This window comes from Antechinus flavipes, chromosome 4, assembly GCF_016432865.1.
Source record: "Antechinus flavipes isolate AdamAnt ecotype Samford, QLD, Australia chromosome 4, AdamAnt_v2, whole genome shotgun sequence".
NCBI classification, from domain to species: Eukaryota; Metazoa; Chordata; class Mammalia; order Dasyuromorphia; family Dasyuridae; genus Antechinus; species Antechinus flavipes.
Window position 1 is genome coordinate 75,666,798 of NC_067401.1, and position 72,089 is coordinate 75,738,886.

General features: G+C 36.2%; 2 protein-coding genes across 2 annotated transcripts; one reads left to right on the forward strand and one right to left on the reverse strand.

Moving 5' to 3' along the window:
• Nucleotides 1-2,352: 2,352 nt before the first annotated feature.
• DUSP10 (dual specificity phosphatase 10) lies at nucleotides 2,353-46,040 on the reverse strand. The gene is made up of 4 exons (XM_051993340.1): nucleotides 45,929-46,040; nucleotides 42,826-43,676; nucleotides 9,382-9,756; nucleotides 2,353-3,661 (listed from the first exon to the last, which is right to left on the reverse strand). The coding sequence occupies exons 2-4, from the start codon at nucleotides 43,631-43,633 to the stop codon at nucleotides 3,396-3,398; spliced, it is 1,449 nt and encodes a 482-aa protein (XP_051849300.1). The 5' UTR covers nucleotides 43,634-43,676; nucleotides 45,929-46,040; the 3' UTR covers nucleotides 2,353-3,395.
• Nucleotides 46,041-46,194: 154 nt separating this feature from the next.
• LOC127559505 (uncharacterized) lies at nucleotides 46,195-48,059 on the forward strand. The gene is made up of 2 exons (XM_051993341.1): nucleotides 46,195-46,642; nucleotides 46,838-48,059. Exon 2 carries the CDS (start codon nucleotides 47,069-47,071, stop codon nucleotides 48,023-48,025), a length of 957 nt encoding a protein of 318 aa, XP_051849301.1. The 5' UTR covers nucleotides 46,195-46,642; nucleotides 46,838-47,068; the 3' UTR covers nucleotides 48,026-48,059.
• Nucleotides 48,060-72,089: the final 24,030 nt, after the last annotated feature.

The following is a 72,089-nucleotide window of genomic DNA, read 5'->3' on the forward strand; positions in this document are numbered from 1 at the left end:
TATTTCCATGCAGTGGTTAACATTCCTCATGGATAAATAGAGATGAAGTAACTTCTAAAAGATTAGTTGGGGGAAAAAAATCAATTCTTGGTAGACTAATTCTCAGTATTGTTGACTGTCAGGCCAAACTTCCTTTTTCAAAATAAATTTTCTCTGTCTCTCTCTCTGTGCTCATCTCTGTCTCTCTCCCTTCCTTCCTCCCTCCTTTCAGCCCTAGAATTCACACATTAAAAATTTCATAGTTTCTCTCTGATTTACTCTTTTTAGAATGTCCTTTTAAGGAGTTTCCGTGTTAGTCATGTCGCATTCTTCTCCAGGTTCCACTCTGGTCTTGCTCTACCTGTAAAATCTTTCATGGTTCCTCTCTTCTTTTTAGCTTCTTTGTGTATTGTCTTCCCCTAGCAGAATGTAATCCTTGAGGGCAGGGCTTTGCTTGTATAAATGTATAGCCAGTGATGAGACCAGTGCCTAGTGGGTAGTAAATACTTAATATTTGTTAGCTGTCTTACATCCACAGAACTCTGATCATGATCATTCTAGGATGAAATCCTTAACGAAGGAATTAGCTAATGAACTACACCAATGATTTCTTCTGCTTAACTAAAAACAAAACAAAACAAAAACTTACACAACTAACAGAAAATTGACATTGGGCATCAAAATGAATAATTAATATCTGATAATTAACATTATCAAATTCTATTGTTAAAAAAATTAAGATTGATCTGGCTTCTTTAATATTCCACATAACCAGAGGAAAATTGATAGTTTGAGGGTTAGACAAAGCCTATAGATTTACCCTACATTGAACACTCAACATTAGGTATTAGACAACATCTGTATTTCTCCTTTTAGAACTAAAATATTTTTAAATGCCCCTAGGGGATAAGTGGCTTAAAAAGGTGGTAAATGTTGAGTAATGTCAAGCACAAGAAGACATATGAATGATGGGTATTGAGGGATTAAGAACTAGGGGGGAAAAACATATGGAACAACTATAACAATGTAAATGAAAAGAACTATAGCTAGTATTTGTGTTGCCTATCACATATGCCAGGCACTCTCCTAAATGTTTCACAAATATTATCTTATTTGGCCATCATAACACAATTGAAATAGAATGAAATTATAATGACCATGCTTGACACTAAAGAATATTCTTCTCTTTTTTTGGAGAGATACTTTACTTTTATGAACTGCTTTTTTTTCCCTTTTTAATTTTTTGTTACAAGGGTGACTCATGTAGAGGGTGGGGAAAGACTTAGAAGACTAGGGATTATAAAAACAAAAGACATCAATAAACTATCTTTAAAAAATGTTGTCTACACATAATTTGTAAGCAAAAAAGTTCACAAAATAAATATGATCAATGTGATTATGCCTTTGTTAAGCTGTGTTCTCTGAACTCTTATTAGTTCTAGTAACTTTAAAATTTACAGGAAAATTACCACTGCTGTCAGGCCTTCTGACATATTTGGATTTAATAAAATCCTAGACATTATTTTTGGGTGTGACTTTTCTTCCTACTTTTTTTTTTTTTTTTTTTTTTTTGTGAGTGATTATCAATACAGGACAACCCTACTTAGGGAAACAAAAGGATTATATGCTGCGGTGGTGAGACTAACACAAGAGCACCACGGAATGCCAACAAACCAAATTCTACCAGACAGTGAGTCAGAAATGGCAACAACAGGGAACATTTGAGTGGGAATTAATTTTAAAGAGGAGAAATAGGAGAGAAGAGAAAAGCAGTTGTGGAAACACAGCTGCAAGAAACTGTGAATAAATGTCACCAAAAGAACCAAATGAGAGCAAAATGTACCCAGAGAGAGCATCATTACCCCCAGCCCTGTGATCTGACCAGATGGGAAGATTGTCCTTCATGGGAGGTTCATTACAATTTTGGTGTTGGAATTGGTGTATGGAGCTTTTCATTCAAAGACTAGGTCACTGAGCCCCAGAAGAAAAAAGAGCACCAGCTCATGAGCTCAAAATGATTATAGCTGTGCATGACCAAGAAAGGTTTAGATAGGAATATATAACATCCTGAAGAGAGAAGACTCACCTTCAAAGAAGAAAAAGATGTCTGAGTGACACCCCCCCCCCACACACACACACACTCCTCAAATACTCCTCCACAGTTTCACACTCCATCCTGAGGCAATATGGCTTTATATCCTTCCTCCAAATTATATATATATATATATTATATATGTGTATATATATGTGTGTGTGTGTGTGTGTGTGTGTGTATAAATTAAAATCTTATTTGTCAAGCAAACTACCAGGGAAAAGAAATGGGAAGCTAGAGATATGGGGTAGAGAAAAGAAAAAAAAAAAGGGACACAGATGCCAAAAAGAATTTTCATTTTTATAATCAAAATGAATTTTTTTACATAGACAACAGAAACACACCAATATTTTGTGCGAAAAATATTTTTAAATAAATTTTTGTCTTTTTTTTGTACATTCTGATATACATATGTAACAAGGTTTATGGCACTGTAACCAGAGTCAAATCAAAAGAACAAGGGAAGGGGGGGAATAAAAGATCATTGCTTTTGTTTCATTCCTTCCTAAATCCAAGCCAGCCATGTTTGTCCTACCTTTCTATTATTAAAGAGCCAGCTCTAACTGGTTTGCACACTCACAACATTTTATTATTGCACAAGAAGCCGATAAAGGCATATGGCATGATGGTCAAGTTTCTTGCTGTTTAGAAACCTTTTAAACCCAAGAAGGGGGAAAAACCAAAAACCAAAACAAAACAAACAAGGAAAAAAAAAAAACCAATCTCAGCATATGAAGCAAACATAATCAACAGTATCTCTTTAAAACAGTGAGTGAAGGATTCTTTAGATGATTTAAACTGTCCTGATACCTTCATTTCACTGATAACCACAGCTAGGTTTGGTTTGTGTTTTCTGTATTAACAGCCTTGGCAAAATCAAGGCTTTTTTTGTATCAGTATCTTTAATGCTTAACTTTGGCTATTTTTTTAAAATTTTTAAGTGTAATTTATTGGGTCTATGAACCTGCACAGACTACTTAGCCATAAAGTCTACAAGTAGCTGAAAAAGGGAGAGAGAATGGGGGTTGGAAGTCAGGTGGGACAACAATATCAAATGGTGTTTTGTTCCTACCATTTTTTTTAATATAACCTCTTTAGTTTCCCTGTTTTTAATGAATTTGTGGAACACAAATCTCAATGTCATCCGACATGAAATTGTTCTCACACTTACTAAAATTGAAAAGGATTTAAATGTTTGTTTCAATTAACAAACTTTACCCCCAATCTCAAAAAAGAATATTAATAATAATAACAATCATAATAATAATAATAAACAATCTCAACTCTTCCATCTCCAAATCAAATGAATAACATCACACGGTGGTCACACAACTGTCTCCACTCCAATGAGCTTTGGCGTAAGGATTCTTGGCGTCACTCCATTATTGAGGTCTTCCTCAAACTCCAGCAACTGCCCCATAAAGTTAAGGTTGGGAGAAATAATTGGTCGTTTGCCTTTGACAAATTTATAAGCATCAGTCATGGTCATCCGGGTGTGCTTCATCAAATAGGCAATGACGATGGTGGCTGAGCGGGACACTCCTGCTTGGCAATGGATGAGAAGTCCTTTCCCACACTGATGAGCTTCCTCTGTAAAAACAGAATGGGAATAGAGGAGAAGGAAGAAGGGGAAAGGGGAGGAGGGGAGAGTGTTTACTTGTATCTGAGTATGGACTCCATTAAAAATAATAACATAACTAAAATAGTTTTGAAAGTAAGTATAACTTCATAGTCATGTCACAATGAGAAAGATGGTTTGGAGGACAGGAGATTGGGTAGAGTCAGGAAAACTTGCATTCAAATTCTGCTCAACACATATGGGCTCTGTAATTTTCTGTTAAAACAATAAATTACAGATAAATTGCTGATATTCAAAGGTGGAAGGAGTTTTCATACAAAGAATTCCCCATATTGATGAGATCAGTTTCCCATTCCTTTATGCAGCTAGAAACCAGATGAAGTTGAAGTTAGCCAAGTTAGTAGAATAAATGTCTACATCTAAGAGACTTTATGAATAAAAATCAATTGATCAGAATAAAAATATGGGAGCAGTAGGGTGAGACTTTTTTAAAAATCTCTTGGGGGGGGAAATACAATTTGCTTTGTAAGCAGTGATAATTATAAGACAGATTGTCCTCATCAGCTCTGCCCAAGGATACATAGAACTTTTTCTGACATTATGCTTGGAATGCCTTAATGTTTCAGACAAAGATGAGTAGGGTATAGAGACCTCAGAAGACTAGTGATTTTGATTGCATTGACTTTCAGTTTGCCCCTGGGTTAGGAATTGACATTGGAATCACCAAATATCCTCATATTGCTTTTAGCTAGCCGAGGATGTTGCCCACTAGTCATGTTAGCAAAGTCTGCTTTATAATTTCCTTCACAAGAACATTAAGGAGGCTGGACTATGTGACTTCTAAGATTCCTTGAAGCTCTAATTCTTCCCCCTCCTCCCCAAATAAGGAAAAAGGTACAGAAAGGTTAATTAACTTGCTAAAGATCAAAAAGATATTGGAGGAGCCAGAATATGAATTCAGGTCCTTTGACTCCAATGATAGTATTCTTTCCATTTTGCCACATTGTTTCTTTAATAGTAATTGGTTATGTGTTTTTTAATCTACCTATCCATTCAAAGGCATATGTATTTGTACCAAAAACAATATTTATAATTTTTATATCGCTAGAAACAAAGACAGTGCCTGGTATATAGCAGGTATTTGAAGTACCTCACTGATTCTTTAAAAAAAAAAAAAAAAAAAGAATTTCTCCCTTCCCTGCCCCCTTCCCATTACTTGTTAAAGTAGAGGATAAAAACTCCTTCATTTAAAAAAAAAAAAAAAAGCAATTTTTCTCATACTTTTTAAATTTTATTTTATTTTATTTTTGTTGAGGCAATTGGGGTTAAGTGACTTGCCCAGGGTCACACAGCCAGGAAGTATCAAGTGTCTGAAGACAGATTTGAACTCAGGTCCTCCTGATTTCAGGACTGGAGCTCTATCCACTATACTAACTAGCTGCCCTCAAAGTGATTTTTAAAAGAATTTTTTCAGATTATTAACTGGTTCTTAAATGAAGGGAGACTTGAAAAGTTAACCTGTGGTTTTTAGTGTTTATACAGTGACTTGCATATCATAGGTACTCAAATATTTGCTGAAAAGCTCAGTGAATAGAGTGCTGAGTCTGGAGTCAAGAGGAACTGAGTTCAAATCTGAACTCAGACACTTAATGGCTGTGTGATCCTGCGCAAGTCACTAAACCTTATTGACTTCAGTTTACTCATCTGTAAAATGAGCTGGGAGAAGGAAATGATAAACCGCTCCAGTATTTTTGTCAAGAGAATCCCAAAAGGAGTCACAAAGAGTTGGATGTGATGGAACTAACTAAACAACAAGAACAAAATGCTTGCCATACATGTGCTTGCATATATAGCACAATAGGGCAAATTCTAGACTTAAAGCTACATGAGGTCAAGAGACTTTGTCTTCTCTAAACTTTCTTATCACTTATAGACCACAGTATATTACCTCTGTATAGTCAATGCTTAAATTCATGTTTTATGAATGAGGAAACGAAACCATAGTACCAATGCCACAGCAACAGAAACCACACCAACACCATTGGGTACATTTTTAAGGGAAAAAAAAAAGAAGACCTGAAAGTAAAGAGGGCTCTCCTTTTTAAATTTTTGTTTAAAAAAAAAAAAAAGTAGCTGTCTAGGAAGGAGAGGAAGGAAGAGAGACACTAAAAAATGAGCATGATATAAGAACATCTAACAGTTAAAAAATTAAACATAAAAAAACAACAACACATGGAAGTTATAATGCCAGTCTAGCTATATCTTTACAAGAGATTGAAAAACTAAGTATCAAAGTAAACTCCCATGAATGTCAGTTTGAGAAATAGCATGATAAGAGATAGGACATCAGGATGTGATTTCTCTAAGCTATTCTTATCCGCTTCCAAAAATTTAATCAGATCTTTTAAACCTAATTTTTATTTCAAAAGTCATAGATGAAACAGTGAGAACCATGTATTTTAAAATATATTCTTCTATATGTTTTTACTTGTTGTCTTGTACTGCTAGAATTCCAAACCATTTAGCAAGTAAAATTGGCTTTACTTGCCTCAAATCAAGTGTACAAAATTTGGGGTAAAGCACAAAATTGTGGTCAGGGTTACTTAACTCAAGATTTACTCATAGGTCAAACAATTAGTAGTCTCTTGCTTGCATCCAAGCTATTTTTCAAGTCATTCTTCACTTTATTTTCCCCATCTTTGATTTTCTATTTTCCAGCTCTGTTACAGGTGGTCCTTTTGAGTATTTTCCACTTTAAATTTATTAGTTGATTTATTAACTAGAATGACATTTATATATTTTAGGATGATTCTCTCCTTCTCTCCCTCTCCTACTTAAAAGTTCTCCCAGTTCTATAAATTATCCAGGTTTGACTGGCTAACCTAATGTAAGGAAAACAATTTCCTCATGCTTCTCATCTGCTCTAATTAAGCCAGACTATATCATAAGCCACAAACCAGTCTGTTTTTCACCTACATGTTGATGATGAAACCCTTCTTACTCAAAGCCAGAAAGTAGAATGTCCTCAGGGCTCAAAACTTGGCTCCAATATGGTCAAGGAAGGAACTGAAAGTTTCTATATAGCCCTAATTAATTTGGGGTTAGTAAAACTAAAAGGAGAAGACTATAAATTACCAATTACTAATGACTGCTGGAGTAAATATGCTACTTTCATGATCGCGGTGAAAGGGGTAAAAGCATCAAATGCATGGGGCCCTCCCAGCTCTGCTACAATACTCCTCGATGGTGACTTTGATTTGCCAAAAAATCTTTGGGTCTCAGTTTCTTTAATCTGAACTTGAGTGTGAGTGTGTGTGTGTGTGTGTGTGTGTGTGTGTGTGTGTGTGTGTAGGAGTGTTAATGAATGCATCTCCTAGTTCTAACATTAAATTTTAAATGCAAGGAAAAACAAAAGCAAGAAAGGAGAAAAACCAGCTTTGGTGCTCCAAAATGGCTCTGATTTTTATAATAAAGGTAGACCATGCATACATTTTCTTAATATGATAATGACTAGCTACTGGCTGTAGCATTTTGGATAACATTGGGTACCTCTCCCCTTCATCTAATGACCTTGTTCTATTTTCCATACATTGGTGCTAATAGCTCTTTTTTTTTCTTTTAGCAAAATAATCACTTGTTTATCATTCATTTATTCATGCATTTATTGGCTGCCTTTAGATACTGCTATAGTGCTTTAAAGGTATGATCTTTTCTATTTGTTCTGTTTTCTTAGTTGAGCAAACAAAAAGAATATGGTACCTTCTCACCAGGACTAAGCTTCATCCCTCTTCTGTGCTAGGCTGCCAAGTTAAGAGACAAAAAACCAAAACCTTGGCAACTGAAAAAGGAAACCCATACAAACACCACAGCCCCATTAACATTCCTGCAAGATTTTCTAGAACTGCTCTTAAACAAATGGGACCCTGTCCTGACCTCCCTCAACAATCAAGCAGTGCTCCAGAAGCCTTTGCTAGGGAAGCAAAAACCACTGGCAAATAAAAGTTAAGTGTAAGGGAAGGTAAGACCAGAGTGCTTCCTCCTGTGTTTTCCCTCATGGTCTAGAGGAAGAACAGCATCAGGTATGTTACTCTTGGCAAGAACATGGTGCAAAGAAGTGAGACAGAAATCCCTGAATTTTACAGCCCACCAGGGATCTAGATCAGCAGTAATCTATGAAAGGCTTTGTTAGTAGAAATTGTCTCATTCTCTCTGTCTCTCTCTCTCTCTCTCTCTCTCTCAATATATGTTTGCATCCCTAGTACCTGGCACCATGTCTGGCACAGAGTAGGCACTTAAAATCAAAGCTTGTTGATGAATTGAGGGTAATAGATAGAGTCCTGGATTTGGAGTCAGAAGACTTTCAATACTAGTCTTGTCATTTAACTGGTCAAACCAACTAGCATTAATTAAGCAACCAATTGAATGCTAGGCACTATGTTAAACACTGGGAATACAAAAATGGGCAATAATCAGTCCCTGATATCAAGGAGCCTATAGACTCCTCGAGAAAGATGCAAACAAGGGATATAATGGAATAAATTGGGGCAATCTTTGATGGGAGGCATTAAAATGAAAGAGAATTAAGTAAGCTTCTTGTAGAAGGTCAGACTGATAATTGAAGCTGAGGAGGAAGTAAAAGGAGGAATTGAGGGGTAGAGAAAATATCAAGCTAGTAAAAACACTAGGAGATGGAGTATTTTGTGCCCTGTGACTTTTGGCAAATCATAATTACATCTCTTTGAAACCTATTTTCTTCATTTGTAAAACAGGAATATTATATATTCTACCCACCTCACAAGGCTATCTGTATAAACACCCACCTTTTACAAGGCTATCTGTATAAACCCTCTGAGTTTTTTTTGCTATTATCCTCTCATGTGAGCTTCTCATCTCAACTGCAGATCACCCAATCACCTCTTGTTATAAACCAAGTGGCCTTTTGCTATTTGAACAGGTCTGAATTTAATTTCTGAAGATAATATTCAGGATAACTCCCTTTCAGAACCATAACTGGATGTGTGGATGACAGGAGCAAGCAACAGAAATGTTCAATCAACTCTTCAAGACAAAGTTAGATTAAGAGGAGGAAAGATTCCATATTCCTCACATTAGCTCCCCTGAGTATCAAGGATGGGAGGAAATGATCTGAGATAAGGTTAGGGGGAGAGAGAGGAAAAGGAAGGAAACATCCTATCTGGTAGCTTTCCATTTTCTCTATCCTTCATAATCAACTTAATTGTTGCTATGCTGGTGAGGAGTGAAGCAAGTGTTTTTAAAAAGTATTCCCCCTAAATTCTGGTGACCAATGGCAAGGCTCTAATTGTCCTGGACTACTACTGATTTTTGTTCTTTTTGATTATATAATGGCAGGAGAGATGATTGGAGAGATGGATGGAAAGCAGGAAGGAAGGAAGGAAGGAAGGAAGGAAGAAGGAAGGAAGGAAGGAAGGAAGGAAGGAAGGAAGGAAGGAAGGAAGGAAGGAAGGCAGGCAAGAAGGAGGGAAGGAAGGAGAGAAGGAAGGAAGGCAGGAAGGAGGGAAGGAAGGAGAGAAGGAAGGGGGGAAGGAAGGAGAAAAGAAAGAAGGGAAGGAAGGAGGAAAAGGAAGGGGAGAGAGAGAAGGAAGTGAGGAGGAAGGAAAGAAAAGGAACATCTTGGAATCCAGACAAACCTATCCTCAAAACAGAAACATTAGAGAAATATGGTAAAGGAATTCCCAGAGGAAATAGTTACCAATGAACTCAAAAGCCTCTTCAAAGTATTGCCTCAGGTTCTGTTTGTTGCTGTCTGTGGCAGGCAGTCGTTTGTAGTTAAACAGGCCCTTCTCATAGTGGTAGAGGGGAAGGTGGGTGGTGACATTGATGATGTAGCCGATGTTTAGTCGCTGCATGGTGTCCAGGTCTTGAGCATCGTGCTCATTGCCAAGGAACAAGCAGGGCAGGATGGGGGTCAGCTCTGCATTCTCAATGTCAGGGGTTGTGGGGGGAAGGGGCTGAGGTAGCACACTGGAGGCTGCTGATGCTCCCCCTCCACTTTCTGGGCACTCCTGAAGCTGGAGGGAGCTATCACAGAGGTTTTCATGGTTCTGCTTAAAACTACTGAGTCCACCTGAAAAAAGGGAGGGGTGGGGGAGAGGAAGAGAGAGAAAATCAAATGGAAAATCATTAGATTTTTTTTTAATGGTGGAAAACTTTTTTTGGTGCCATGAAATGGACATTTTTTTAAAATGACAACTGACACATACATCTATATCTATAGATGGATGTATGTATATATGTAAAATAAAGTGAAAACAGTATATTCTTATACAAGGAAAGTGATCAGTCATGAGTTTTACTGGATGCTTTCATTGGGTGAAAATATGCCCTTATCAATTCAATTTTGAGCCATACATGGATTCATTTTTATAAGTCTTATCACTCCACTGGATTTTAAGCTCCTCAAGGACAGAAGCATGTCATTTTTCATGTTCCAATTACCTTCCAACTTCATTTCAACAATCTTTTATATTCGATAAAGACAGTTCACATGTATCTAGAGGTTTATAGTAAGTTTTTGCCCTGGCATTTCTTTATATGAGCCTTTATATGCAACAGTTTTACAGATAAAAAAACAGACATTCAAATCAGTTAAATAATTTTCATATGATCACATCTAGTCTATTTCAGAACTAAAATTTGAACTTGGGGAAAAAATAAAAGTTTACATGCCTTAGATACTAATGATATTCAACTACTTTCATAATGCCAACATAACACAGAAAGCAAAGTAAAAGAACCAAGAGGCTCTTTAGTTAGGCTAAAAATCAGTATGGAAAGTCTATTACCTCATCAGTTTCTGAATCCGACACAATTTCTATAGTCTTTCTCTTTCAAGTTTTTGTCTATAGTAACCCATCCAGGAAGTATAAAAGAGAACTTAGACAATATCTTATAACACAGGTATCAATAAAACTGGGAAGAGATGAGGTGAAATAGAGAAGAAAATGAAAAGAACACTTTATTTTTGGTAATAGCTCACCTAAAAAATGTAAAGAGTTAATGCTATAATTACTGAATTCACTCAGAAAAAAGAAACAAAAAACAAAGCAGCCTTTACTTGGAAAATGAAGAAAGGTAGCTGTGCTCAAAACACTGTACTCAAAACACATGGGAACCATAATTGGCTTCCATATTTAGATCTCCCCAATCCTGAATATCACTATTCTATCTGCCAAGATAACATTGGCCATAAAGGCAGGCCCAAACAGAATTTTTAAAAGAGAAAGAGGGTGGAGGAGAGTTCTTTTTCTATGATTCCCTCTCTGTCTCTCTCTGCTCTATCAATCTATTTCAAAAGTTCAATAATTTACCATGGCTACCCAGGGGAGAATTGCTAAATAATTACAAAAACTTAGTCTATCTCTCAGGGAATTCGCTAAATACTTCCCACCAGGAATTCATACCTTAGATTCTCATCCACTTTCTCTGAAGAATGAAGAAAGGCAGCAATTTTTTTGGATCTGATGTGAATAACTACTGATCAAAAACAAGCCACACAAAAACTCTAAAAACCAAGAAAAAAAGTATCTGGGCTACTATTATTTAGTACACTGAAGCTGTGTTATATCTTAAAGGACATAATCTTTAAAAGAAAACAACATACCCACACACCAAAATATAACCCCCCCAAAAAAACACACTCAAAAGCTGTGTACAAGCTTTTTCAAATTCCCTTTCTATACCTCCTTTCCCGATGACATCAGCTCGAGGCTCCCCACCTGCCCAGTTGCCATAGCAGTTACACAAAGACACACAATGACATCAGTTGGCATGATATCAGCTCTTTGAGTGCAAACAATACAAGAAGAACTACTCTGTTTAAAGACTTTGGTACAACTGTGTTCTGGGGAGCCAATGATGTAATGTGAACAGGTGGCTTGGGCCTTCCATTTGCCTACAGGGTGGGAGGGGGGGTTGGGAGATTGGGTAGGGGATGAAGAGAGTATGTATGACAGATATCTATGGAATACTCCATTTGGAGTGTATGTGTACATTTTATGTTGAGAGCATATGGAGCCCTACATACATTGAATATAGTTGTGAGAAAACAAATTGAGGGTGAGAGTCAGTGGAGGAAACATATGTAGCTGAAGGGGGAGATATTGAGGGCTCCAGAGAAATATTCTAAGGTTTAATCGGCCCAAATTTCTCATCCATTTTCATTTAAGTAAATTGAAACATATGCATGTAATCATATACATGCATATGAGAGCAAGGAGACGGGCAAAGGAGAAAAACAGATTATAAGAAGATTTCTCTTCAAGTCTGAATTGTTCTACATGGCCTCTGGGCTTCCTCTTCAAATCATGAGAGTGTATGACAAAATTTACACACACACACACATACACACATATACACATACACACACAAAACTGCAAAAAAATTTTTTTTCTTTATGTGGACATGGCAAGAATGAAGAATACATGGAAGGGATGAAAGTGGGAATGAAAAAACTAGGATCTAAGGATTTTTATAATTTTTGAAAATTTCTGTGGGGAAATAGTGGGATAGAAGAGAATTTAGTCTATATTGATCTTCTCAACAACAGCTAGAAATATATATATATTTAAAACAGGCAAATATTTGTGACTTTAAACCATAAAGGACAGTCTAAATTTAGTTATTATTATAGTTGTTGTTGTCACAATATCTAAAAGCCAATGTATCACCCATAATTTTAGGAACTCCTCCCTAGAATTATAGGAATATTTAAAGTCTTGTGGAATTTTTTAAGCTTATGATAAAGGACTAAGCAAACACTAAGTCTTTCCCTTTAAAACAGAGTGGCCATCAAGAAATCTGACCACTTTAGCATTAGAAAAATGAGAGTATATTTAAAAAAAAAAAAAAAAAAAACTAAGAAAACAGATATTCCCTTTCTGAAAGGCTAAAATCCAACTTCATTTGGTTAGCAAGGAAAGGAGAGTCAGGTTATCTTTGATGGCTTTTAACAAGATTTTATTTTAAAGAATGAAAGTCTATGGTTCTGGCCATAGGGCCTCTCCCTTCCTCCCACTGGATAGTTATCAGCACAAAAATTTTCTAAGCATGAACAGTTTAGTTAGAGCTATGGATGCTTGACACTGTTTCCGAGGGCCAATAGTAAAGCACTTTGGAAACTACTGATGAGCTTCTTTCCATTTTGAGTGATGAGAAGGAATGTTTCACTGAATTTGAAATTCTTTGACAAAGAAAATGTGTGGCAGTGGAACTGATGCTTCCCAGGAACCCAGAGAATATTTAGTGATGTAGCTGAAAGCCAGTCTTCTCTGTATAATATATATATGTATTTAGGTATATAGTATAAACCTCTGTGAATGTGTGAGTCAGGAATCTTTACCACATGTTATACACAAACTCAGGAATTTAATGCTAAGCAGGATAGTAAACAATTTCCAAAGACATCTCTGTCTCAAGAGAAGTAAGGAATAGAAACATTAAGTACAGGTAGTATCTAAAGTCAGTTTCTCCTGTTGTCTATTGACAGAGATGCTATGGCAAAGTAATGGACTGAGTATTGGACTTGGAATCAAAAAACCTTGATTCAAATTCCATTTCTGATTCTCATTTCTGTGTCTCAAGAAACTCCTTAGTCTTGGTAATACCAGAAAGATTGCTAGATTTCTAGTAGGAGGACTTGGATTCAAATCCCGATCTTATTGATCACTATGTGGATCATGGGCAAATCATTTAACTTCTTTGAACCTCATTTCCACATCTGTAAAATGGAGTTAGATAGACTACCTTACCTTTGAAGTCCTTTGCAGAGCTGAATGTATGACCTAGTAAAAAGGTAAAGGCAAATCCTATATAGATAAAGGGAAATCTCTTAACACAGGTTCCCCAGAAATGATAAATCTTTTCTGTATTTTTCTTCTACATGAGGCAAATTCAGTGCCAAAGTATTATTGCAGTTCAGAAATGACAGGGAAAGGAGAGGAAAGGAAAGGAGAGAAAAGAGAAGGAAGAAGGAAGGAAGGAAGGAACAGAGGGAGGGAAGGAAGGAACAGAGGGAGGGATGGAATGTTTATTAAATTTCTGTCACATGCTAGGTACTGTGCTAAATGTTTTATAAATATTATCTCATTTGATCCTTCCTACAACTCTGGGAAGTAATTACTATTGTTATCCCTTTCTTACAATTAAGGAAACTGATGCAAATGGAGGCAAAGTGATTGACTTGTCTGGGGTCACACAGATATTAAGTGACTGAGGCAATAATTAAACTCATATCTTCTTGATTCCAGTCCCAGAGCAAGAAGAAGAAAAGTCCTATCCACTGCACCACAAGATGCCTCCAGGAGACAGTAGCAGATTATTATGAGTTGGGATACTGAAGAATATTGCTCTTTCACAGAGGAGCTAGGGTTTCAGATGGGTCCTAAGGATTGGGAGTGACCAAATAAATGGGAGAAAAAGGAAAGAGGGGCATCAATTCCAGGGACTGAGAGGCAGCATGGTATGCTTATTAAAGTACTGGACCTGAAGTTAGAAAGAACTGCTTAGAGTTTAGACCCAATATTCACCCATTCTATGATAATGAATAAGTTAACTTCACTTTGTCTCCTTGTTTATAAAATGGGGACAATTACACAATATTTCTGTATCAAGTGAAATATAACACCCATATATAAAGTGCTCTGTGAAATTTAAAGGCTTCCAAAACAAAACAAAAAACCCTAGAGTTAATATTATGTAAATTCCCACCACAAGGCATTGCAGGTAAAGGATACCAATGTAGAAACAAAAATAGTAATTATTATTATAGAACTTTCAGATTTGCAAAACACTTTTAAATATATTGTCTCATCTGATCTTAAGTTCTGTGAAATAGATGCTATTATCCCCATTTTAAACATGAGGAAATTCAGTCTAGAAATTGTTACATGGCTTGTTCAAGATCATATGGTTAAGTAAATATGAAATGAGATTTGTACTTTTATCTACTTGACTCTGAGTCCAGCATCATCACTTTAGAGAATATGCTTTTAGAAAGTTTGTATCATTAACATTCACTTGTAGTTTTAATTCAAACCTTGTGAGATGGGGGAAGTGGGGAATTGAATCCATGGAGATTGAACTTGAAATCACAAGCCCCTGTGAATACTTTCATCCATTAGATGAGTTACCAATGGAAGTCAAAACCTTGAAGTGCCAATTAGGCATTATGTAAAATTAGAGGCAAGTTGAAGGTCTAGTACTGAGCCTGGAAAATGAGTTCAAATGCAACCACAGCTACTTAATTAATAGCTTGTAATCTTGGGTAAGTCCCTTATTTTGTTTCCCTCAGTTTCCTCAGCTGTAAAATGGAGATTAATAATAACAGCATCTACCTCTCAGGGTTGTTATGAGGAATAAATGAGATATTTATAAGTTATGGCACATAGTAGATGCTATATAAATCCTTTTTCCTTTCCTTAAAGTATAACTCTTTAATATCTCCTTTTCCCTTATCTGTGAAGATAGAACATATCCCACTTTGACTTAAAACTACCAGGATGATTTCCTTTCTTTTCCCTCTTCCCTGGCCATTTATTCTATGACTTGAGCAAAATGCACTATTTATATGTTTACCCAATGCTCATTTTCTCTCTCTTCAGACCCCAGGCCCATCTGGATATGATCGGCATTCAAGTATAAGCACCTGGGCCCTCATGGAAGGGTGGAATTTACATATCTCTTTGTACAGGATTATATATATATATATATATATATATATATATATATATATATCAATGTTTCTGATAGTGCAATTTACATATCTCTTTGTACAGGATTATATATATATATATCAATGTTTCTGATAGTGCAATTTACATATCTCTTTGTACAGGATTATATATATATATTTATATATCAATGTTTCTGATAGTGCAAAAGGTTGAAAAACAAAGAAAGACTTTACCACAAATGATGAATATCACACACACGCACACACAGAATTGTCTCTCCTCCATGCTCATTTTGTGTTATAACTAAGACAGGCTGGAACCTCTTATAGCAGTAGTCTTCAGGAAATGAAGGGATTTCTCAAATATAAAACCATTTTAGCTGTTATTCCCAACAGTTTATCTCTACCATGAGATTTCATGTTCTCAATTTAGATCACTTTAGATAAGTATATTTTGACAATGTTTCCAAAATACTTGAACATTAACAGAGATTCTCAAAAACTATTTACTTTCACAAATTTCAGATAGGGTAGTTGATGGATTCTTTTTCTGCTCCCTTGTTTGTTGTAGAAAGAATGACAGGAGCTAGAACTTTAAGAGTTAAGTTTTGGTGTAGAAGAACAGCCTCCCCCAACTCCACCATCACCAAAAGAGCAGTTATCTAGCCTTGTCCCTTACCCCACCATTCCAAGATGATCTTTCAATATTAATTTCCCATCTGTCATTTCCAAATTAAGATGTAATGGCCAATATGTCTGGGGAACAACAAATTTAACATGATAATATTTGAACAACATGGGCAGACTGTTTGAGAGAATAGTTGAGATATATGTAAATATAGCCTGTTCCTTTAAATCTGTTACCTCATTTATTTATATTAGAACAGAAAGCACCACCAGGAGCAACAGCTGATGACAATTCTGTGTAATTTTCCAGAAGGACAACAATTAAACAGCTTTTGGGTGATTTAACAAGTAGAAAACTTTTCTAGGAGGCAGATTCTAACTACAAGGGCTCTGAGGTACCCCAACTTTGTCAGACTTTTCAAAAGAGATTGGGGTGATTAATGAAAAGCCCCCATATCTTTCTGAGAGACCCAGAGGAGACTAGGCTGAAAGAATCTGGGAAAGGAAGGAAACAAAAAACCAAAGCATCCTTCAAAGGAGGCCCAGAGAGAGGCAAGCAGCAAAATTTAGTATAATGACTGGTGCAGCTGAAGTCAGAAGATCTATTTCTGACACTTACATGTGTGACTGTGGGCAAAGTCATTTAGGATTAATAGGTTCAGAATCGGAAGAGATTGTAGCTTAGAGACTAGTCCTATTCCCTCCCCTGAACAGATAAGGAAACTGAGAGCCAATGTCCAAGGTCACAGAGGTAGTTAAAATTTCCCACTTTATTTTCCCCAGGTGTAAAGTGATGGGACTGGCTGGATTAAGTAGCTCTGAAATAAATCTCCAGTTCTAAACTTAGGGTACTAAAATATTTCTGTATCTGACAGAGGCAGAAATGCTCATCCACCAGTAAGGAAGGATTCCTGCTTTTCAAAACTAAAAATGTAAGTGACAAAGTCTTCAAAAGATGGTACATAAGAAAAACATTGTTTTTCAAGAGGTGCTGACTAGTATCAAGCAGTACTACAGACAATACTAGTCATCTCTTAAAAGTCTAAATCAGGCAGCAAACAAGTGTAGAACTTGTCTCTAAGGTCTCATCTTTCACTGATCTATGAGCCCAACTTTCTTGAATGTAGGTCTTACCCAAAAATAAAGGAAAATATCTATAGTCCTTCTGGAAGTCCAAGACTGGAAAAATGATGATTATATGTTTGCACAGAATATTTTGAGGTAAGATTTCATCCTCTGGTTTAGAAAATACCTCGATTAGAAATTGTATCTTTTTTTTCTTCACCTATGCACTGGAGTCTGGGGCTATGGATATCATGTTTTTTTTCAATCCAGTGTTCTTCCTCTAAAATAATTTTATTCTCACAACAAAATTCTCAAATAGAGAGCAAAGGAATTAATTTACCTAAGTATTGGGCCAATTACTGACTTTCTTCTTCTCACTCTGTCAAAGTGATCATTCTTCATAAATCCAGCTCAACAGCAATATTGTTTAAAGTAGATAATTCAGTTATTTTTCTTTATTTCCTTTCACTGTACTATCTATGTATATATATATACATATATATACATATATATGTATATAGGTGTGTGTATTATCTGTATATATATATAGACACAATGCACATACATATACATACTATTACAATACTTGCATATGTGTTTTGCTACAATACAACATGTATACCTAATACATGTGTGTCAATACTTATCCAGCATATGCACATATATATGTGTCAACATATATAATTTATCTAGACACATTGTATATAAAATGTAGCATATATCCATGTGTATTATATAAACAGACATACACACACGAATATATATATGTACATATATATATATATATATATATATATATATACAAATACACACACAAAATATTCAAGTCACACTTAGCCAGAAAGAAAGCACATGAGAAAAAGATTTCATCTTAATTTTAGCATATTCTGTTACTTTTTTAAAAACACACATACCTTCTATAACATCTTTAATTTAAGAGCAAATATTTCTCCATTTTAGAGACCGTGATTGAGTGGATAACTGATTTCCTGACAATGAATGATGAGACAAGGAGAAAAGTCTGTCGTTTTTCATCACACCAGCAGTCCATCTTTTTCCCAGAAACACAATCTGGCCCCTAGCAGTTTTCACAAACCCTCCTTTTAATTTTTATAAATGGAATTTTCTCTCTTTGGCTTCTTGCTGAAGGGTCTCTTTATCTTCAAAATATCTTTAGGCCTCTGCTTATTAGCATACCCCCAACACCATGAGATACCAAAAACAGCCTGGCAATTTTTATTTCAACAAATATAAGAAAATATGGGAAAAGATTATAGTTCATAGGAGAAGCTTATGAGCTTAGACACATGACAAAGAGCAATGAGAATGTCCCCTTCCTCCCTCCGAAGGTATACACTTCTAAGATTTTATCTCTTAAGTTTTAATCATTGAAATAGGTTAATTTTCCTCTTCCAGCTAAAAAAGCTTATCAGATTTGCCATAACCAAAATGCCCTCCACTCCCAAAAACTGGGATAGTTTCCACTCTGGGCATAAAGGAACTATTACCCTACTCTAGATTCACTCTTAGGGACTAACCTAAACTGGTTTGATTGAGGGTCAGAGCAAGTGAGAGGGGCTGTCCAAAGGCTCAGGGTGCATCTGAGAGGGGAATACACTGGGACTGCTCAAGGCCAAAGAACTCTACTACAAAACTGCCCACACTCCAGCCCATATACAAAAGTCTACTGTGAGTCCTGTCTTTCTCGCATCTATTCTCCTGACAATTGGGTAGGACATCTCTAATAATCAGGTATGGTCACCATCCTGAATCATTGGATCTTCTGGTATAGATATATCACAGGGATGCTTTGAAACCCACCCTTCTCTATATCCCATCTATATCCAATAATAGATTAAAATTGGAAAGAACCTTAAAGGCCATTAAGACCAACTCTTATCATTTTCCAGAAAAGGACATGGAAGCAGACAACCAAGGTGACTTGTTGCGAGGTCAAGTGACTGGTAAATGTTTGAACTCAGATCTTCCTGATTCCAAGTTCAGCTTTTGTAATCTAGGGCTACCTACTATAATCTTTGAAAAGCTCACTAATTAAACAGGTCAAAATGATTATTTTTTAATTAAAAACGTGAGGTTATATTGGAAGGTGAGAGGGTAGCATTAATAGGAAGATAGAAGGTATGGTGTTCTGGCTCCCTTCAAGAGACCCAACAAGCTATTCATTTTATTGCTGAATTCTCTGTAGGGAAGGAGAGTATTCTTTGCCTTTCAATGCAAATAAAGTGTCACTAAATAAACACTCCAATAAAAATCCTGGCAAAGCTTTTCATTAAACATGACCATTGTTAAGTAAGGCAGAGAACAAGGAAACAAATAATTGCTTAGTAATTTCTCCAGCACCCAGTGGGGCAAACATTCACCTTGGACCCCAAATTAAACACATCAGGACTACACAATAAAAGTATGTGTCTTGGTGGGTTTTTGATCTAACAATCTGTTCAATTAAATACATTTCTGGAAATGTCAAGAGCCAGGCTCAAGGGAAAACATACTTCTACAATGAAACATTCCCGTTGGAAGTTGCATTCAGAGGTTATGCAGGAACATTCATGCCAGCATGATATACAGAGGGCTTACTGCATTTGAACTGAGAAGCAAGTAGCTCCTATAACCTCTGGCAAAGAGATGGCTAGACACAAAATTCCTAGGATTTCTAGTTCTTCCCAGTTTAGGAAAAGAGGAACTAACATTCACTCCTCAGACAAGAGGGTGGAGGTTTTTCACCTATGGGCTAAGGCTTGGGATTCAAAGAAGAGGTGGAAGTTATCCTATGGAAGGAATTTGCAGGATCATAGCAGCATATGTCTCCAACATCTGATGTTTCCTTCTGCAAGACCTTGAGAGATGACCTCAATCTAAATAGACAAAATGGGAGTTAATGTGTATGTGGCGGGGAGGTACATTTGTGATAATAGATTTTGATTCATGATTGTTGGATTTAATAACAAATCCAGAGAAAAATAAGCCAGCTGAGGGAAGCATACAAACCCTATCTTTGCCCCACTCTGATTTCCACCTAAGTGTGTCCTTTAAGTTTTCTTAAATGAATACAGTTGCTAGATTTTATTTCACTTCTCATAAACACCTATGGTTGGGTTGGCCTTGTTCTTATGAGGCTGGGTATTCCTTTATTTGCTTCATTAGGGTGTAATGGTAGCCATATCTGAGAGAAAGAACTCCAGGCAAGGAACTCGCCTATGTTATACTATGAAATATGAAGTTGAACAATAAAAGTTGTGTTCTTCAAAATAGTGATACTGAACATCAATCAGTTGGTTGTCTTCAGTCAATCACCCATACTCAGTCAAGACAAAGCTGCAGAGGTAATGTGGCTTTACAGAAAAGAGTGCCAGACTTAGAATCAAGATGTTGAGGTTCCAGTAAAATCTTTAATATTTGTAAAAACCCGGACAAGTACTTCTGAGGATCAGTTTCTTCATCTGTAAAATGCAGGTAATAATACCTACTTCTCACAAGACTATTGTGAAGATTGATTGAAATAAGGCATATAAAGCTCTATATGCATGTGAGCTATCATTACAGTCACCAGAATCATATCCATCAATACTTCCAAAGTGCTTCTAAGGTTAAAAGGTAGAAGCTTGGAAAACAAGAAAGAAATCTTCACACGTCTTCATAAATTTCTCAAAACAGCTACACTTCACTCACTCAGCCAAATTCCATATTTGGCCAGGATACTTAGCAAAGTGAAACATCTATGATTAATCTCCAGAAAGTGTGAGTTTGAGTGATCTATTTTCAAAGGTATCATCACAATGTTGACACTATACTTACCAACCACACAATACATCCACACACACATACACACACACATGCACATACACACACTGGAGAATAGGGTTTTAGCAGGTTTTTAACCAAGTCAGGCTAGTTTGAGATAAAAGAAAATCAGAGTTCATGTTAATTAACTCATTAACTCCCTTCTTCAATAAAGTATTGTTTGATAAGTCTAATCTTTTTTATTTTTTTGTAGCCATTCCCAAGGAAGCAAAAGAGACCTGGAATATGTTCCTTGATCCCTTGGGAACACTTTTCCACTTAATCAACTATAAACAAAATCCTTGGGTGTCATCCAGGAGCTGTCATAGGTTGATGGCTATATTTTCAAAGTGCCTACTCAGAAACAAATGCAAAAAAAAAAAAAAATTGCTGAATATAGACAGAGCAGGATTTCCCAAAGGTTCAGGTCTTGTTATTGACCTGTACCATAAAAGGTTTTCCCTTCAGCAAGCATTCATTATGTAACGACTGTGTGCAAAGTTAAGAAAAAAATCATGTAATTTCTATCTTCAAAGAGTTTACAAACTGATATCATAATAATACTTGTGTAATAGATGTATGCCATTAATAACAATAATAATAAAATAAGTCAGAATGATGCATATGCAGAGAAGAGTGTTAAAAGATTGAAAGAAGAAAGATTTATTCCTATCTTGCTTGGGGAGTTGGGGTAGAAATAGAGTAGAGTGGGGAAGGACATTAGGGAAAACATTAAGAGGTAACAATTATTACCTTGATGAAAGAAAAAGATTTTAAAAGATAAAGATATGAAAAGAATTCCTTCTAGATATGGAGAATAGTATGCAAAAATATATGGATCCTGGAGGGAGCAGGTTAAAAATCAGTCAATAAGTATATATTCTGTGTCTGCTATGGGCCAGGCAACCTTGCTACTGGATATTCAAGGAAAGGTTAAGAAATAATGGGCATCAAGGAGTTCACCTTCTAAGGATGAAGACAACATACAAATAACTATGTAAATAAGAGATACATACAAAGTAGATGGGAAACAATCTCAGAAGAAAGATACTGACATTGGGAGGGACCAGAGAAGATCTTTTGAAAGAAGCTGATTTGAGCTGACTCATGGAGGAAGCCAAAGAAGCCAGGAGGTGGGGGTAAAGAGAGAGAATTTTCTACACCACTGAGAAGGAACTAGATCAGGAGATGGAAAGCCAGGTTAGACGAACAAGACGGCCAATGCTGCTGGATCATACAATATATAGACAAAAATAAAAAGAATAAAAAGAAGGGAGGAAGATTATGAAGGACTTTAAAAACCAAACAGATGATTTATGTTTGAAACCACCAAAGTTTGAAATATAAAATGTATGGAGAAAAATATTAATGGTGGAGAAGAAGTAGAGGCAATGAAAGTAAAGAGAGATATTAGGAGGATAATTTCAAGTGGTGGTAGCAAGATAAAAGGAAGATCTTCTTTTGGCTTTATTGTAACATATGGGAATTCTGAACATGTTTCTAGGTTATGAAGAAAATCCTAAAAGAGAAGAAAATTGAAGATGAAAGAGAGAGAATGGTGGGTGGAATCAGATGATAGAGATACCATTAATTACATAGAGGGAAGTCTTAGCAAAAAAGACAATTGATCAACTGTGTAAACTCAAAGAAAGGCGGCAAACAAAAGTTATTCCCTGGAGAGGTTTTGAGCTGTAGAGGAAGGATATTCTATTCAATTCCATTGACAGCATATTTATTAAATAATATGTGCAAGATACTCTATGGTATGTATTTGAGAGGGAAGGGGGAATGGGTGAATACACAAAAGCAGATAAAGATATGAAAATCCTCATTTTATTCTATAAGTTAAAAATAAATAAAGATGTAAATAAATGAGGAAAACAAAACAACAAACAGTCACTAATCTTAAAGAGTTCCTTCTCTATTGAAGAATTCAATATGCATAAGGAGAGATTAAGTGTAAAATAATTTGGGAAAGGAGAGCTTATAGATGACAAAGGGAGTTGAAGTAGATTGGGAAATGCCTCCAGGAGAGGTGGCCTAAAAACTAAGCACTGAAGGAAATTAAAATCATAAGAGGCAAAAGTATACAGTTCAGTCCTGGGAAACAACCTATGCAGAACCCTAATTTGTGAAGCAACAAGTCAGTGAGTTTGACTTGAAATAGTAGTACAAATGGTGAAAGACTCTTGAAAGACAAGGTGAGTTTTCTAAGTGAGAAGGATGCTCATTTGTTAAGTAGGCTTCTGCCACACTTTTGTCAATTGAAGAAAAGTGAAGACGGGACTGGAGATGAAAAACTGACTCTGTAGGAGAAGAGAAAAAGTTTAGACTAGCTACAGTGGCATGAATAATTGACAGTAAACAAAAAGACTGCTGCATATTTGTGATGCTCCATAGAAGAAAAACTAGGCAGTGAAATCTGTGATTTTTTTCAACAGTATTAGACAGGTAGGGAATGAGGAACAGGAACAAATAAGGCAGATGAAGAGGGTCATCCGGAATTGGAAATTAACAGGACAAGAGGATTGTATCAATGTTATCAAAAGTAGAAAACAATAGATTATTGAAAAGCCTGACTGGCTATAGGGTCAAGGTAAAAGGTAGAGAAAGGAATCCAAGTTAGGGGTCCTGAAGGTCACGGAAGATAAAGAGCAGGTTCAGAAGGAATGGTTCTGTGAAAGTAGATAAAAAGGAGATTGATGTTAGGAAAAAAAAAAAAAAATCAGAGTTCAGGATGTTAGAAATGGAGCAGTCTGGAGCAATGGGAAGGTCCAAGATGCAATCTCCAAGTAAAGAAAAGATTGTGAGCTGATAAAGACCCAGGGTATTCAAAGGATCATCAACACAAATAATGGAGTCAAAAAAATTACTGAAGTTTATGGCAAGTGAGAGGAAAGAGAGGACAACTGTAGACCAGAGGCTAAATAAAACTGAGGAAAGTCAGAATGTGATTTAGGGGTCAGCAGATGGCAGGGGCAAGGATCAAGAAAGGGCAATAAACTGGATGCCATGAAATTCAAAAAATGAAAAGATGATTGAGAGATGTAATTGGAGCAAGGTTCTGAAAGGGGCAAAGGAAGGTAAGAAAAATGCTGACGCTTCCTTTTGGCCCTTCAACCAAACATTTTTAATGACTACACCAATTTGGACTTAATGGTAGCCAGACAGCACAGCTTTCATGGTTGGTAAAGGAAGAAAAACAAAGTGAAAGAAATAATGGGGTATGACCTTTGGAGGCTGTATGGACTTATCAGCACGCTATCTTAAGCACCAGATCAATTTCAAGCTGTATAAAAGCAGGGGCACATTCCAAGCACAATGGCAGAAGTGAGATAAACTGCAGATCTCAGATCCAGGTTCTAAAGGAGTTTCATCAACATCACGTGTAAGTTATGTGTAACAATAAATGGCAGGATGGAATTACCAAAGACATCCTGGGAGGTCACTCATCTACTAGCACTGAAGGTATGGGGCAAGTTGGTGCAGTAGAAAGAATATTAATGAGCAGATAATCATTGATCTGGGCTGTATTTACCAATGCTGTCATTCATTGACTATGAGATAATGAGTTGTTTAATTCAATAACAAAAGAACATAAATTGTCTCTGGGTTTCAATTTCCTCATTAAAATGGAAGAACTGAAGAGGGGTTCTCCAAAGGTCACCTGCAGTATCCGAATCTAGAACAACTCAGTTTTGCTGATTAGGACACATAGGGAAAATGGGATCAACTCAAAAGAGACATTTGAGTGTCTACTCCAAGAAAAGTATTGAGCAAAGAAATGGAAACACTTAACACTTCCTGCCTATGTGACCCTGGGCAAGTCACTTAACCCAAATTGCCTCAGGGGAGGAAAAACAAAGAAAGAACGAAAGAAAAATATAATAAAATGGGAAAGAATTATCAAATCACTGTATATTTGTGCCAAAAAGGGAAGAGGAAGAGTCAGCAACAGTATCCAGAGCAGCCTAGAACACAGCAATCAGCAATGGGCTGACTCTTATCGAGAACCACAGTATTAGGCAAAAGGTGTGTCTAATAAGGTGTGTCTGGGTTTAAAAACTGGCATCTTCAACAATAGCATCCTTAGGCAGTCATGCAGTATGGAATATATGTGTATGTATACATCTATTTGTGTTTATGAGAGAGAGAGTGTGTATGTGTGTGTGTGTTTATACTTGTATGTATACAAGTATACATAAAGATTATCAAGGATAATCTTAAAGCGATATCACCAAAGGGCAACATTCAACTTGACAGGGGAAGTTGAGGAAGGTCATATGAATGAAAAAGTCAAGACCAAAGAACAGCCCCATAACAATTCTAGGATGTATGTATGTGTAGTTCACTGCATGCATGTGTCTCAGATCCTTCTTTGCGCCAATTGGCAATATTATCATTTTTTTCCTAATCTGAAACTCTGCCCAGAGGACCTGGCTCCTACATCAGGAGACCCTACTGCCTGCTCTGGATACTGTTAGTACATGCCTAAAATGCATGCTGACATGCATCAGTCTTTTCAGTCACACCTGTTCATACAGTGACCCCTGCTAACTAGCATCATCCTCTCCCATAGCACAATAGTCAAGAGTTCCTGCCAAGCACTTTCAGATCCTAAAAGGACAGCGTGGGTACACAACAGACACAATGCATCCAGACATGTTGACACACCAACATAGATTTGGTCATTTACAAGGTGCTAAAAAAGCCAGGGTAGTGCAGAAGGGGCAGCCTTGGTCCCAGGAGCCAAATGAGCTGGGCTCTAGCCCCACTTCTGACTCTGGCTGGCCCTGGGCTCTCCTGGACCAGATGATTAGTAAGGTCCCCTTTATCTGTGTCATTTTGTAACCGACAACCAGATATGAAGCTTGATTAGGAGCACGTAACTTTGTTTATGGAAAACCTGTCTGACTGCTAGGGACTATTGCAACCGAGTCCAATAACTTCCAAGGTTATTCTTTCCACTGGCTAGTTCATATTCAGTGCTGTTTCCCCTTTTTAGCAATCTACAAATCAGACTGATGTCTCAGTGGTTACAAAGATTCTCAAACCTCTCTAGCTGTCAAGTTCCTGGAGTGATATGACTCCTTGAGAAATGGCAAAAAGAGCCATTGGGACTTACTGTAGACCCACTGGGGACATTAGACACAAAGTGGCAAAATCCAGTGGACAGACAGCTGAATTTGTAGCAGAGAACCTGAATTCTGCCACTCACTGCCTTAGTGGAAGTACCTCTCTGGATCTCCATTTTCTCATCTTATAAAGCAAAAAAGATGGACTTAGATGGCCTTTGAGGTTCCTTCCAATTAGCGCTAAATTAACAGGTTTTTATTATCAAGTAATGTTACCACATAAATGGATTTTTAGCTTTTGCTACTATTTTTACCACATGCTTTGCAAGAAAAGAAGGAAAATAAATTTGAAAAACAAATCTAAGAATGGGGGAGATAAAGAGCTATTCAAGAGGTTCTCCTTAGGCTGCATTGAGAAGCACTACATAAAGCACCATCTTCTGTCCTAATCTAACCAAGATTGATTAGAGTTGATCTTGATAAGCTGGAGAGAATATCCAGGGAAAGGAAACTCAGAATGATGAAGAGTTGGTAGATAGCATAAAACCTAAAATAGATAATATAAAAGCATCAGCTAAAGAAACTAAGGAGATTTAGTCTGAAGTAGAGAGGATTTGGGTGGAGGGAGCAGGGGTTGAAAAGGGTAGCAACATGATCACAATCTCCAAGTACATCAGTAACTATCTTGAAAAAAGAGGATTGATCCTGGTCCATTTAGATTCAGAGACAATTAAGAAGTATGGTTAGAAATTATGAAGAGGCATTGAAGGGAAATAATCAGAGCTGCTTCAAAATCTTAGAAGTTAGTGGATTTCCCCTCATTAGAGATCCTGACTACCAGACCAGTATGTTTCAGGGATTATTGTTAAGGAAAGGATTGGACCAGAGGCTTTTTAGGTCCCTTTCAATTCCAGTTCTATGATTTCCAAAAGCTTCCTTCATAACTAATGGACTACTCTTCATTTTCATTCCTGTGATAGTACACTATGAAGAGTTCCACTTGGCTTTTCTTTCTGAATCTGCCCTCTAGGGATGCACATGAAATAATCCACTGAGATAAAAAAAAATCCTGCAAGAATGTTGGAAAATTATTCCCCTTTGAAGGAAAAGGACTAAAAGAATGGACTAATACTAATACTTCAGTTTGGAGGGCAGAGAAGAAATCAGAATTCAAATTTTAAAATTTTATTATAAAATTTTATTGTTTTGGTATGGAAATGAAAAAGCTGTGAAAATCAAAGGAAATCACATGAACATATGTTCATACCTTGCTTTTATAAATGAGAGGATTTGTTGTGTTGATGGTTTGGGTGAGAGGCAGCATGGCAAAATGAAGATAATATTGTGTGTGTGTGTGTGTGTGTGTGTGTGTTATTTCTCTTTGGCCTTTAGTCCCTGCCACATGTTAAGTACTTAATAAATAAATGTCTGTTGATTGATTATCTTGACTTAATTTGAAGACAAGAGGTTTTTGTTTTGTTTTTAAAAACAAGTCTTGTCTTCATTTGAAAAGACTCCTTTCAGTCTTCAAAGTACTTTCAGAGTTGAGCTAAACTGCAAAATTTTGTTAAAACACACACACACACACACACACACACACACACACTCCACTACTACCACATTACCCTCCACCTTCCCCCAATATACACACCGTATTAAACTTCTATCAGTGAAGGCCAACTTGAACTAGGAACAAAAGTTGGGAGTGATCCATTATTTGTTCAAAGAAAAGCTTTTGTTCCTTCTACCCAGGTCATTCTCTGACATGACTGCTTCTGGTTTTGCATGCCAGTTATCAGCTTTCACCTTTCATGGGGAAGTATGAGCCAACAGGCAGAGCTCTTGATTTGGAGTTAGGGAGTCAAACCTTGATTCTGCCATTTTTTGCCTCTTTGGGACAATGAAAAATCCAATCATTGGACTTCCTCAAGCTTCTGTTTTCTTATCTGTGAAATGAGAGGTTTAGAATAGACAACCTCAGAAGTTCTTCATATATTAAAGATTTTAAAACTATAATCTTATGACTTCTAGTCAGGACTCCAAGATTTGATCACAGTAAATTTTCTGGTTTATATGTTGGTAAATCAATGAGATGGAGGGAAATTTTAAATTATTAATTTAATTATTGGTAGAGGCAATGCTTCTTTAATGTTTGCAAAATGTATCTTAGCTTATTTGATTCTCATAACAACCTTAAGTTAAGTAGCACAGAATATCCCCTTTTTTATAGATGAAGAAAACTGAGGTCCAGGGGGAATAGGTAACTTGTACATGATCCATACAGCTGGTAAATGTCACAGGCAGAATTCACATCTAGTCTTCTATCTAAAAGTTTTTGATTCTGCCATGCTGCCTTTCATTTTCCCTCCCCCACCCCATACAAATGTAATACAAATGTACTAAATGAATAGTTTGTCCTATCTTTGAAATAATCTGGGATCAGAAATCAAGAAATATAGCAAATAAAAAAGATTGATGGTTTGGAATTGTTAAGAAGTTTTTCAACGTTTGATTCTTCACGATCCTGTTTGAGGATTTTTTGGCAAGATGCTCATTTTACAAATGAGGTAAAAAGAGTTAAGTTACTTGACCAGGATCACACAGCTACTAAATACCAAGATTCAAATTCTGTTCTAAGTCCAGCACTCTATTCACTCTATCACCTGGCTAATCCCTCTCTCCTAAAAAAGCAGTAACTCACAATTCCTGGTTACTAGAAATGTTCAGTTGTTTCAAATGTGCCAATTCTTTGTGACTGCATTGGGGTTTTCTTGGCAAAGATCCTAAAGACGTTCGCCATTTCCTTCTTCAGTTTATTTTACAGATGAGGAAACTGAGGCAAACAGTTAAAAGACTTGCCCAGGATCACACAGCTAGTAAGCTGGACTTGAACTCAGGTCTCCTGACTCTAGGCACAGTGCTCTAGCTACTGCACCATCTAGCTACCCTAGATATTTGATTAGATTTATGCCATCCAGAAATAGAAGACAGGCATTTCAAAATTTGAGGTTGCTAGATGTCATAGAGGAAGACCTGAATTCAAATTCAGCTTCACCAGCTGTGTGACTCTGGGCAAGACACAGTGGCTATCTACCTCAAAAAATACGGATAATAATAGTTCCTATCTCCCAAGGTCGTTCTAAGGGTCAAATGAGAAAATATGAAAAAGTGCACTGTAAACCTCAAAGTAAAAGCTAGCTATTGGCTACTATTATTAAACAAAGAAAATTCATTTTGAGGTTTTAGGCCTCAAGAGCCTAAATAGCCTAGATAGTAATTGTCTAAGGTTTCCTAAGATTACATTCCTTTTGCATCATGGCATTTCTTCAAACATAGTTATCTAATCAAACTAGTCAAGATGATGAAGTTTTCTAGGTCTCTTAAAAAAAAATACCCATCAAGAGCATGCAGATTACTCTCTTCTTTACCTCTTGCACTCAATAACCATGGAGAGAGAGCTAGAAGGGGCCCTAGAATGGATCTTGTCTAACCTCCTGACCCTAAGACCCAGAGAACTTAAGTTAGACCTGTCCAAAAATCATTAGGTAGTAAGATGTGGTAAAGCGATGATTTGGAATCCAGGCATTATTTCAAATCTAGCCACAGTAAGGAGATTGCTGCTTTCTCAATGACCTCAAATTACGTCCATCAATGAGTATAATGAATGTTTTGGGTGTAAAGTTCCTCCTTAAAAAAATGAATGAAATGGTTTAAAATTAATTTGGGGGGTAAAAAAAATATAATTTTTGTATATATTGAGGAATGTATGCTATAATTCAAAGAGGTTGGCTAAGAACATATTAAATTTCTTAGTAATCATTGGGCAATGCAATCTGGCTGTGTATTCTCATCTATAAAATCTGCTGGTTTTAAAATAACTCAGGTTTAAAAGTCAAGTGATTTCTCATTTATAAACTCTCCAGATACCGAGGAAATCATAAAGGAAGGAAAAGGACTTACATGTGCAAAAATGTTTATAGCAATTCTTTTTGTGGTAACAAAAAATTGGAAAATGAGTACATGCCCATCAATTGGGGAATGGCTGGACAAACTGTGATATATGAAGATGACAGAATATTATTATTCTATAAAAAATGATGAACAAGTTGATTTTAGAAAGACCTGAAAAGATTTATACGAACTGATGATGAGTGAAACAAGCAGAACCAGGAATACATTATACATACTAATAGCAGGAATGTGGGATGATCAACTATGAAAGACTTGGTTCTCTCAGTAGTTCAGTGATCCAAAGCAATCTCAATAGACTTTGGACAGAAAATGACATCTGCATCCAGAAAAAAAGGACTATGGAGATTGAATGTAAATCAACACATGCTATGTTCACTTCATTTTTCTGTTTTTTTTTTTCCTCTCCACATGATTTTTCCCTTTTGTTCTGATTTTTTTCTCCCAACATGATTCATTAAGCAATGTATATTAAAATAAATAAATATTCCACCAAGATTTAATTCTTTATGTAAAAATAAATAGGCACATCCATCTCAGTATACAAATTTGCTTTCATCATTAATAAATGATAAAATTATATGTATACACTAAAGAATTATTTAAAAATAAATTCCTATATGATGTATGTTTGATTTGTATACCTATTTTATATATCTATATATCTAAACTAGCATAAAAATTTCTCTGGCAAAAAGGAATCAAGAATGAAAAAATATTCTCTACTCTCTCTGTTCTCATCATAATTCCCTCTCCATTATACTATCAGTTCCACTTTTTTTTTGGTAGAGGTTTAGAACATCCACTGAACTTATAAGTGTACAAAGAAAATAACTAGTTGTAGGATGTCCATTTGCCTTTAATTATTATTAAATTTATTTTACTTTTTAAGCTACTCACAGTTTCAATCTTTACACCATATCTTGGGGCAATGAGATTCATATATTTATTACCTGTCTGCAAATCCAAACTTCCTTTTATTTTGTCCCAAAATTCTGTTAATGGGTATCTCCTAACTCCCGGTCTCTGTCCTCCCTCATGCCATTGAAGAGAATAGACTTTAATCGTGTCATCCCTTCCAGAGTGAATAGGTCTAAGACTTTTTTAGGAGGAACTTCATTATAGTAAATCCATCACCTTGATATTTTCATATCACTCAAGGAAGTTAGTAACACCTAGCCTTTAAGTTTGACATGAAAGGAGATGACCATCACTTTTTCATGAAATTTCATAAAATAAAAGAATTAGAAAGGGACCTCAGCAATCCCATAACTAAGAAAGGGGAAAAAAAAAAGCGGCCAAGATTCAATCCACACTTTTCCATCCAAATCTAATATTCTTTCTGTAGCACCACAGAGAGTCTTTTATACTGTGTCTGGATTTTCTATGGCTTTTCCACTAAAAACATTTATTATTAAACACCTATGTGTAGAACACTGTGACAAGCATACTAGGGGAGATACAAAGTTCAGGTAATATATATGCCTTTCTCATACCACTGGAGACACTCTCTATTCCAGTCCTTACTGCTCCTGATATATATCAGAGAATCCAGGTGATTTCTCTCAAATCTCTCCTTCACTTTGCTGAAAGTTACTTTTATAATATACAACTTTAATCATGTCAGTTCTCAAATTCAAAACTTTCTTTGGTTTTCTCTTGACATCTGAATAAAATTCCTGAGGTCCTAATAATTCAATGTCCTTTCCAATTCAACCTACCTTTCTAGTCTTAACATACTACTTAACACATACTCTTATGTTTCAGTCTCTTAGAATGAAAATCCTTCCTGTACTCACTCTATATGACTCTGAGGACCTACCATATGTTGAGGGATTTATACATGGACATGGATAAGAAATCCCACAGGACGAGAGGGCACAGAGAAGCTGTAGTCTTTTAGTAGACATGAGATTAGAGACTCCTTTAAGAATCTAAACTTACAAAATAAAATGCTGTTTTCTTGTAAAGTGTTTTCTTAATACTTGTGGCATAAAATCATATAAACTCAAATTATATAGCAAGAGATTTAATTTATGAACTGGTACTGCCATATATTATCTGTCAGGCCATAGGAAAGCCTGACAACTTGAGTCTCAATACTATTATCTCTAAAAGATGATGAGTTGGGGGAAAGATTTGTAATATAACTATAGCACTTGTAGCTACCTCCATTGAGCTGGTAAGGGCATGAAATGGAACAATCTATAAGCATTAAATACCTTTTATGTGCCAAGTATTATGCTAGGTGGTGAGCATACAAAAAGAAAAACAAAACTATCCTTGCCCTGCAAATGATTACAACCTAGAAAGAAAAGATCAAAGAATCAGGAAAGGCTAGGGACTCCAAAGGCATAATGAAGATAAAGTGCATTCTAGGTATGAGTGCTAAGACATGAAATGGAAGAGAAAAGGTTATAGAAGAGATAGAAGGAAATCAGTTTGGCTGGACCATAGTGTAGATGAACATTGTATTTAATAATGTTGAATATATAGGAAGGGGGAAGGGTTGCTAAAAGCTTTAAACTAGAGTGAATAGGATTGAAGAGGAGATTGGTGTGATCAATTGGAAGGAGTTCCGGATTAGAATTAAGTAGAATTGGGTTCAAAGACTCAATTTGCTACCTATTACTTGTAACACTTTAGCCATGGGTAAATAGAAAGGATTAGACTAGATAACCTCCAAAGGCCTTTCCAAGTCTAGACATAAGATAAACAAAAAAACAAAGAACAAAATAATGCATAGTATTAAAAGAATCAGAAGTGGTTTGCCTCTTAAATTCAAGTTTTTGAAACTTCCAGAGCTTTACTGTCAATGCAATAATTATAGCCCCAGAAAATAAATGCAAATCTTTTGACCACTCTTAAGGGGCCCACCCACATTATTCGAAGCATATCAGAGAGAGATAGCTTTTATCTATAATAATGCAAGGCATACACATATTTCTTTAACTGAGATGTAGGCTCAAAGATCCTTTCCTTAAAAAAGGATAAACAAATTCCTCATTGCTAACAAACAGTGACTTGCTTTGCCAAGTTCTAAGTAATAAATGATGATGCAAACATGAAAGAATGATGCTAAGAGTTTTCTCATAGGCCGGAGGAACTGTCAAACACCTGTAGAACTCTGATGACAGACTTGAGACTATGAAAAGAAATGTATTGATTAGAATTCCCAAAAAGAAAAAAAAAGTGTATAGATTGAATGAATATTTCTAATTCAGAGTCATTGTGGAGCTGGACAAAAAAAAAATTAAATGCAAGTAATAGAAATAGAGATGATTTTAAAGTAAAAGGTGTTGGCAATTCTGTTATATTTCTCTATTACTTTTAAAATTAAGTCAGCGCTCTAGAGCTTTAAATGATCTAGAAACTTTCACTGTTCAACTTCCTCATTTTACAGATGAGGAAAACTGAAGACAAGGGATCTTAAGGCAGAATTTAAATTAGAATCCTTTGACTCCCTAGCCAGTATGCTCTTTTCACCTTATGGCTGTTTCCCTGAGATCAAAAGTCATCGGTAATTAGAACATTAAATATAAATAAGGCTAGAGGTTCTTGGTTTGTTTGTTTGTTTTCTTAATCTCACTTAGTAACCAAGCCCTTATCTCTATAATCATGTTCACACAAATGTTGCTTAACAAAAAACCTCCTCTCACAGATGGTCTATGTCGAATAATCAAAAATTCTGAATGAATCCATGTCACCATATAACACAAGAGATTTACTGATGCTCTTTCTTGACCATAGATAAGCCTTTAACTTGTTACCAGTTGAAGTTTTAGTTTAGTGCAATGCCCAGTAAAAAAAAAAAAAAAAAGTATTAAGTTTTGAAGATGTAAGCAAAGAATAAGGACATGTTTCTTAAAAGGGAAGATAAAAACTCTATGCAAACATGAACCTCAGAGGACAGCATCATATCCAGGTCATGACCCACTTCTTAAATAAGATCAGCATAGACTCAATGCTAGGGGGAACAAAAAAATGAAAGAGAAAGCAAACAGGAACATGATATCTTTTGATTGTGGGTCTCCAAGGAAGAAGTATAACAGGCCACTGACATCCCAAGAAAATAATGACCTGAGTTAAAAACTGAAAGGGGAAGGCCAAACAACCCTAATATATTTAAGCACCATGAAAATCCATCTAAAACAAGATACACCACAAAGATAAATAAGATACAAGCTCTGTCATCTGGAACTTATGAGTTATCTACTAGTATAAATAATTTGAATACACACAAATAATTAATACAAAATAGAATGTGATAGATATGCTCCAGAGAATAGGAAAATACAATTTTCAACTAAAAGGAAGGGAAGCAAATACTGAAAAGGCTTCATGAAATAGGAAGCATTTGAACTGGGTCTAAAAAGGATGTTCAGGATTAAAATTGTGAGAGATTTGTATGAGAAAAAGAATACATTCAAAATACAAAGAATAGTGTGAATAGTGTGAAATGTACAGTTCAGTATGACAGAACCATAAAATATGTGAAAAGGGGAAGCATAAGATAAGGTTGTAAAAAGCAGGCTAGTACCAGATCATATAGAGTCAGTTTTAAATGCCAGTTTTAAAAGTTTAGCCTATTTTCAGCAAGTGATTGGAAACCATTGAAAGACTTTGAGCATGAAATGAAATCATCAATGTCACTATGCTTTTAAAGTGATTAAAGCAAAGAATGGATCAAAGGAGAAAGAAATATGGCATAGGGATTTGATTTAAACTAATTTTCATTAGTCCAGGTAGTAACTAATTGAATCTCCTGATAATTAGACAAGGTTGATAGTAATGAGAATGTGAGGGGACAGAATGTTAAAGTTGAAAGAAAATTCAGAAGTCTGCTGATTCAGCTTGTATCTGAACAGAATTTCCTTTCACAATATCACCAATAGAGAAGGTCATCCAAGCAATGCTTCAAGACATCTAAAGAAGTCCAATTCCACTTATAGAAACCTCAAATTCTTGGAAAGTTTATATTTACATGGCAGCTCAATCTGTATCTCAACATCTTCTACTTAATCGTTCCTAGTTCTATCCTCTGGGCCCAAGAGAAACAATGTTCTCCTCTGTGACAATTCACATAGCCAAGAATCATGTGTTTACTTTCTCCATTCCAGTCCATCATCTAGGAGATTTCATTTCTCCACGATATCATCCTGAGAGAGCATCATGTCTAATCCTGCCATACAACTTCAACACAGAGCCTTTCCCCCTAAATTCCTAATTCCCTTCCTCTTAAGCTACCTTAAATTTAAAAACTTTATTCTCTTTATATTTATTCTTCACATACTTATACATCTTCATTTTGTCTCTCCTATTAGAATATAAACTCCTTGCAAGTAGGTATTGTTTCATTTTATTTGTATTCCCAGCACTTTCACAGTACCTGGCACATAGTTGGTGCTGCTGATCAATGATTGATCCTAGTTACCTTTGTCTTCATGCCATGTGCTAGATTTGTTGTAATAGAATGGAAAGGGCATATCAATCAAAAAGATGTGAAATGTAAGGGGGGAAGTTTTCATGCATAGTTAACTGAGAGAATGCTGGTTCTTCAAACACAAGTAGGGTAATCAACAAAAATAATAAGTGTGTGGGAGAGGGAGGAGGTTAAATTCAATTTTGGACAGTCTGGGCTTGAAATTCCAGAGGGTCATTCAAGTAGAGCTGGAGGAGAGAAGTGGGGAGAAAGAAGAGAAGGAAAGACAGAAAGATAAAAACAGAAAAAAACAAAGTGGCAGATACATACACAAGGAAAGGGAGAGAGAGAAATATGAATAATTTTCATCATATGAAATAATTAAGGGAGGACAGTTCAGAAAGAGAGAAGATGACCAAGGGTAGAACCTCATGATAATAGCTATAGTATTAAAAGCTCTAAAGTAGGTTGGTGGAACAATTAGTCAACAAGCATCTATATACTTCATATGAGCTTGTCCTAAGAGTAATTGTAATTTTGGAGACTCCATGATCTCAACATTACTATTGGTAAAACTTTATCCAAATACCTTGGATACCAGTCAGGCATTTATGTTCATATCTCTTATACATTTTACAAGTCCTGCTGATTGTACCAAAAACTGGGTATTTTTGCAAGCAGAGGACAGATCAATTGTGAATTGCCAGTGAAATCTACAAATAACCCTACTGATTAATAATGAATTTGAATCTTGGTCTCTTGAATCTTATTTTCTTTTTGCTAGAAATTGAGAAGTCCAATAAAATGCAACCACCACCACACTTTTCACACATATACACATACACACTCACATACATGCTCCTTTATTTTACCATTATTTTAATCACCATTTCTAGGGCAAGAATTTAAGGAACAAAATCTTAAAGACCTCTCAGAAGGTTAAATACTTACTTCACTTTGCTTTATACATCAAATCTTTGCAAACAATTAGGAAATTCCATAATGTTAAGGCCTGAAGAGATCTAGTCAATAGAGAGTGCAGTATTCATAAATGGTCTAAAATTTGAGACTTTTTCCATATATCAGTATTCTTTCATATTTCCCACTTGTATGCCACTTTGGGGTTCCATAATCCCCCCAAAAATAGACATATGTAGAGCCAACTTCCTAGTTGATAAGAACCAAATTCTATGTGAAACAAAACATTGTACTCAAGAAACTATCTCTAGCAACTTTCACAAACTTATATGATTCTGAAGGTAAAAGATAAGCAATTCCCCTAACTTACCATCTACCCTAGGCTAATAAATCACTTCTTCCTCTCTGAAGTCACTTGCCTGGTTCTGTTAAAGGAGGCAATTCATTACCAAGCAAAATTTATGCTTGACTTCCAAAACCATTTTGTGTCTGCCTAGAGTACCAAAAGGTCCTTGCACCAGCCTGGCAAGGCTTTTCCTCTCCTTGTATATCCTAAATGCCCAGAGAAGAAAATCAAATGAATTGTTTTACCCAGATAGGTTTTCCCTCTAATTTGAATTAGCACCTGCTGTTGCCCTTAGAAGCATTTCTGGAAGGCAATGAGTTAAGCCAAATCAAGTTGGCCATTTGCCATTAACAGGGAGTGGGGAATGAGGAGAGCTAATGTTTACTCAGTGGTTCCATATATCTCAGACTAGATGTAGGTCTATAGTCCTCCAATATACCTCTGACCCTGTGGAGGAAGACAAGAAGTGAGGTGGGGCTATAATAGTTGCTGATCGCCAAAAGATCGGCCAGCTCCAAGTATTTGAAAGTACTAAAAATTAAGTAATCATTGTCTTTCAATCACTTTCAAATCATTTTCTCTTTCTTCATGACTCCCATACAAACACATAAGCAGCTTCAATTAGAGCATTCTTTCACTCTAAGGAACAAGTAATTCCTGGAGAAAATGAGAAATGTTAGATCCAAATTCCAATTAAATTCTAATTGTCATGTAAGTCTGGATGAGACACCAATTTTTAGTATGTGAAAGTGAGAATTTCAAAGATTAAATGAAAGTTTGCAGAGAATGGTATCAGGCCAGAACATATACTCTTCCCATATTCATCTGGGAGTGAAAACAATACTGGACAAGAGTTAAAAAAAAAAAAAATTCTCCAAGTGTAGTCTAGATTTAATTATCATTTGGTAAATATCAAATACAAAAAAAAAAAGTTACCAGACTTACTGGAGTCCTTGGTATTAACCAATTTCCAAAGATTTTATAATGACAAGGAAGGAAGGAAGTAGCCCCTAAAGGAATGAATGATTGGATAGAAGATTGGAAGGATAGGTGAAAAAGATAGGTTTCTTCCTCAGTTCTTGAGGGGAAAAGGGAAAAAAAAAAGATTGTTAGTTTAAACGAAAAGAAAGTGAAATGCTATAATCATCAACAAAGTGTAAGTTAGCAAGTAGCAGTATATATTCCAGCTTTCACACACTCCTCCTCCCCCCATAAAAAGGCAAGGTAGTCTTAGTCTCATTACCCAAAATGTCTTTCAACATCTATAATGCTAAATGTGCCCATTCTTCCTGCTTTTAATTCATTCCCCCTCTCCTGACACTTTTGTAGTTGGATTGCAAGAGAGAGAGAGAGAGAGAGAGAGAAAGAGAGAGAGAGAGAGAGAGAGAGAGAGTGTGTGTGTGTGTGTGTGTGTGTGTGTTTCCTAAAGCGCAAACTAAAAATACATCAGTCTGACAAGCGGCCAGAAAAGTAAAGCTTTATAGCCTTATACCCTCATTATTTAGCCGTGTGACATCAGCTGGATGGATTTATAATCACATTTTTTACAAATCCCATTATAAATAAATAATTCTAAGATATGCCCAAATCACTCCTGCCTCTTGGCCCAACATGCTTTTGTAATTACTTGGAACTCCAACTGTATGCTACTTAAATTAGTTAGCAGTCACTCAGTTATTTTTAGGTCATAGCAACGAGTTCATGTACACACACACACATACACACACACACACACACACACACACACACACACACACACACACACACACACACACACACTTCCCTAGCAAAGTATTTTTGCCTCCTTTGGAGTCAAGAGCCAGATGTAATTCACTGTCCACCTTTACTTCTATTAGATCAGCCTGGTATGTTCAGAATACATCTGGAGACTAAGATAAGATATTAACAGAAAGAAATTTTACATAAGAGAGTATTTTCTGTTATCCTTTTTTGTTTGTTGCTCTTTTTTAAATCTTCCTAACATCTTTATGAGATAGTAAGGTGGTATTTGAGCCACTAACAAAACAAATTCAGGAAAACTGAGATACTTTCATGATAACTTCTTCCTCTACTGGCTAAAGTCATATGTTGGGGGTCCCCAAACTCTTGAAAGCCTAAATAAGACTTTCTTTCAGTACCTGTTTTTACTGTAGAAATACTTATCATATGTAACTTCTATCTCAGAATCATGGAAGATTTTCTAAAAGGAGGTTTTGACTCTCTGTCATAGAACTTCTTCATGCTTCCTGACCTTTCTTTCATACCTCTCTCCCCATCTTTCTCTTTGTATCTCTATAGTCAAATAAATGCATCAGTCCCTTGACAGGGTTGTCAGACAGCAGAGAAATCAATTCCCAGTTTGAGAGAGTACAAGGAGGAATAAGGGAGCTGTGAAATATAGACATTGAAAGAGAAGATTCCAAAGAAGCATTTTTTAAAAATTGCTCCAAGTCCTCTTTAAATTCTTCTTTAAATCTGTAAGGATTTCTCTAAAATGCCTGATAAGTTGACAAATCTTTCTTTCTTTTACACAATGGGGATCCCTCAGTTTAAAAAGATTTTTTTAAGCAATATGAGTAAACTCTCTGCTCCCACTCTTCAGACAGACTTTTCTTTTTCTTTAAAGGAAAATGAAGGGATCTCTTTTTATTCCTCACATTGGCAGATGTTAAAATTGTTACTGTAAATCTATTGTCAAAAACAAAAAAGTGGACTTTTAACCTTTATTTAACCCTTGGAGATTCACAGTAACAGCTAACAGAAACCCTGATCTGCTTTCTCAAGGTTCTCCTGCCTTCACCAGGATCCAGTTAAACTATATTAGAAATCTCCTGCTTTCACAAGGGCTGAATAAGCAATCTTATCTCTGTCTCTCTCTTTCTCTTTCTATATACATATATGTATGTGTCTGTAAATACACATATAAAAATATGTGTGGGTAGATATATATATATTATACACACACATACACACACACACACATTTGCTTTATCATTTTGACCATGTTTGATCATTCTCTCCAGGTACAAAGGAGTTCACATCTGATGCCATTTGCCTTTCTGAAGATGATGATTATCAGACACAGTTTCAGACATAGGTCACTAACGGATGGGATTGTAAATTAGAACAGTAACCTAATCCTATGGGCTCCACCATCGCTGATCACTTTCTTCCTAACCTGACACTGCCTTACTAAAATGGTAACAGAGTAGCTTCTCACTTGACAGGCAGTGCCAAAAATGGAGAACATGGCGCTGAAACAGGGGGACATAAAACTTGGACAGTGAGGGTAGCAACCAGTGTTTACAAACATAAAACTGAGGATCAGATGGGCCAGCCATAAATTAAACTGGATTACATGGAGCAAAAGAAATCTCTCAAAATAAATGAAAGAAGATTTAGAGATTCTACCGTATGGTATATTTTAACCCATCTAACTCCCTCCCCATGCTTAACTTTTTGACCTCAACTCCACCCTCAAGCTACTCTGCCAAAAAAAGAAGAAGAAAAGAAAAGAAAAATTACTAACTTCAAAATGGCACCGCTACTACTCTACAAAATAAAATTCTAGACCATTAAAGAGCTGGCTTTCCTAAATCCAAACCCTGCAGAACAGCAATGGCAAATCAACTTACTTGACCCAAGCAAAGATACTTTAGGAAAACCTCATGGTAAAGTTGTTGAATCTTAAAAATTTCCACCTTCTCCTAGGTGTCAAGTATACTTAAGGAAATCCATTTCTTATGCATTCCATATTCCCCCAAAGAACTGTAAATATTCTGAACATGAATTATTTCCCTTGATCACAGTCTTATTATAAACCCAATTTCAGATCAGGTCCACGAAAGAAATAATCTTCCTTATGTTCTGTCTCAAAAAGTAAGACAAAATGCTCCTAATATCCCTTCCCCCATTGTGTTATAGATTTAACCCAAGTCTATAGGATATCTAAAGAAAAAACCACATATAAGCCAACCTCTACCGCTGAGCGTCTTCTTAGCCGGACCTTCCCTGCTTCTCGCCAACCTGAAAATGTCTGGCCCTCAGCAGGACCCAACCAGGGCGCCCAGTGGTGAAGTCAGCAATGGGTCCCGCCCCACTGAGGAAATCTCACTATCTCATCACTGAGGAACAAGGCCAGGCTGCCCAGAGTCTCAGAAGCATAGACGGACAATAAGACATAGGGGGTACGCTCTGGCCTGCACTAGGCGGACTCATTGCCCCATGATTTATAATCCACATCCATAGCCAACCACAGCTCACTGTAATCCAGAGGACTGTTGCTACAACTCTTCCTAATTATCACCGTGATTCAGTTCCAGGGGTTAATCAGAATTTATTTCATTTATTCCCTTCCTTGGATAAGAATCCCCAAACAGACATGTTTAAGAGGCTAGCCTATAGAAGAAAAAAAAGAGAAGATCATTAGGTAAATGATGGTTCTGTTGTTTCCCCTTCTCTTCCCTTCCCAAGAGACCACAAAGTTACAGAGGAAGCATTTGAAGAAACTATTTTCTTCTTCTTTTTTCCTCTATTCTTTTATCCATACATAAATTTATGTATCTATATCTATGTATGTCTATCTATATGCATATATACACATGTCTATATACACATGCAAATACACATATATGTATATATAAAACATGTCATAAGATAAACTAAAAAAATGAAGAGATTTATAGTTCATGACAGCTAGAGAAGAAACCATTTTAGTCTTACAGCATTATTATGAAAAATATCTCTTCCATATTTCCTATTATATAGCCTATGAGATCTAAGAAGAATCAGACTTCTCAGGTGACTACATGCAATGAGAGTAAATTAGGCATTGAGGTGGAGTGAGGAGGGGAATAGTGGGGAAAAAAAAATGAACTTTATTTCCCCAGTTAATAGATGTTATATGAGGGTAGAAGCAAAAATTGACTAGAATATTAAATGAGAAACTACATACAACTAGACATGCAAAAAAGACCCAATTTGCTCTAGCAAAATGAGTGCTGGTAATTTGTATAAGCAGATTACCCAATGAATAGAGTCACCATCTTTGGTCAACCTATTTCTAGAGGCTAGTTATAGGTCAGATTTCTAAAGTCTATCAATATACAACTGAAGTGGCACAAGAACATACATCTTTTCCTCTGTGGGCAAGGTGAAAGAAGAATGGTACAGATTGCAACAAGGACATAGAATGATAAAGAGGAGATTAAACTTAATTTAAGCATCATCCAAGTGCTGACTTGGTAACAAAAGCAGTTGGGAGGATATTTGACAGTCTTAGGGGCAATAAGAAGACTAGAGCTGTCCCTCAAAGTCATCTAAAGCAAGGTGTGATGGGATACTGGAATAATCCGTGTGGGGAACATAGTGTCCAGACTGTAAACAACTCTAGTCCTCTTAAGCTGCTTGCCTTTCCAATACTGATGAGCTAAGAGTGCTATGGAAAGACAACCCACTTTTTCACATCTAGGAAAGAACTAAGATGAGACAGAACCATGTTATTATAAAAGGACTTATCCCTTCAAAGCTTTAGTAAAGATATGGGTATATTTTAAGAAAATATTTGTAAAAGGGATTTTCCAGACCACAATGACATGTAGAGAAAAGCTAAAAAGCTGCCTTATGCTTAAACCATTCTCTCCAAAGCAGATAAAACATTGTGAAGTGGGGAGGTTTGGGGGAGAGAGCCATCCTTCAGCGAGAAATATATTTCAAAACTTGACATTGTTTTTTGTTGTTGCTGTTGTTGTTAATTCCCTCTTGCTTCAGCTCCAATGACAGGTAAGAAATAATATGAAAAATCTCATAATACCACCACCACCACTCCCTGCACCTTACATCAGGATTTCATTTCCTAGTTTACAAGTGCTCTCACATACATTTGTCCATTTTTATCCTCACAACCACCTTTAACAAAGCAAACAGGGTAATCATTATTTTATCAGTTTTGGAGATATAGGAACAGGAGCCTGGAGAGAGACTAAGCACCTCCCCTCTTTGAATCACACAAGTAGCCAGTTGCAGAGGTGGGACCAGAACTCAAGGCCCCTGGATTTCAATTTAGTACTCTTGGAGGAAGGAAGGTAAAAAGATAGAAAAGTTTGGGAGTACTGGGCTTTTGTGAAGAGGGATAGAACTGGTGTTAAATCCAAAAAGAAAAAAATAAACAAAACAAAAGGAAAAACACAGAAGAATCCCAAAGGAATGGGTTAAGGGTGAGAGGTAGGGAAAAGATCAAGTACCTTTCAAAACCAGAGGCTCTTTGCCTTCTCTCTTCAGTGACTCTAGGACTATATGAAGTGGTTGGGAAGGCATCACCCGGCTGGGTTCATTGGTATTCTCATCATAAACTATGATTTCTTTGGAAAAGATCCTCTTGAAAGAGTCCTTGCCTTCCCTACAGGAGATCAAGTCCAAGACTGTGATCTTGCCTTGCTGTAATCTCCTCCTGCTGATTTTATCAGAACAGTTAATATGGACAGCCCCTTGGATGTGGCTCTTATTGTATTCCATGAATGGTCTGCAGTCAATGATGACAGGACCCTGGCTCTGTTGGTGACTTTTGCTACATTTGGTCATCTTCTTTGCCAAGTCGTTGGGGTAGATTATTTTGATGCTGGCTAGTGGCTTGGGGGTACCCAACATGGGGCTGCTCACTCCACCCGACGGACTTAAAGAGCCAAGATTTTCATTGTTGTTGACCATCTGGTTGGCAGGACAGACAGTAGAGGTGCCTATGTTGGTCGAAGTGCCGGCAGCGATGGCTTGGGTCGGGGCCTGATTGTCCTTGTCGTAAGTTGCCACAGTGCAGCAGCTGGCACTGCTGCATCCACAATTCAGGGAGCGGGCAGAGCAGGTGGATGAGGGCATATACGTCAGATTCGTAGCCTTGAGAGTCACGACGGTGGTGGCGATCACGGCTACGTGGTTATCACTGAGAGAAGAGGCAGATTCAAGGTAGCTAGAGTCTAAACAAAGGTTGAGATCCTGAGGTCGGACTGGCCTAGAGAGTGCCACTAGTACCCTGTCGTCTAAAGGAGATGGAGGCATGAGGAGGCTGAAAACTGGCGATTCTAGAAGAACTCAAGATAATCTGTAAAGAAGGGGGGAAAGAAAAAGAAAAGTCACATGATACAAAAGAGATCACAAATGCAGGCTGTTGCATGTTATGTCTCAGTCTGAGGAAGGGGACTTGCCATTATATCCCTTCTGGGCAGAGTCACCCTAAATGTCTTTAACCATGCAAGTTCCAAAGAATCCATCTCCTTCACATGTATGCAAAGAGGATGCAAACCAAATTGGCCCAAGTTTACTCTGATACCCCACACTTAAGGGCAAGTATATAACCCATGCAAATAGAAGTAAATTTTGTCTTTTAGGATTTAGGATATCAAAACTTAAGTTAAAAAAAAAATGAGTCTAAGAGTAAGAATTTTTAAAGCACCAAGAATCACCAAATCAGAGAGCTACATGGAATCTCATAGGGTTATTTAATCCCTGCCCTCCTCTGGGAGGCAGAAGTAAACTTGAACTGTTTGAGAAATATAGCTGTCTATTACTGAAGGCTCTTATTTCCTTTGCTTACTGCAAAGGAAAAGAAAACATGATCAAACTCACTGGCACAGATCGCAGAAATACACTGCTAGGTAGATCCGAATAGGATTGTCAACTTTAGTCAAGTCAAAATGAAAGAAAGCCTCTTAAGAGAAGTCCTGTTACTAACATGAATATTCAATACATCCCAAATTGTCATGTGTACTACCTACCCTAAAAAAAAGTATAATACAGTAATATTACTTTCTATTACTTGTCTGAACACTAATGTGAATTCTCTACTTTTCATCACCACTAGACAAGTGTGGCACTAAAACAACGCCTCAAAGTCAGGCCTGGAAATCCTAACCCTAATGGAGCCATCAATCCCTAGTTCCCCTGTTCCCAACCAGCCTCCTTGGTTCCTTCTCTTCTTTTCTGCCTGGTGTCCTCTACCCCCAACCCCCATACACAAAGCAGATGCCTCTCTGTAAGCTCAGCAGTAGACCAGAATGTAGCAAGCCCCAGTAGTAAACATTATATCCTATCACCATCTATTCATATTTTTGAACTTTAAATCATCTAAAGATCTAAAAAGATTTCCTTATTTTGAAATTTTTTTTTTTAAAAATAGTTATGCGTTAGTAAAATTGGCTCTGCTTTGAAGACACACAAATTGTGTGTCTGTGAAAGCTCAGGGTCCTTCCTGTATGATGGAACATCAACCCTGTACAACCCAGACAGCCTGCTTCTCTCACCCTCCCTTTATTAGGGAGCAACCACGGAACAGAACCCCAGATAGCAAGGGCTCACCAAAACGAACTTTAAAACCTGTTTACAGTGGAGAAATGTCATTTTATATACAATTATCAGAATTCTCACAAAGAAAAACGAAATGTCACAGTGCCAAATCAATGCCTGTGTCTATCTATATCTTTGTAGATATAGATATGTGTCCATACACACACACATACAGACACCACAGACCATATCTTATACAGACTTTAATTAAGATTTCCCTTACCCACCTTTAGATGTCAGTAAAGGATTCACACTCCCCCTACTCTCCTATGGTACATTTGAAAAATGAGTACTATTTGAGAATGAAATAGAACTGTTTCATGTCTTCAGGAAGCATAAAAGTATTCCATTACCTGCCAGGATTTGTCCAGGCATCCATAGACTTCCCTTCCAGAGGGAATAAGTGTGTACACACATACACACACACACACACACACACACACACACAATCCTACTCCCTACGTTCACATATAGTGCGTGGATGCACGGGGCATCTCACACACGCACATAGTAGAGCAAAGATATCTGCATCTCTGCAGCAGAGGGTCGTATTTATATTTTCCATGAAACCAGGAGATCCAGCACTCCAAAGGTACTAGAGATAAATGAAGAGTTCCCTCCTCCCACCCCACTCCAGCCACGGCCAGAAAGGGGCTAGAAAGAAAAGAAGTGATGAGATGATTTCTTTCAACAGCGCCTTCCCCTCTACTCCACATCACTACGGTCCCTGCACCTCCCAATCACTCACACATAGAGGAACCCGCGCGCCTCAGACGCGTAGAACTGCCGCAAAGCCCCCAACAAACCTCGGGCTGCTTCTCGCAAGCCCCAGTGGACCGCATAGAGTGGAGGCGCACAGAGTAGCGTAGCCACCAGCCCACAGCCCTCCAGCCTTACCTTGTTTTCCCCCCAAAAAGGAGAGTCTCGCATCGCACACACACAAACACATCTCTATCCCACACCTCCACTCCTCCTCTCCTCCTAGGCGTGTAGGCGGCGACTTCCACTTACTTCATAAATAAGTGTATCCCTCCACCATTTGGCGCTTCACTGTAGCTATCGATTTGTACATCCAACCCCCATTCACTTAGCTTCATTGATCTCCAGCTGCAACATAGTTACTTTCTCTTTTGCTACACTGTAAATGTAAGGTTCGTAGGAGGCGGGCCAAGCGCAGACGGATGAGTGACTGAGCCAATAGACTCTAGGTGAAACCCAAATGCCACCTCATAGCAGCCCGTAGCCAATGGGTGTCGATAGGGGGCGGAGTCGAGGGCGTGGCCCTGTCTCTTTAAGGAGGGTTCATCCGACGCTGCTTCGGGTCCTCTATGTTATAACACGGGCGGTGATGTCATTGGCAGCCAATCAAAAACTTAAAAGAGCCTGCCGGAGCTGGAGAGGAGCAGCTGCTCTCTATTTACATGTAAACTGAACCAGTAGGATGCAGTTAACCCGTTCTTGGACTGAATTGTCAATGGACTGCACTTTCCACTTGGGCTAAATGTCTCTTTCCACTTGAAGAGGCCTTTTTCTCTAGCAGAGACATTACGAATATATGTTTAAATTTTTCTTTTTTCTTTTTTTAATCTGAAAGAAACGGTAAAAAAAAAAGAAAAAAGAAAAAAGAAAAAAAGAAAAGAAAAAAGAAAAAAAAAAAGTCCCCGAATAAGTAACTTTCTGAATACTTAAAAGAGAAGACTCGCTTTCCCGGATTTGAAGGAAACTGTAAGTCACCGGTTTTATTCGAGACTGTGATGTTTATTAGCCCATTCTGGGGGATTCACGCCAATCTCCAAGGCTCGAGATGGATTTAAAAACTCTGTGAGCCTAGTCTGTCCCCTCAGCCCAGGTTATATTCGCGAACAAGTCTTAGAAGCTAAGCCCCAGCAGTGGCTTTTCTTTTCGTCTCTCCCCCCTCAGTATCTCGAAGCTGATCGCTGGAGAAGCAAACAGACTTCAGATTGGGCACCGTCTCTCTTGAGGAAAGGATATCGGGGAGCTAGTAAGTCCGCTGCTTCTTCCACTAGCCCCCTCTCCGACTGTCTGGCAAAAGATGAGAAGTTTCCACTCGTCCAATCCCTGAGAGTTTAGCCTAAGCATCACTCAGCAACCTGTGTTGGCCAGAGTCCGAGCCCCGCTCCGCTTTGCCTAATGCCTCTTCCCCCAAGACTACCCACAGTGCACGTATCGAGGCGACAACTGCAGCTGGCGCCCGAAGAACGAAAAAAGAAAGTGTCTCAGGGCACCAATACCAAACAGCCTGTTCTCCAAGAATTGCCTGCTAGTTCCCCGGTCACACCTGCACCTTCCCCGTTACCATTGGAGGAAGTAGAGCCACGGCGCTGGGCAAGGTCCAGAACGCGGCATCCTTCAGGTAAAAAAAAGTCCAAAGATGGGAGAGTAGGCGACTGCAGCCTTTGGACCCGGGTCGTTTCCCCTAGGCGTTGCTGGGTACAAGCTCCGGGAGCAGACTCGAGCGTATCGGTGCCACCCCGTTTTCTAAAGTGCAGAATAAAGGAACCCCGACAGCTTTGGCTGTGCAGGTGCCCATCAGTCCCTCCTCCCAGCACTAGGGCCCCATCTCGAAACTTGAGCTTTAGAGATCCGGAGAATTCGTGCAGACGCACCCGCCGGTTCTGTGCGTCGGTACCTCCTTACCTCCCTACCCAGTGCAGTAACTTCAAGGGGGGGCCCTTCTGTTTTAAGACTATCCAGTCAACCCGCAAGACTCCTGGAGAAGGGAAAAAGGAAAAACCCGAGCGGCATGGAAACAGAGGGGGAAAGAAGAGGAGGCAAAATATAATTAACAAAACTGAATTTGGCCCACAGATCCTCGGGGGAACGGAGTGTTACGTCCCAATTCATATGACTTCTAGATTCCGAGAGTCTCCAGGGAAAATGAGATCATCTGCAGACAACTCTTACTTTGAGGGATGTAGGTGGGCCGAAGACACTTTCTTTAAACCAAGCCAGAAAGATGTTGGGAAAGGTGCCCAGAAGGCCGAAAGGAAGGGGGGAGGCTCCAAAAAGTTTCAGCAGCATAAAAGTACCCCAAGAAATGGGATGTTTATCCTACCAAAGAGAAGTGGGGCGGGAAAACTAAAATAATTGGCGTGGAGAAATACACTATGAATCCTTTGAATGGTTTGGTATGTAGAGTTATGGTTAAGGCTCAAAGCCAAATAATCTTCCTTAGTGGCAGTTGTATACGTAATTGCCAAGTGTCTACCTTAATAGCAGAAGATATCGCACTGTAGTCAGCTGGCCAGCTGCAGAAAACAGATGCTCTTAAAGGTTGTCCTTTCTACTCTCTCCCTCCCTCCCTCTGTTTCTCTCTCTCTCTCTCTCTCTCTCTCTCTCTCTCTCTCTCTCTCTCTCTCTCTCTCTCCTTTTTTCTTCTCTCTCTCTCTCTCTCTCTCTCTCTCTCTCTCTCTCTCTCTTCTCTCTCTCTCTTTCTCTTTCTCTCTCTCTTCTCTCTTCTTTTCTTTTCTCTTTCTTTCTCTCTCTCTCTTCTTTTCTTTTCTCTTTCTTTCTCTCTCTCCTCTCTTCTTTTCTTTTTTCTTCTCTCTCTCTCTCTCCTTTTTTCTTCTCTCTTTCTTTCTCTCTCTCCTCCCTTCCTTCCCTTCCCTTCCCTTCTCTCTTCTCTTCTCTTCTCTTCTCTTCTCTTCTCTTCTCTTCTCTTCTCTTCTCTTCTCTTCTCTTCTCTTCTCTTCTCTTCTCTTCTCTTCTCTCTCTCTCTCTCTCTCTCTCTCTCCTCTCTCTCTCTCTCTCTCTCTCTCTCTCTCTCTTTCTCCTTTATCTTTCCTGAAGAGAGATAAGCCCAGAGAAGCAATTGCAGAGGAAATTATTCTTTTCCATATAGTTTTTTTTTTTCTTTTAACAAATAACTGGTCCATTAAGGATAAGTTGGGGAAGGAATGAAAAGAATGTGTGGAGTACCACTTTCCTCTTCCTTCCTCCCCACCAACACATACATACATAAACATTAATTCACAGAATGGTATATTAACTGATCTCTGTACCTTTGGAAAAATGCTGCCAAGACATGGCCAGAAAAGTTGAATCCTGAGCAAATCTAAACACAGGATATTATGGACTTTTTACTCCTTAAATCTGTCAGTTTAGATGACAAGGTTTGTTGTTATACTGCTCTTCCTTCCAAATATAGCTATATATACTGTTGAATCAAGGAGGAGGAGGAAAAAGAGAGAGAAAGATGGGAAGGAGTAGTGAAGGGGGAGTGGGGGTGGGGAAGGGAAGAGTAAAATAAATCTTTCCAGGATTTGGGGAGTTTGGTTTTGACAATTTATGTTATTTGTACTTTTCAAAGTTGAGATCAATAACTGTTTCCTCAATTGTGAAAGCCTGGAAACTTGGGTTCCACTTTCAGTAGTACCACATATAGTTGAGTGACCTTGAACTTCATTTCACACTATTAAGCCTCAGTTTCCCTGTTTTTAATATACAGGGATAACATTTTTTTTTTCTTGCATTAACTACTTTGAGGTATAATTGCAGTCATGTTAGGTACTTCAAAGAATCGAATGGGATTAATTTATGTGATCAGTGTTGTTTAAATTATAAAAGATCTAAAAACAAAGTAGTATTATAAAAGGCATGGTCTCTTAAAATACATTGGAATTTATTTTACTTTAACACTTTGGGAAGGCAGCTATGAAGTTAGTAGAATAAATATCAGATCTGGAAGACTTGAGTTTGGGTCAGGAGACTAGAAGGGGACAAGTAGCCATGTGACCCAACTTCTTCACCTTTCAGGTGAGAAAACTGAGGCCCAAATAGGTAAAATGTGATTTGTTTACACTTTCAAGGCTAATAAGTGACAAGGCTGGGACTCCCAAGTTTTTTCAACTGACTTTAATCTCTCTAAGGTTATAAACAGTGAGACAAATTGTTTAAGGTCATATGTAAGTAAGCAGGATTTGAATTCAAGTCCTCTAGCTCAAAGTCTTCCCACTTTACCATATTGCTCTGAGTCTGTTACATCATCAGTAAGGTAGGGATGATAGTGTTTTCATTCTCTCCCTTACAGAATTATAGTGATGATTTAGTAAGATTATGTATTAAAAAAAAAAAAAAAAAAAAAAAAAAAAAAACTTTGTGTAAAGTCCTCCCTAACTTTTACAATTAAAATGGATATAATTGAACTTGTCCTGTCTCTTGTTGTTCTTATAGAATTATTATGGGACTAAAAAAAGAGAAAAGGTAGAAATGCTACTCCTTTGACAAAGTAAAATTCCCTATTGAAAAGTTCATGTGAGACCTATAAGGAAGAAGAGAGATGAAGATTTATTAAGTGCCTAATGTATGCCAGGCCTTTCACAAATATTATGTCATTTAATTTTCAAAAGAACCCTGGGAGATATGTGCTACCATGTAGTTGAGGAAACAGAGGCAGAGAGGTCTGACTGACTGACTGACCCAGGATCACACAGTTCGTAGGTGTCTGAGATCAAATTTGAAATTAGGTGTCCCTGACTCTAGGTACAACACTTTCTGCTGCAGCCTATTAGCTCTCAGCAGAGTTGCATCAGATTTTTTCCTATTAGCCACATTAGCCTAATTCAGTCCAAACCAGAGATTTTTGCAATACCTTAAAAGCATTTAATAAATAAATAAAAATATAACATATAGATATAATAATAAATAAAATACATAAAAACAATAGACTTAGATTTAATAAGATGAGTATTTTTTCTTACTCAACTACTTGCAGGTCACAATTTAATAGTTGGGAAAGAGAGCATATACATTTATCTTTGTCAAATCTGACTAGATATTCTGAAGAAGTACATGTATACATATCAAATATTTATCAAATGTGATAGTTTGATGTATCAAACTGTGAGTAGATAGTTTGAACTCAATATAAAGTGTAGTAGGAAGATTTCTTTCCAAAGAGAGGTTTATTAAGTCACTCCCATTTTCAAAGCTTCAGATATACAAGAGGTGACTTTGTCCCTGTTTTTGAATCATAAATGTGGAAATCCTATCTGAAATACTGTCCTGGCTGTTTATATTTTTAGTAGCAGCCAGCCAATGGCTATGTACCTGACTTGGGTATAAATAAGGATTAAAGTCTTCACTGAGTTGGCAAAACTTAATGTTCAATTTTACTTCTAAATTAAAAAAAAAAAAAGGCAGAAGAGTCTGGATCCTATTTGACTTGGGTTTTTTGGTGGCACGACTCCTCACATTTGTTCTTCATAAACATCATTTTAAAAATCAGTGAAGCTTCTAGGTGTTTTTTGTTGTGCTAAGTACCATACAAAGCAACTTAAGTTGCCAGGATTCTTACCTTCTAGGAGCTTATGGCCCAAGAATAATAACAAAAGCATGAACTAACAGAAAATAAATAGGAAACCACTGAACAAATGTCAAATAAAGACATTTTCTCATGAAATGAAGCATAAAAAAAAATATGGCATAATGTATAGAGTGCTGGCTTGGAATCAGAAAGACCTGATTCTATTCCTAACTCTGACAATGAATAAATCATTGGCCAAAGAGATTTTTCTAAAACAAGCTATGTATCACATACCTGTGTACCAAACTCTGTAAACTCCAATGTCTGCTATCATTTACTTCTAAGATCAAATGTAAACTCCTCTGTTTGGAATTTGAAGCTCTTCACAACATGGTCTCTTCTACCTATCCAGTCTCATTGATTTCCCTTCAAGAACTCCGTAGTTCAACCACACTAATACACTGTTTCTTGTACAGGAAACAATGTCATTATGACTTTCCATGTCTGAAATGCCTCCCCTTCACCTTTTGGAGTTACTGGTTTCCATCAAGAGTCAGTTCAATACCAAGCTTTGGTGATACAAAGAAAAAGCAAAAACATTTTCTGCCCTCAAGGAACTTACATTTGAATGGGGAAAGGTTATGTATGCAAATACATTTAAGTATTAGTAGGTTGACACATACAAGATAAATTTAGTGGAGGAAAGATAAACCTGGAATAGAAAATACACTAGTAGTGAGGTAGATTAGATAAAGATCCCTTCCTCTCTAGTCTTATAACACTTGAATTCTGAGTATTTTTTAAAATAGTATTTTATTTCTTCCAAATACATGAAACAGCAAATTTTAACATTCATTTTAAAGTAATAATCTGCTATTTATTAGATAACTAAAAAAATATAAATTATAAAAATTTAGAGATTTTAATATAATTCACTATTAACATTCATTTCTTCTAAAAATTTGAATTCTGAATTTTCTCCCTCATGCCCTCTCTGTCAAAGATAGCAATTTGATATAGATAATACATATATTTATAACATTTCCATATTAGTTATGTTGTGAAAGAAGAAAGAGACTAAAAGAAAAAACTTAAGTGAAAATATATGCTTCAAACCACATTTAATTCTGATTCTTAAAAAAAGCTGATCCCATTTGTCTCTGTTTCATTTCTGCATCTCCATTTCTAATTCAAGCTTTCATCCCCTTTCTTTTGCAATATTGCAGTAGCCTTTTGATTAGTTTTCCTAACTCAAGTCTCTTCCCATTCCGATCTATCTTCTACACATTGACCAAATGTATATCTGACTATGTGCTACCCCACACCCACTTTTAATAAATTCCATTGATTCCCTATTTACTCACAAAGTCAATTCCTGTCTTTGGCATTCAGAACTTGACAATCTTCTTTCTTGTATTCCACGTTATTCCTCTCCATACATTATACAATCTAGCCAGACTTAACTAACTTATCTTTCTTTTTGTCCCAAGGCTTTCTGTTTTCCATCTCTGTGGATTTGCATTGCTGTGCCCCACACTAAGAATGCTCCAGACACTCCCTCCCCTCCTCCCCCACTCCCTCACTCCAAGAACCAGCATCCTCATACACACACCTCCACCTGTTGGAATCCTTGGTTTCCTTCAAGAACACAACCCAAATGTCATATTCTGGAGAAATCTTTCCTAGTCCCCAGACCTCCTAATATCTTTCCTCCTAAATTTATCTTGTATTTACTTTAATTGATTTTGAATATATTTTGATATGCATGATGTCTTACTTTCTCAATATCCCCCTGCTTAGCACTGTACTTAAACACAGTATATGATTAAGCAAAGCTTTACTTGATTAATTTATTGATTATATAGGAAATTGAATGAATGAATACAATTAAAAAAAACATTTACTAAATATTTCTCAAGTTCTAAATACTGAGTTAAGCAGCCAGCATACAAATACAAGCAAACCAGATGATCCCAACCCTTTAAAATTACATTCTAAGAGAGGAAGATAAGATTTAAGGAGGGGGAAGGAATTCAACATATTGATTCATGTTTTCCCAAATAAATGAATTTTCCAGTTCTTCAATTTACTCAACTTCCATGACCTATTCCTTTACTCCACCTTAGCTAAACACAAAGATGGTGCTATCTTTGATATCCACAAATGTTCCACTCCCTTGATTATGAACTCCAAAATTTATCTAATCAAATTTATCATTCCATCTCTCCCTAAGTCTTACGATTTCTAACCCTATTTTTTTTTTAATCCTGTCACTTCTTCCCTTTACCTCTTTGTTCTTTCCTAGACTCTTCTCCTTGAAAAATTCCTCTCTTGACCCTATGGTGAAGCAATTCGATTCTTTACTACCTTCCACTATTGAATCCCATTCCCCTTTGTCTCATGCCTGATCAAACCTTGACAAGTGCCATCCTATGATTCACTTTCTTCACTCCTGCTTGTACTTAAATTGTTTTTATGTTGTACCCCCCCAAATTAAAATGTGGGATCCTTGAGATTAGGAACTGCCTTTTGCTTTTCTTTGTATTTCCAGTCTTCAGCACAGTGCCTTACACATAATAGGCAATTAATAAATATTTATTGCCTGACTGACTGATGTGATGCTGAATGGAGTTCAAAGAAAATCACAAAATCATGAGAGCTGAGTCCACTTCAGACTTGTTTTCTGATTTCAACTGGGTTCTCACCACAGCAAGGCAAATGTTATATTCTTTCCTTCCTAATTTACTATCATGATTTTTACAGGGGATATTCCAAACCTCCCCATCTCTCCTCATTGTTCCACAGCACCCCCTCCTTGATGCCCTCTCAGCACTGAGAATCTCACCTTCTACCTCCCTGAGTCATTTACCAGATCTCCCCATTCCTTTTTCCTCATCTCATCTCATTCAGTCATCATCCTCCACTAATTCATCCTTCACTACAGTCTCTGATGAAAGCCATCCTTCTTCTTTTAGAGTCAACTTCTTTACTTAAACCCTTGATCAATGCCTCTCGCTAGCTGTCATCCCACATCCTCTATCAATCTCTCCTTTTATGACCAAAATCTTTTCTACTTGGTATCACTTCATGTCTTTTCACTTTCTTCTAAACCTCTGCAGGCTAGCTTCTAAACACACTTTCAACTGAAACATCTCTCTCCAAAATTATGAGATCTCTTTATTGACAGTTCTAAAGATCTTTTCTCAATTCTGAACCTACCTGACCTTTCTATAGCAGTTTACTATCTTCTAGATACTCTCTCCTCATTAAGTTTTCATGATTCTACTCCTAACTTTCCTCAACTCTGGGGTTCTTCTCAGCCTTTTAAAAATAGTATTTTCATCTACATCATGCCTTCTAACCATAGATATCCCCCACAGCACTATCCTGGGCCATCTTCTCCCTTTATATTATCTCCCTTAGAAATCTCATGAACTCCCTTGCTCAATTACCAGCTCTATGCAGATGATTCCCATATCTAAATATATAGTTTTCGTTTCTCTTCTAAGCTCCAGGCTAATTTCACCATTTGCCTTTTAGATATTTGAACTGGGTATCCCACAGATATCTCAAGGTCAACATGTCCAAAAATGTTTCTTTACCTTCAAAACTCTCTCCTTCTGATTTTCCACATTATTGTTGAGGGCGTCACCATGCATCCAGTCAGCCAAGTTTGCAACCTAGATGTCATTCTCAACTCTCTACTCTGTCACCTCACATATCCAATTCATCAACATATTATTGCTTTTATTTTCACAATATATCTTGTATATGTTCTCTTTACTCACACAGCCATGGGCCTAGTGTATGTCCTCACCTCATTCCTCAACTATTGCAGCAGTCTTCTAAATGATAGCCAGACTTTCTGCAATCTGTCTTCCACTTAGCTGACAAAGCAAGGGTCTAAGTATATCACAGCTCTCTTTACCTTCTACCCTCAGTATGAAATTTACTGCAGTGCATCCTTTACCTGTAGGAGAAGCTCTACATACTGGTGTACTTGTAATTCCTCTAACATGGCACTCCATCTTTTGTCTCAATGCCTTCAGACTGGCTAGATTGTCTCTCTTGCCGGGAGACCTCTTCAGCCTCTCAATTTTTCTGACTTCCTTCAAATCTCACTTCAAATTCTGCCTACTGCAGGAAACCTTTCCAGAGTCCTCCATAATGCTTTCTTCTCCCAAGTTGCCTTCTATTCATTCTGAATATATCTCTCATAGGTACCTAGTTGTTTATATGTAGTATCCCTCATTAACTTTCATGGCAGAGGACTGTGTTTTTGTCTTTCTTTCCAACCTGAATACTGAGCATAGCACCTGATGCATAGTAGGAGCTTAATAATGTTTGTTGACTTGACTTAGCCAGTATTCTTTCCAAAAAATCAAAATGCCTCATCTTTTGAGTCATAAACAAGAGCTCATTTTACATATATCATTTGAATTAATATTCTCTAAATGAACAACTTTATACTTTCCCATTTTAAACTTTACCACATTCCCACCAATTCCTTCAGACTTGTGAGATCTTGCTTGCCATTTATTTCCATGAGGTTTGCATTAGACAAGCTTAGTATTTCATATAGAGCTGGAGATTTCACTGTGTACTCTTACAGATGATTACAAAAATATGAAGTAAGCACCAACTTCTAGCAAGCCCCCCTGTTAACATTTCTCTATATTCTCTGTTGATATAATTTAATCCATGATTCTCCTTTTTATCACTTCTGAGGAAATGAACAATGGTCAGTGTCCTCACAATAATCCATCGTGGTTATCATTCTAAAGGTTTTATACTATTTGTAATAATAATTAACATTTATATAGGATTTTAATATGTGCTTAAATATCTAATTTTAAGGAATTGAATCAATAGTACCTGTTTCTTTGTCTTCTGCTTTATTGTTTGTTTTTTAATTGACCCCAATGAGATTAAAGTTCCTACTTAGTTCTCCTCCGCACCAGTTCCTTCTACTTTTTCTTAAACTTTCAAAAATGCTGCTGTGCATTTCCTCAAGTGCTAATCTCCCAGATGGCAAGTCCAATATTTATTATCCAGCATGTGACTGATGTCGATAAATGGCTTCTGCCAGAAAGAGTCCATTCATTAAAGACCTATGCTTCAGAAGCCAGCTAGTTAGTGTTCTTAGGAATCATGTAAATGTGTTCTGCAAGGGAAATATTGCCCTCAATTTGAAGTAAGATTCCAAAGCAGCTAGTTGTAAGCAAAGATTATAGTTCATTAAAAAATTGCTATATGTTCTTTAATGGCTAGGGACACTAGTATTTTCAGAAATCTACAATCTAATCAGAAATATACAAAAAAGCATATTCAATCAATTTTCAGTCCTGTCCAACTCTTCATGAGAGGTTTTCTTGGCAAAAATATTATAGTGCTTTGTCATTTCCTTCTCCACTTCATTTTACAGATAAGGTAACTGAGGCAAATGGGTTATATGACCTACCTAGGGTCAACAGCTAGTAAATAAGTATCTGAGGCTGGATTTGAATTAGGGAATTTCTGATTCCAGAGCTGATTACTTTATCTACTGCACTTTCCTAGCTGCTCCAATCTAGTGGGCTTTGTACTGGTTCCATAAAAAGGGGTGGGAGGGAAGAATCAGTCTTGTATTAATTTCAGTTATAAAAATAGTATAAACATTTTCCAGTCTTTGAAATATCTTATGGCTTAGGACAAGAGGCAATTTCCAATGGCAATCTATAACCCCTTGCTATGTGCTTTTCACAGCTAAATGAGAATGAGATAGAGCAGGAAGAGGCTTGAAAAAAGAGACCAACAAGCAATTACTGCAATAATTCAAGCATAAGGTGAAGATGGTCTGGATCAGGATGGTGGCAGTGTCAGGAGAAAAGGGGAGATATGATATTGAAATTTCAAAGGTAGAATTGACAGGACTTGGAAAGTGATTGGACATGGGAAGGAGTCAGGGGAGCAAGAATGAGGAGTCAAGGATGATAAGTTGTTAGTATGGGAGGCTGAGAGGATAGTGGCTCCCTTGACAGGTAGCATGAAAATTTAAAAAGAAGGTGGGCTTGAGGGTGAAAGTTAGTGAATTCACCTTAGGACACCTTAAGATGTCTATGGCAAAGCTTTTTAAACTGCGGGTCACAACCCCATATGGGGTCATGTAACAGAATATGGAGATTGTGAAAAATTTGGCATTAGTGAAAGGTTTCTGAATGCTCTATGTTCTGCTGGTATGATCTGCAGTATCAAATATTCTGCCAAGATAGGCAAGGAATATCGCCCAAAATTATATAGCTAGTAAGCTTCAAAGATGAAACTCAGATCCAATATTCAGTGATTGGACTACAACATGCTTCTTCCTTTTCATTTGTGGTCCAGTAAGCCTTAGGTAGAATGTTTTTGCTTTCCCAAAAGAACATTGTAAATCTTTATCTAAACATCCTGATATTACTTTCCGTCAGAGATTCCCAACAGTAAGTGAAGATTACTTTCCCTATTTATAGTGTGTATTAAGCAAGCCATTTTAAATCCCAGAATTAATGTTGACAACTTGTTGTGGTTATTCATTTCTCATTACTGTTGACTTCCTGAGTTAATCAACAGATAGCTGAAAAATTATAAAGTCTCAGCAACTGGATTTAAGAGGTGTATTTTTTTTTAATGAAGAGGTCACAGTATAGGAAACGGTGAACAAAATAAAAATGAATTTTTTTCTTCAGGTGCCTAGCATTCTTCTCCCTGGCGCTTCACCAATGAAATTATAAAAAGTTTACCAGGCTACAAATTCTAGTTTTTGTCAGAATAACTGAAAAGAAAATTTTTAGTTTCCTGGTGCTTAGACTAAGAAACTCTAGGAAAGTTTTTCAAGGAGAAAAAGTTGGCTATCTCCCTTCCACTTCCACTCTCTAGGTATTCAGTGTTTGGAGGCCCTTATCTGGCTTCCCAGGGTGAGAACCAGAAGAATGTTTTTGCATGCCTTATAGGCAAGGCAGAAAAATTGTCTTCTCTTTGCATTCTATCTAGAGGTTTTGAATCTTTACTATAACACATTCAATTTGACTTAACAAAAAAGTTACCTGTTATACTTTTTTGACTCTACCATTACCTCTATCCTGGAGTCCTTGGATATCATACCTTCTTGACCCTATAATTATGAGTCTTTGAATTATTTGAGTCATCTCATCAAATTTTTCCTATTCCCTCAAGAATATATTCTTTATTTTGTTTAAAAGGTTGATAACATTTCAGTCAGAAAAAGTAATTGGAGCCAATGTTACTCCAGTTATTACCCTCCCAGGTAACTTAATAAATTAACCTTCATGATACATGCCTCTAGATTTCTGGGTCATATGATGATGGGCTAGACATTTTTTCAGGTTTTCATGATTTCTCAAAGCCCTTCAAAATAGGAATTATTCACAAAAGATAAAGAAATTTCAACTGTTCCACAGTTGAGTATACTATGAACCCTAATAAAACAAAGCTGATGAATCAATAGGAGAAAAATCTAATCCCCAGCTTCTAAGTGTTCTTTCAGCTGTCTCTCTACCACCAACTCTGCTCTGGCAAAGTTGTACAAGTCAACAACTAGTTGCATCAAGTTCAACAAAACTCCACTCTAATTCTGCTCTGGAAAACAAAAAGACAAAAGTGGTTGTTATTACTGCCATGCTTTGTGCTATAACAACACTCAGCTAAAAATATGAGCAACAGAGAAAACTGGGACAGAATACCAGAGTATGCATGGATCCACCAGCACTTCCTAAAGCCCAGGATCTAACATCCAACTGGGACTACATATATCCACCCAGAAGTTACTAGAGTAGAAGCTAAGGATGATGAAATTAGAAATGCCCAATATGGAAAGAGGAAGATGCCTTTGAGTTCCAATCATTAGAAAAACCACCATTAATAGAAGAATCAGAAAGTAAGAACTAGGGGAATAAAAAGGGAAAAGATTGAAATTAATAAAAAAAAAATCTTAGGAGAGACAAAAAAACCTCAACAACCTTGAGCATAAAGAGATAAAACAATAGGGAAGATTTTAACAACAGAACAGAATATGTCCTCCAAGACATCCAACTAAGTCTAGATATCTATGGATTAATTTTTTTTAAATAATAGCTTTTTATTTTCAAATTACATGCAAAGATACTTTTCAACATTCACACTTGCAAAACTTTGTATTCTGATTTTTTTCTCCCTCCCTTTCTCCACCCTCTCCTAGAGAGTAAGTAATCCATATTATATATAGGTAAAACGGGTGCAATTTCTCCTATACATATTTCTACAATTATCATGCTGCAAAGAAAAATCAAATCAAAAAGGGAAAAAAAATTAGAAAGAAAACAAAAAGCAAGCAAGCAAGCAACAATAAAAAAGGTGGAAATACTATGTTGTGAACCACATTCAGTTCCTACAGTCCTCTCTCTGGATGGCTCTCCCTCACAAATCTATTGGAATTAGCCTGAATCACTTCATTGTTGAAAAGAGTAAAATTCATCGAAATTGATCATCATATAATCTTGTTACTGTGTACAATGTTCTCTTGGTTCTATTCACTTCATTTAACATCAATTCATGTAAGTCCAGGCCTTTCTGAAATCATCTTGCCAGTGTTTCTTATGTAACAATACTATTCCATGACATTCGTATACTATAACTTATTCAGCTATTCCCCCACTGATGGGCATCCACTCAGTTTCTAGTTCCTTACCACTATAAAAGGACTGCTACAAATATTTTTACACATGGGGTCCCTTTTCCTTTGTTATGATCTCTTTGGGATAGAGATCTAATAGAGAGACTGCTGGATCAAAGAATATACACAGTTTGATAGCCCTTTGGGCATTATTTCCAAATTGCTCTCCAGAAAGATTAGATCAATTCACAACTCTACCAACAATGTATTAGTGTCCCTGTTTTTCCATATCCCCTCCAACATTTATCATTATCTTTTCCCTGACATCTTAGCCTACCTGAGAAGTGTGTAGTGGTATCTCAGTTCTCCTAATTTGCATTTCTCTAATCAATAGTAATTTAGAGCATTTCTTCATATGATTAGAATGGTTTTCATTTCCTTATCTGAAAATTGTTGGTTCATGCTTGTATTCTTATAAATTTGAATCAATTCTCTATATATTTTAAAAATGAGGCTTTTATCAGAATCCATGGATGTAAAATTTCCCCCAGTTTTCTGCTTCCCTTTTAATCTTGGCTGCATTAGTTTTGTTTGTACAAAAGCTTTAAAATTTAATATAATCAAAATTATCCATTTTGTATTCCATAATGTTCTCTAGTTCTTCTTTGGCCATAAATTCCTTTGTTTTTCCATCTGAGAAGTAGAATATCCCTTGTTCTCCTATTTTACTTATAGTATCACCCTTTAGGTCTAAATCATAAACCTATTTCAATCTTATCTTGGTATATGGTGTTAGGTGTTCATCAACCATACAATTTCTAGTTTCTGTTATATGATTTCCAATTTCCTCAGAAATTTTTGTCAAATAGTTGTTATTCCAGAAATTAGGGTCTTTATCAAACACTAGATTACTATATTCATTGACTATTTTGTATTGTGAACCTAATCTATTCCATTGATCAACTACTCTATTTCTTAGCCAGTACCAAATGATTTTGATAACTGCTGCCTTATAATGTAGTTTTAGGTTTGGTATAACTATGCCACCTTCATTTGCAATTTTTCATGAACTCCCTTGAAATTTTTGATCTTTTGTTCTTTCAGATGAACTTTATTATTCTTTTTCTAGCTCTGTAAAGTAATTACTTGGCAGTTTGATTGGTATGGCACTGAATAAGTACATTAAGTTAGGTAGTATTGTCACTAGATCGAATTTTATTTGTGTGGAAAGGATTTTGTAATTGTGTTCATATAGTTCCGGACTTTGCCTTGGCAAGTAGACTCCCAAATATTTTATATTATCTAGAATTATTTTAAATGGAATTTCTCTGTGTATCTCTTGCTTCTGGACTTTGTTGGTAATATTTAAAAATGCTTATGATTTATGTGGATTTATTTTGTATCCTGCAACTTTACTAAAGTTGCTAATTGTTTCTAGTAGTTTTTAGTTGATTCTTTACAATTCTCTAAGTATACTATATATAATATAAGTATATATTATCTGCAAAATGTGATAATTATTTTGTTTCCTCATTACATATTGTAATTCTTTTCATTTGTTTTTCTTCTCTTATTGCTAAAGCTTACATTTCTTTTTTTTTTTTGAAATTGCAATTATTATTATTTTTAATAACTTTTTATTGACAGAACCCATGCCAGGGTAATTTTTTACAACATTATCCCTTGCACTCATTTCTGTTTTGATTTTTCCTCTCCCTCCCTCCACCCCCTCCCCCACATGGCAAGTAGTCCTATACATGTTAAATATGTCACAGTATATCCTAGATACAATATATGTGTGCAGAACCAAACAGTTCTCTTGTTGCACAGGGAGAATTGGATTCAGAAGGTAGAAATAACCCGGGAAGAAAAACAAAAATGCAAACAATTTACATTCATTTCCCAGTGTTCTTTCTTTGGGTGTAGCTGCTTCTGTGCATCATTGATCAATTGAAACTGAGTTAGATCTTATCAAACAAATCTACTTCCATCAGAATACATCCTCATACAGTATCATTGTTGAAGTATATAATGATCTCTTGGTTCTACTCATTTCAGTTAGCATCAGTTCATGTAAGTCTCTCCAATCCTCTCTGTATTCATTCTGTAAAGCTTACATTTCTAATGCGATATCAAATAGTAATGGTGATAGTAAGCAAACTTGTTTCACCCCTGATTTTATTGGGAATGCTTCTAGTTTATCCCCATTACATATGATGTTTGCCAATGGTTTTAGATAAATTCTACTGATCATTTTAAGGAAAACTTCCATGGATTAATTTGTAAGACAAAAGGAAATTAATTAACAGTAGAGGCAGAAGACCCTTTGGATCCCCAAGGAAGCATGAAACCACAATAGCATGTTTCTGAATAGAAATGTATAAGAATCTGCAAAAGCAAAATTTATGACCTGTACAGCAGAAATAAATGGCAGAAATGAAAAATTTCCTTTTTTTTTCTTTTTTTCTGCTGAGGCAATTGGGATTAAGTGGTGACTTGCCCAGGGTCATACAACTAAGTGTTAAGTGTCTGAGGCCAGATATGAACTCAGGTCCTTCTAACTTTGGGGCTGGTGCTAGAAGTGAAAATTTTCAATCCAAGGTATTAAGTCTAACCAAAAAAACAAAAAAGATGCTAATAAGTAAAAAATAAATAAAATAATCAAAATACAAGGAAGTAGAAGATAATCTGGAAGAATAAAAGCAAAAAATCATAACGTTAAAGGAAACATGATCTCCATACAAGCAAAACTTCTAGAATTCAGAATGCAAATAATAATAATAATAATAATAATAATAATAATAATAAAAGGATCAGAAGTCTTTCAGAAGAATATGACAAAAAAAACCCAAAACCTGAATGATACAATGCAAAAGCAAAGTAAGAAAATTGTCCAGAACCTCTGAACATAGAAGACAAAGTGCCAATTGAAAGAATCCTTCAGATTACTTCCAGGAAAAAACAAAACAAAACAAATAAACAAAAAAACCCCACAAAAACCCATAAGCTTATGCTTCAAACTCCAAGACACACATTGGTTACTATTAATAATTTCAGTGATAAAAACATATGCTTAAGTTGGGTATCTAAGTGAATGACACATCAATAAAGGGGAGATCCTCAAGATATACTGATTACCATCATCCCTCAAACTATAATAAATAGATTCAGTGGAAAGAGCATTGCATTTGGAGATAGAGTAGAGTCTTGTTCCTAGCTCTGCCATTGGGTCACTTTGGAAAAATGTCCTCATATCGCTAGGCTCACTTTCCAAATCTTTCTTTATAGAAATTGTGGTCCTTACCCGAACTCCCACTGACACTAACAAATCAGGTTCCTAGTCCCAAAGTTTCATCTCCCCCACTTAGGGCTCTGAGAATTTGTCTAATGCTATTGGCTGAATCCTCCATTCCGCTATGCTCTCTCCAAACCTTAAATGATTGTGCTCAAGTGTCATTTAAGCAATAAACTCAAATTACTTTTTACAAAGGGATACTTAATGAGACTTTATAAAGGAGAATGCAAACCATTTCCCCCAATATCTGAAGGTACATTCTCTCCTATATCACTAAGGTCATTGAAAAGAGTGGGCTCACACTTAATGCATTTCTACAAATTTTCACCTCCATCAAGTTTTTTTAGAAGTTCCCTTCTAAATGTGTCTGAATGTGTTGCTACCTTCTTGGCCAGGTTCATTCACTGGTAAGCTGTATTCTGGTCCTTAAAGCTTCTTTGCACCTAATTGGCATGACTGATAGCAAACTCTGTTATGGAGTTCTGGTTTCCCCATTTATCTCCCAAAGCTCAAAAGATCATAGCCATCTCAAACACAACTTCATCTAAGATATATATATATTCCTCACTTGAAGGAACTAGGAAAAAGGGAGTACAGGAATTACTCTGTAGTATGCTTTTGTCTACCTCTCAGTTTCAATTCAGTGGCTAAAAAGGGCTCCTTTTTACTCTGAAGAAATCAGATCAGAATAACTATGTAGAGATAGAAAGTGGTAGGTCCTACATGTAGGGAGGTCCTCATGTTATAAGGTCTTGTCATTATGTAGCTTAAAAGGAAATAGAATAGAATTTAAAAGGGAAGAATAGCTTTTTCTATATTTTCATTTTTACTAGGAGACAGGCTGAAGGCCACCAGTCTGTCTTCCTCAGAAGGAAAGAGAATTTGTAATTAGAATTGTACTTATTTGCTCCCTTAGATATTGTTAGTTAAGAGATATGATTGGATTCCATCTCACTTCTGCTCATTTTGTCATTTCTGGATGATAGAAGCACTCTACACTCTATATCTAAGACTTGACCCTTTTCCCACCTAATACCAGCTCCCCAACAAGAACACCTGGAAAATAGCAAAGAAACCTATTTATCCAAATCAATAGAAAAACAAAAACCAGAGAAGGTATACAGAAGAATATATATCGGACAATACAGAATGAAGGAGCTCTCCCATTGGGAGATTTTGCTGACCCTTTCCAACTCTACGTAATAATTTTGGGGAATTCAGAAAGCCCCAGACAGATCATGTTTTGAGGTAATATGAAAAAGGAACAAGGCAGTGATGCAATGAAAAGAATATCAGACTATTATAAATAGATTCTTGGGAGAGCTAGAAGAAACTTCAGAGGACATCTAATCCAACTCCCTCATTTTAATATGATAGGATGATATAGATGCAGTCCATATCTTAGCTGATAGCAATAGTTTTTTTTATTTGTGTTTTGTGCCATATCTCATAGGCAATTGAAACAGCATGGGGAAAAGCAGAATTACTATTATTTCACTCCAAATAAGAGATTAGTTGAAAATTCCTTTCCTGTGTGGTCTCAGAGGCCAGAACTAAACTTGGCTGTCCCATTTGACATTATTACTGCCAGAAAGTAATTTTTAAAAAGAACTTAAAAGGAGGACATGGGTGATTAAAGTTCTAATAATAAAATTTCCCCAAAGCCAGGGTTAATGAATCTGCAAGTCAGGTAGGAAAGAGGACTCAGGTGTTGAGAGAACAGTACCTGAAACTGAGTTTGGAAGAGAAAGGCATATCATACAATCAACTAGGACAGAAGAAGATGGAAATGTTTCCAGGGAGCTTAGGAGATAAGGGAAATATCAGTGACTCATTTTATACAAGAGAAGAATTGATAGAATTCAGAGTATTATAAATTAATCAAGGTTTGGCAAAGTAAATTTTATATAGATTCATTCATTCATTTGTTATTTATTCAATGCCTGTTGTGGTCAAGGAACTATCGTGAATACTTTGGGGCATAAGATGCTACTCTTAGTCTCATAGAGCTTATAATTTTTTAAAATTTTATTTTAAGACGATAAAAAAAGGAAAACAGAAAAGGAATACAAAATAAAACAAGACAAAACAGTACATTGTCATGTGCCCACCAGAACATCTGGTAGAATTCAAAATATATAACAATAAATTACTGGTACAAGAAAGGATATATAATACTAGAAGAAATTGTATTCATGAGTGATCATCTTCTTTACTTCCTTGTAGGGCACTCTTGTTCTCTGTTGGACATTTTTAAAATTTTATTATTCTTTTCTCCTTTTATCTCTCCACCTTCTCTAAGCATGCTAAAGTTAGGTGAGGATATATTTGTATATATGTATATACATATATACACACACAGACACCAATCCTCCCATATACACACATATCTTTCCGATCCCTGATAACTCTTTGCTTTAATTCTTTTCCTTAACTTGCCTTGTTATTACATAGCAGTGGTCAAAGAGTATGGATATTATAGTCACTTTATTTTTATGTTACCATATTGCTTTTCAGAATAGTTGTACTAATTCACATTTATACCAATAATGAATTAGTATGCCTTTCCTTTCAGCAATGACTATTTTTACCTTTTGCCATCTTGCCAATTTGCTATTTATTTGTTAAGTGTGAAATACAACCTCAGAGTTGTTTTAATTTGCCTTCCTTTTATTATTATTTATTTGGAGTTTAAACCGAGTAAATCAAACACATTTCTTACTTCTCACCGAAGTAAATAATAAAATGTTAATTGCTGATATCATAATCAGATGGGAATTTGTCCTGAGTGAATTAATTTGAAATTTTCCAACTAAGAGTAAAAAAGACCCTGAACAATTTAGATATCTCTAATAAGACATTTGGATGAATTGAAAATGAGGTTGTACAGTATGCTATTTGATTTAGCTAAGAAAATTTGATGCTACTTTGAGACATGTAGAGAGGAATTCAGATTCAGCAAACAATGGATTAGGAGATTATTCTAGTTAAACATTTTGAGAAAGAGTTGCTTGGGGAGGAGGAGAACAGCCTTGGTCTTTTCACCTTACTTTCCATCTACCCCACATACAGCATGGCTAGAGATTCAAAAAGTCTGGTGGATTTTGAATTTCCTATTTACCTCCAGAAAGTGGCCATTGTTAGTGTCTGCATTCAGAGACAAGGATAGCCTGGCTACTGATTCACAACTTCACAAATGAACCCAGGAGAAAAAAACATTGTTTTATACTATGTCTGAGGGGATTATCTTGAATACCCCACAAAGAGAAAAAAAAAAGATACTGCCAGTGACTAGGAAATATGAGTTACTGCTTTGCCACATGTAACTCTAAAGTTAAACCTACTTTCTGGAAAATTTTGTAAGTACTGTGGGACAGCATGTCACAGATTTGGGGAAAGATATTTGTATTAACTATACCACCTTGGGAAATACCCTTGCTAAGAGCTAATGAAGTCTGGCTAACTAAATGATAATCAAATAATAGTCATGGTGGGAGCTCATGATCTATAAAGTACTAGAGAGACACTCCCTCAATCTGTAAGGAGATAATGTTGCCACACTCTAGGGACTCAATTTATCACTTAATATTGTTAGGTTAGGAGTTCCAGAACATGTGCTATAAAAAATTATTTGACAATGTTTTTGCTGAGGCACTTGGGGTTAAGTGACTTGACCAGGGTCACACAGCTAGGAAGTGTTAAGTGTCTTAGGTCACATTTGAACTCAGGTCCTCCTGACTTCAGGGCTGGTGCCCTATCCACTCACCACCTCACTGTCCCAACTTACATTGTTTTTGAGAACTTTTTATTCATATCCTTTGACTATTTATCTCCTGGGGGTATGCTTTGAGTCTTAAATATTTCTGTTATTTGTTTATGTACCTTGGATACGAAATAATTATCAGAGTTTTTAAAAAATAGATAGTTTTCTCAGATAATCAGTTCCCTTCTTATTCTAAATGTATTGGATTTTCTTTGTATGTATGCAAAAACTTTTCAACTTCATGAAATAAAAATTATCCATTTTATCTTTCATAATTATTTCTATCCTTGTTTGGTTAAGAATTTCATCTCTTATTCAGAGGTGAAAAAGGGATTTGATCTACTTCTGATGTTTAAATAGTGTGATCTTTAACATTCAGGTAATGTGGGGCAGCTGGGTAGTGAGTGGATAGGGCACCAGCCCTGAAGTCAGGAGGATCCGAGTTCAAATTTGACCTCACACACTTAATACTTCCTAGCTGTGTGCCCTGGGCAAGTTATTTAACCCCAATTGCCTTAGCAAAAACCAAACCAAACCAAAACAAAACAAAACAAAAATTCAGGTAATAATATTATTTTAAATTTGATATTGATAAGATGTTGATGTAAGACAACAGTTCTCAATCTAAGATCTATGAAATTATTTATTATATTATAAATATTTTCCATATTTTGAAAAAATTATTTCACTGTAATTAAGTTTCCTTTGTGATCACATGTATTTTATTTTATGCATTTAAAAATATTATTCTGAGGAGTCTGTAGGCTTTACCAGACTTCAAAGGGATATTTATGCACACATACACACAAACAAATAAGATCAAGACCCCTTTATCTAAGAATAATTTATACTTCAAAGAGCTTATGTTCTAGTAGTAGAAGAGAGGGATTCATTATAGGTATATACAAGATATATGCAAAATAACTGTAAAGTAACTTTAAGATAGAATCAATAGCAGCTTGGGGAAGCAGGAAAAGGCCTTCTATAGAAAGTGGTACTTGAGGTAAATCTTGAAAGAAACCAGGAATTTTAAAAAAGCAAAGCTGAAAAGTATGAGCATTCTTGGCACTTGGGACAATCAATGTAATGTAAAGACAGAGAAAAAAGAGAGTTTATTATGTAAGGAGTGGCAAGTTGCCAGTATGGCTGCAGTGTAGAATATATGGGGAAGAAGAATTTAAAAGGCATGAAGGAATCAACTTGTGAGGTGCTTTAAATTCCAAAAAGAAATTTATATCTTTATTATATTTTAACTTGTAGGTAATAGGAAGCCTCTATCACTTGTTGAGTAAGAGAGCAATGTGATAAGGACTGTGCTTGGGGGTGGGGGTGGGGGGAATACTTGGCAGCTGCAAATAATTATTTGTAAAAATAAAATAAATTATTAAAAGCAGCTAGAATACTGAAAAATTGATAGTCGACAGCAGTGGATGAGACAAAAAAGCAGGTAGAGAAAATTATAAAATCACAGTCACCCTCCAAACATCAAAAATCCTGTACAAAAATACTGCATTACATTAATTAACAATCATAATGATATCCTTGGGTGATTTTTTAAAAAAGAGAAATATATACTACATTTTAGGAAGTATATTCAACAGTGAGCAGGGAAAAAAAATCACAAACTTTGCTACTTAGAGTAAACTTCAGATATCTACAGAATTTACTGCTTCAGAGTATCCTGATATTCCAACTCTCTTCTTCCCTGTCATCAGTAATCATGTTTGCTGATCTTAATTCCGTATGAAATTATTTCTCCTGTGTCATATCTGTTATAAGATTTCAAAGCTTCCTATATCATTACATCATGAAGTAGGGAATGCTTGACTTGGAGTCAAAACAAAGGGACATGAATTCAGTCTAACACTAATTAGTTAACCAAAAATTGAAAGCAGACAATATCAATATAGATGGATTAACATTAACTCAGGCTTCTACCTTGTGAAAAAATCATAGTATGGGGGGAAAGAGAGTAAATAGAATAACTAGATTCTATCAAACCTCTTAAGTGTCTCTGAAGATCTTGGTGACTGGAATAAGGGAATAGAAACTTTTATTTTAATAGAATAGATTAAAGAAAGAGATTGAGATGTCATTTTATATTAAGAATACATATTCATGAGAGAGGGAAAAAAGGAAGAATTTGAGTGAGTATTAATCGCAGGAGACACCATAGACCACCCAGCCAAAATAATTGAATGGATAAAGAATTGGGGAAACAAAAACTTGTCACTGTAACATGGCATGGTACTGTGGTAGTCCAAAAAAAAAAAATAAATAAAAACAAAAAAACTTCTGTTTTTCTGAATTTGATCTTTTTTTTCCTTAGCTTATTTTTGTTTTATATAACATGCTAGATACCTCCTTTTTTAAAATGAAATTGTCTATGCTTTAAAGTTTCCATGGTAGATACTCCATGCCCTTTGGCACTTAGCTTTCCTATCATAACAGAGATAGAAAACCAGTCATACATATTTCAATTAACTCTGCTCCTCCCTTTGAAAGCCCTCACTACTGTCTATATCAGAGAACTATCCTTTTGGTTGAAGAATTATTCAGATATCTCACATTAAATTGGGAAAAATAGCAAGAGCCTAGTGCTCTCTTGCTTCCAGATGTACATAGTGTTCTCATTTGGAATTATTGTTCTTCTTCCTTCTCCTGGGATTTAATGCATTTGAAACCTAGTGACTCTTTCTCTAGTTAACACAGGTTGAATTGATGATTTGATCCTTCAAGTGAAAAAATAGAGAAACTACTATTTTGCACCTGACTGTAGAAAACAAAGAATTTATTAAAGTAGAAAACATGAAAACAATAGAAGGAGAAGTCCATTCCATTTCTGTGACAAATAAGAAGAGGATAATACAGATTCTGAAATATTGGATTTCATCATCTTTGAAGAAAAGTTAGATAAGAACTTAGAACCTAAAACTTTAGGGAGAAGTCAAGTCTAGCAAAGAGTATATGGGATACTTTCAATAATGAAATTATTATCATACAAATGATAACAATTTTATACGATGAGGGTAGTGTCTGAAGAGATCAAAGTGAACATAAGGAAATTCATTGATTAACTTATATTTTAAAAAAGCATTAAAAGGAGAATGCATTTTAATCTAGAATTAATAGGGAACCAATGAATATTTTTGAACAAGAGAGACTTAGTCAGACTTGTGCTTTAGAAATATGGATCTGGTAACCATATATGTGGAAGACAGATTGAAAAACTCAAATTATAAGACTATTTCAATAGTGTAAGAGAAATGTAATGAGGGATATATTCAGAGTGTTTGTGGTGTGATTCATTTATTTACATACTGAACCACCAACAATGCATCCTCCTTGGGAACTTCTGACAAATATTAAATATGTATCATGAGATAAAATAAATTTAGACAAAATGCTAAGATAATATTAAGCACTATAATAACCACATCTATAACATAAAAAAATTAGTATAGAAAAATTCCAAGAATATACAGAGTGGTTTAGATATTTAATAAAAGAGAAGGAAAAGTAAAGCTAAAAAATGGGACTTTCCAAGGGGAATTTAAAAAGATAAAAAAGTATATTAACAGTTTAGAATTAATGGTGGGAAAATCTCTTTAATCTTTAGAACTACTGAAAGAGAGATTGGTAGATTCATAATTCAAAAAACAGAGCTGGGAAAAGGGCTATCAGAATAGAATCATAGGTAGCAAATTTTGGGTTGGATAAGACCTTTTCACATCATGAAATTGGCCTTGAAGACAGAATATGATGAGACAACTTTTAATGGTGTCCCAGAAAAAGAAAGACAAAACAGAACAAATAATATATTTCAGAAGATCGTGCAAGAAAATTATCCCAAATACTGAAAAACTCAGTAAGTTCCATGAAAGGTTAAAGATTTCAAACTTTTGCCTTTGTATCTCAGTGCCTAGCATATTACTTTGCATTGTAGGTATTTAATAAATATTTTTGATTGAATAAAAGTATAAGTGATTAACATATATAGGAAAGCAGCAGAGAGTAGCCCCAAGTTTAACTTCCCCAGAATTGTAGTAGCTAAGCTTTAGCATTTCAATATTAAAAAAATTTTTCAGGCAACCAGGAAGTGTTATATAGGAAGAAAAAACATTCTTACTGTCATAAAACTATTCCTTTAAAAAAAAAATAACAGCTTATTATTTTTCCAAATGCATGCAAAAATAGTTTTCAATATTCACCTTTGCAAAATGAATATATCTTATTAAGGTAAGCTTAACTATCAAGGAAAGAAAAGATGAATTTTCATAAGAAAGATGATTTTTAATCATTATAACCAAAGAAAGCAGAATCTAGTAAAACACTTGACATGGATATTCAGCAAACAAACAAAAAAGATTTTTAAGAAGGTAAATAAGTCCATGTTGCATGAAAATACCAATCAGATAACTCATTGTTTTAATGCTATAAGGAGGAGACAAGCCTTGTGTCTTTGAAAAGTCTCATTTTGCCCAAGGTTCATTGAAAGGATAAAGAAAGAATATTTATGTTGAAACCCATAAAAAGAATCAAATAAAACATCATAAGGTATGAGGAAAGTGGGGAGAAAGAATAATTTAGTTAATATTTCTAGAAATTTGTCTCAAGTTTGTCCCCATTCATCAATCCTTTACTCATCTATCATACTGATCTCTCTAAAGCACAGGTCTGACAGTGTCATATTCTTATTCAAAGAACCCAATAGTTCTCTATTATCTTCAGGATAAATTTTTCTAAATCTTTTATTTGGATTTTAAAGATCTTTATAATTTGGCCCTTCCTCCTTTTCAGTCTTCTTTCACCTTACTCACCTTCCTGTATTCTGATTGAGTGACCCCAATCACTTTGCTATTCCTCAAATAAGATACTCTATCTTCCAGTTCTGGATTTGGCTCCATGACTAGAATGTTCTCCTTCTCAAATTTGTTTTTTGGCTTCCCTGACTTCTTTCAGGTTCCTGCAAAAACCACACCTTCTAAAAACAACCTTTCTCTATCACCTTCAATGACTTTCCTCTAAAATTATCTTTAAGTAATCTTGTCTATATCTTATTTATAGATAACTTTTTCCCCCTTCTTGTTTCCTTTCCCATTAGATTGTGAGTTCGTTGAGAGCAGGGAATAGTTTTTTTTGCCTTTCTTTGTGTGTATTTATGACTGTATTTCAATATTCTTTTTTTTTTCACATTTATATAGAACTTTATTTTTTTTAATA

Excerpts from the sequence above, each read along its gene's own strand:
- DUSP10 (XM_051993340.1), bottom strand. The coding sequence starts at position 43,633 with ATGCCTCCATCTCCTTTAGACGACAGGGTACTAGTGGCACTCTCTAGG. Across the intron at positions 9,757-42,825 it reads AGAGCCTCTGGTTTTGAAAG|GTGGACTCAGTAGTTTTAAG; the intron begins GTACTTGATCTT and ends CCCTTTTTTCAG. Across the intron at positions 3,662-9,381 it reads AGAGGCTTTTGAGTTCATTG|AGGAAGCTCATCAGTGTGGG; the intron begins GTAACTATTTCC and ends CTGTTTTTACAG.
- LOC127559505 (XM_051993341.1), top strand. The coding sequence starts at position 47,069 with ATGCCTCTTCCCCCAAGACTACCCACAGTGCACGTATCGAGGCGACAA.